Here is a 60,948-nt window from a genome sequence, read left to right as displayed (position 1 = left end):
CAATGTCTGACAAAGCTAGCTGCTCTGGAGGTGATGTGAGATCCCTACATTTGGAGGATGATACTGCCAAAATGGGGAAACATCAGCCAGATGAAGAGAAGGAAGAAGAAAAAAGAGATGAAGAGAAGGAAGAAGAAAAGGAGAAAGAAGATGAAGAAAAGCATGACGACAAGGTATGTTCACATAACTTTGCCTTTTTTATTTGTTTTTCAAAATTTCAGACGTCGATATTTTTATTTAATCCGTCGTTTGTTTAAAACTTAGACGGCGGAATTTTTTTAAGACGTAATAAAATATTTAAACGACGGTTTTTTCACCGTCGTTTAAATGGTTTCAAACGACGCTTTATTCATAAAACCGTCGTCTTTATTAAATTACCACGACAATTTTTTCACCGTCGTTTAAATACTTTTAAAACGACGTTTTATTCCTTAAACCGTCGTCTTTATTGAATTACCACGTCATTTTTTTTATTTCTTTAAACAGGTTATTGAAGTTGGTGCTTATTCAAAAATGGAGGCGCCATCTTCTTTAAAAACCCTTTGTCGTTTTGTGGAAACGACACTCCTGCCTGAGGATAAGACAGTCCAATTTACAATTGATAAGGAGGTGTTTGGTGGTGAGCGCGATACCTTCCTCCTGCCTGAAGATATTACACAATTTGCAGGCATGGAAGAAATTGGAGCTACTGTATTGGCTGTATATATGAGGTTTGTACTTCTAAAATAATAACTCGTTGGTTTATATATTGCGTCGTCTTAACTAACTAACCACGTCGTCTTAACTAACAACCGTCGTGATAAATATATTATAACGTCCTCATCTATTTCAGTACGTCGTGTGAAATATTATAATACGTCGTTTTTTTATACATAACCGTCGTGTTTTGTGTGCTGACTTGTTTATATTATTTTATTTGTTTAGGTACTTACACGATGTTTTGAAAAAAGCCAATATGTGCAGTATGGTTGGCTTTATCGACCCTGCTACAGTTAGTGCCAACTCTGGCACAATAACTGAAAGATCACGACTCGTAGCAGCTCGACTTCAGAAGACAGACGGTGAACAGATTTTCATGATGCCTTACAATCCAGGGTTAGTCTCCTTAGGATTTTGTTTTTATGATTTTCAATAAATGACAGCTTATAAACTAACCACGTCGGTGTTTTATTTTATTTAGTCGTTTGAAACTACTAACCACGTCGGTATTTATTTATCGTCGTGATAAATATATAATGTCGTCGTTAGCTACTTTACTTCGTCGTGTGAAATACTATAATACGTCGTTTTTGTAAATAACCGTCGTTTTTATATTAATTTTGTGCAGCCGTCATTGGATTTTGCTGATTGTAAGAGCAAAGAGAGAAACCGTCTATTTTCTGGATCCTCTGCCAGGAAATCGTGTGGTCGATGAAGAGGCCAAAAACATCGTGAACAGTGCTTTAAAAATATATAATACCCACATAGCCCGAGCAGGAAGTAAAAATGTAATTTGGAAAACTCTCTCAGGCACACCAAAGCAACCCAGCAATGTCGAATGCGGGTATTATGTAATGCGCTTCATGAGGGACATCATCATGGATCCTTCCTTGGGGTTTGAGAATAAGGTAAGAAGAAATTACCTTCATACATTTCACGTCGTTTTTTGTATTATCAACGACGGTCGTGTAAAATTAACGTCGTTGAATGGATATACTACGTCGGTTATGAAAAATATCGTCGTCTGTGATTGAATTTCTTTTTATTTATAAACCCTAATAGTCATTGTTTATGCAGTATGCCAAGGGAAACCAGGAAGCTTCATACCCCCAAGAAGCCATTGATGAAGTCCGGAATGAATGGGCAGAGTTTGTTTTCCAAATTATTAAACAGGGCAATTATTGAACACTTGATATTTATGTATAATGTACCAATTTTCTCTATAATATGTAATGTAAAAATTTGTTGAGGTTTTCTTAAATTAAAAAAAAAACAAACATACAAATTGCTTAACCGACGTGTAATACTTTTCCAACGACCTAATAAAGTCAATAACCGTCGTATTTTGTTGTTGCGTGTTTTAAACAAATACGACGTAAAAAAATAGTTAGACGACGTTCTTTGAACAATTGAGTCGTTAATGGTTTACAATATCTTCAATTTCTTAAGGGTTCAGGGTATAATCGACGACGTTTATGTAACGACTGCGGTTAAGTCGTAAAATATATATTTTACGTCGTATAGTTAAATAGCCGCCATGGTTTCTCATTTTAACGACGTCATTTTAACGACTTAGTAGTCTATTACAATTTACAACGTCTACAATTTATTTAACACCGACGTGGTTTGTTGTATGGTAAGAATATTTTATTATTTTTATATCAAAATATTCAAAATAAATATAAAATAAATCAGAAAATTGAAAAGTCAACTCCTATGAAGTCATTGATATATTTTCTTCCACATAAACCTTGAAAAAATTCATTTGGAATAACAAAAATTTAAAATGACCATCCAAAACAAAATTGTTTTGATGAGTCATAAAATCACTTCTAGTTTTATGGTTTAGGGTTTAGAGTCTAGGGTTTAGAGATTAGGGTTGTTATTTATTGGGGTTTATTTTTAAAGTATAATTTTTGGGTAGTCTAGGGTATATGTTAGGCTTTAAAACCATAAAACCTTTTATAAACTTAATTTTTTAAATTGTATAATTTAATTTTATGGGTTTAGGGTATTAATTTTTAACGACGGTGGTTGGGTCGTGGAATACATATTTTACGTCGTACAGTAAAACATACGACATGGTTTACGCTTTAAACGACGTCATTTTAATATGTAAGTCGGTTTATATAATTTACAACGTTTTTAATTTCATAACACCGACGTGGTTTCTCATTTTAACGACGTCATTTTAACGACTTAGTAGTCTATTACAATTTACAACGTCTACAATTTATTTAACACCGACGTGGTTTGTTGTATGGTAAGAATATTTTATTATTTTTATATCAAAATATTCAAAATAAATATAAAATAAATCAGAAAATTGAAAAGTCAACTCCTATGAAGTCATTGATATATTTTCTTCCACATAAACCTTGAAAAAATTCATTTTGAATAACAAAAATTTAAAATGACCATCCAAAACAAAATTGTTTTGATGAGTCATAAAATCACTTCTAGTTTAATGGTTTAGGGTTTAGAGTCTAGGGTTTAGAGATTAGTGTTGTTATTTATTGGGGTTTATTTTTAAAGTATAATTTTTGGGTAGTCTATGTTATATGTTAGGCTTTAAAACCATAAAACCTTTTATAAACTTAATTTTTTAAATTGTATAATTTAATTTTATGGGTTTAGTGTATTAATTTTTAACGACGGTGGTTGGGTCGTGGAATACATATTTTACGTCGTACAGTAAAACATACGACATGGTTTACGCTTTAAACGACGTTATTTTAATATGTAAGTCGGTTTATATAATTTACAACGTCTTTAATTTCTTAACACCGACGTGGTTTTTCAGTCGTCGTTATATAAAAAATTCAAAATAAATTTAAAATTAATCCGAAAAATGAACGGCCTTACGTTCTTAATCCGAAAAATGAAGTTTCCGTCGTGGAATATTAAATTTACGTCGGTACTTGTAGAACTTTCGCCTTGGTTTTTCTTTCGACGTTTTATAACGCGCGCGCTCTAAAAATTTTCGCGCGACCTAAATTTTTTTAGATTTGGCTCTTAGTCTTATACTTTGATCCCTGAAACCTAAAATTTCAGATTTCACGCGACATAACATTTTGCTCTCTCACTTCTGCTCTAATTAAAAGTTGCACTCTCCAGGCTCGTCGAATCTGTGAGCTCGTCCAACCTGTAAGTACAAACCCTATCTTCCCCTTGTAAATTCATTGAATGATATTAGGTTGTTTTGTTAAAGGGTTTTAGGTATATGCTTTGCGATCTGTTAATAATGTGCTTATAGGTATGGGTTCATGGATTTTCTGTTTAATGGGTTCATGACAAGATCAAATAAAGGTGTACTTTTGCTGGAAATCAACACAAAAAGACACATCACCAACTTCCAAAGGATTTCCAGCAAAAGGACACCTTTATTTGATCTTGTCATTTTCCGCTCTGGAGAAGGTGCAAAGTGCACCAATGCTTATAGGTATGGGTTCATGGATTTTCTGTTTAATGGGTTCATGGATTACATTATCTGTTATGTTGAATTGGGAATGGATTTAATTTTGTCGTATCTTTTAATCACCCTATGTTATGTTGAATTGGGAATGGATTTATTGTTTTCATGCTTGGTTTCATGTATATGTTGGTTTCTTGCTTGGTTTCATATATATGTTGTGTTCTTAATGGGTTTTGTGTTCTTGAAAATAAACTGAGACACGACGAATTTTAAGGCGTACGACGACGATTACACGACGGTGTTTTTAAACTACCGTCGTTGTATTACTTATACACGACGGTTTTTTCATAAACCGTCGTTTGTATTACGTATAATAGACGACGTCTGTTGAAAATCCGTCGTCTATATATGCCAAATACGTCTGTTTTTGATTAAAACCCGTCGTCTCTGTTGTTTATTACTTGCGATTAGATCATTGTATAATCTGCTATAGTGATGGTCATTGCCTGTATTTTCACTTTATTATAGATAATAGGTTATAGTGTCGGAGATGGATAAGTCATGGATGCACTCGGATAGAAGATCGAAGGCATATGAGTTTGGGGTGGAAGCATTTTTGAACTTTGCTGTAGAAAATCTTCTAACTACAACACATATCTGTTGTCCATGTGTTAAATGTGTTAATTTGAAGTTGTTTGGGGTTGGAATTATAAGGGATCACTTATACTTTAATGGAATTGACCAAAGCTATAAGAATTGGACATTTCACGGAGAACCTTGGGAAGCAACTACTAATGCTAGCAGAAATGTTGAAGAAGATGATGGCCATAGTAGGTACAGTTTTGTGTCTGAAGAAATTGATATGGATGATAATGATTTTGGTGATTTTGGTTCGGATCCGTATGAGTTTGCCAATGTGATTGGGGATGGAGATCAACCAGTGTACCCTGGTTGTAGAAAGTACACGAAGTTATCGGCATTAGTGAAGTTGTATAATTTGAAGGCAAAACATGGGATGAGTGATGTCTGTTTTACAGAATTATTGATACTTCAAGGCGATTTGCTTCCAGAAGGAAATACAATACCAACCTCCATGTATGAGGCTAAAAAGACTTTGTGTGCATTGGGGCTGAGTTATGAGAAAATGCACGCATGCCCCAATGATTGCATCTTGTATAGGAAGGAGTATGAGGATTCAACTAATTGTCCTACTTGTGGTATCTCAAGGTGGAAGGAAGGCAAAGATGCAATCTTGAAAGAGGGTGTGCCAGCGAAGGTGGTGTGGTATTTTCCCCCAATTCCAAGGTTTAAAAGGATGTTTCAATCACATGAGACAGCTAAGAGTTTGACTTGGTGGCATGTTGCTAGAAAATCAATTGACGGTCAGATGTCTCATCCGGCGGATTCCCCGTCTTGGAAACTTCTTGATGATAAATGGCCTGAGTTTGGTAATGAGCCGAGAAACTTGAGATTGGCTCTTTCATCTGATGGATTCAATCCCCACAGTTCTCTAAGTAGCAGATATAGTTGTTGGCCGGTTATCTTAGTTACATATAATCTCCCTCCATGGCTGTGCATGAAACGAAAGTTCATGATGTTAACCTTATTGATTTCCGGTCCTAAACAACCCGGAAATGATATAGACGTCTACTTGGAGCCTTTGATTGATGATTTAAAATCCTTGTGGGTTGGGATTAGAGGAGTGTATGATGCACATAATGGAGAATACTTTACACTCAGAGCTGCATTAATGTGGACAATTAATGATTTTCCCGCCTATGGAAACTTATCTGGTTGTGTTGTTAAAGGATATAAAGCTTGTCCAATATGCGGCGATGATACACCTAGTCACAGGTTGAAAAATGGCCACAAAATTTGTTACATTGGGCATAGAAAATGGTTACCAATCAATCATCCATATAGGAGGCAACGTGCAGCTTTTAATGGGAAACCTGAATATGGCATACCTCCAGAGCCATTAACCGGAGAAGAAGTGCTGCATATGGTTGAAAATGGTGACAGAGTTTGTTGGAAGAAGAAATCAATATTCTTTGATCTCGAGTATTGGAAATACCTTCCTGTGAGGCATGCCCTAGATGTTATGCACATTGAGAAGAATGTTTGCGATAGTATCATTGGTACATTGCTGGAGATCCCTGGAAAAAATAAAGATGGGATTGCTGCTCGATTAGATTTATTGAACATGGGGGTCAAAACTGATTTGCAACCCGAGTATGGAGAAAGACGTACTCGTTTGCCTCCTGGGCCTTGGAATTTGTCAAGAGCAGAGAAGAGAGAGGTTTGCAATTCTTTCTATGGTATGAAGGTCCCTGAAGGTTATTCTTCAAATATTAAAAATCTTGTATCTGTACAAGATTCAAGACTTCTTGGCCTTAAATCACATGATTGTCATACCTTAATGCAACAATTGCTCCCTGTGGCAATTCGTTCTGTTTTGGAGAAGCCTGCAAGGTATGCAATAACTCGTTTGTGCTTCTTCTTCAATGCTATATGTGCAAAGACTGTTGATGTTTCCAAGCTAGATAAGTTGGAAGAAGATGTAGTAGTTACTCTGTGTTTGCTTGAGAAGTACTTTCCCCCTTCATTCTTTGATATCATGGTTCATCTAGTAGTACATCTTGTCAGAGAAGTTCGTCTATGTGGGCCAGTATATTTTAGGTGGATGTATCCGTTTGAAAGATATATGAAAGTGCTGAAGGGGTATGTTCAGAATCGTACTCGTCCCGAAGGTTGCATTGCTGAGCGGTATATAGCTGAAGAAGCGGTAGAGTTTTGTACTCAGCATTTATCTGATGTTAGTACAGTTGGAGTGCCTTCAAGCCAAAAGATGGGAGTTTCAAAGCCATTATCAGGTTGCACAGTGAGCGTAGTTGATCAGGACCTGTTGAATCAAGCACATCTATATGTCTTGGAGAATACGGAGGAAGTCCTACCTTATATCGAGTACGTATGAGTTTTATTCTTTAAGTTTCCATTTAAAATTATTTCTTATGTTTATCTTATATATTTGGGACCGTAATGCTTGAATTTTTCGTGTCATGTAGGCAACATATGATCCACATCAAGACTGCTTATCCAAAATTTAGAAAGAGAACAAAGTGGCTGCAGGATAAGCACAATAGCACTTTCATTCAATGGCTACGCTTCAAGGTATATGTTGTTGAATAACGTATTTCTCTTTTAATTTTCTTCTTATTTATATGTTAGGATGAATTAAGATATGATTAATTTGCAGGTTCAAAGTGAACTTGAGGAAGACAATCATGGCGTATCAGAAAATTTAAGGTGGCTAGCAGCTGGTCCAAACATGTCAGTGCCATTATATAGGAGCTATCTTATTAAAGGTATTAAATTCAATATCAAGGCACAAGATGATGTGCGGACAACTCAAAATAGTGGAGTTTATTTACTTGCACATACCATGCAAGTTGCTAGTGCCAAGGATAAAAACCCAATTCTCTCAAATATGGGTTTCTATGGTGTCATTCAAGAAATTTGGGACCTTGACTACCAAAAGTTTACAATCCCAGTCTTTAGGTGTGATTGGATAGATAGTTCTGGTCTTGTAGTCGACGAACTTGGATTTACCCTTGTAGATTTGAGTAAAATTGGACATAGGAATGACCAATTTGTTTTGGCTTGTCAAGTCAAACAAATATTTTTTGTTGACGACCCGATGCATCGTGGTTGGTCGGTAGTGTTATCAATGCCTAGTAGAGAATATAATGATGTTATTGGTGATGAAGTATTAGGTGATGTGATAATTGAGTGTGAGCCATTTACTAGAGGGATGCCAAATGTTGACACATTTGATGAACTGGTAGGTGAGTTAGGCGGTCAAAATATTCGAGATGGGTGTGAAGATATATGGATTGAATGATGCTTATGTAATTGGCAGTGTATGACATTAATTTTGTAATATATTGTAATGTGATTTCTTCACTTTCTACGTTCAAATAAAACACGACGTTATTGTGAATCAGTTATTCAGCATATTTACCGACGTCTTAAAGCAACGTAACAATGAAGAACCACGACGCTATTGTGAAGCAATTATTCAGGATATCACGTCGGTGAAGGATAAAGAACCGCCATGTAATTCAAAATAACACGACTCCAATCCCATAATACCGACGTCTAAAAAACGAGATATATAATCTGAACGTTAAAAAATACGACGTCATCATACATTTTCCACGTCGCAAGTTCTTTTATAAACGAAGAGGAACGAAATTAATTCCGACGGAAATTCATTATAACCGCCGTCTAATAACAATTAAACGACGTTATTTGTAATACGGCTCCCATCATAATCTACGCCGTCTATATGTTCTGTAATACGGCTCTCATTTATTTGGAACCGACGTTGTTTAGACGTTCAACATCGTCTATATTATTAAGTGCGTCGTGAGTAATGAATACATATAAATACAACGTCGACTATATAAATGTATACGTCGTAAATAATGACACTGACAACTATTTCCACGTCATCTTTTTTAGAAAAATCGAAGTGGAAAATTTATTTCACGACGGTTTTTTGTAAATAAGAGACGTTGTAGAACTTTAGCAGACTAAACACGTCTGTTTTTATTGTTTTCCGACGTTGTTGTATTTAACAACGTCTAATATTTATGGTCGTTGTTTGTTTCTGAAAATAGGACGTATAAATTTTTTAATACGACTCTCATATATTTGTAACTGACGTTGTTTAGTTTTTCACGTCTACTATAGAAACACATACGTCGTAAATAATGACACTGACACTGACAACTATTTCCACGTCATCTTTTTATTGTTTTCCGACGTTGTTGTATTTAACAACGTCTAATATTTATGGTCGTTGTTTGTTTCTGAAATAGGACGTATAAATTTTTTAATACGACTCTCATATATTTGTAACTGACGTTGTTTAGTTTTTCAACGTCTACTATAGAAACACATACGTCGTAAATAATGACACTGACAACTATTTCCACGTCATCTTTTATCGAAAAATCGAAGTGGAAAATTAATTGTACGACGGTTGTGTTTATATGTGCGACGTAGTAGGTATCAATAACGTCGTCTTCTAATGTATTTAAAGACGTCATATTTTTTATTGTCGTGAAAATTATATTTAACGTCGGCGTATTTTTATTGTCGTCGTTGTATGTCTATCTTGCGGCCTTGTTCTCTTAATATGTGTCATATTTTCCCTTTTTAACGACGGTCTTTTTAGAGAATTGGTCGTCTATTATCATCCTCGATTGCTTTTTTTAGATCTTTTTGCAGTACAAAAACGTCGTTTTGTATTTTTTGATGACGTTGTATTGTTTAACAACGACGGTTATTTAGCGTCGTGGTTTATGAGGGAAAAGATGACGGTGGATTCCACGACCATTGAAAAACCAAATACACGACGGTGATTTACCGTCGTCTTTTTGCTTTTTTGTAGTAGTGGTTATACCTCTACCTCTTGGACACTCTGACCAATTATCTCCCTCTCTATTTGAGAAAGTTGTATCCATTTCTTTTTCTATCTGAGTACACTGCACCAAAAGAAAAAGAAGAAAGAAGTTAGCTGCCTTCCAAGAAAACAATCAAACAAACAAAGAGGTGGGGGGAAGGCCGTATGGCTTTAGGAGAAACTCAATTTGGGTTGTACAGAAACAAGAAGAGTTGGCAACAAGGTTTTGAATTTGTGTTGCTGTGTTAGAACAAAAAAAAGAATGGAGTTGTGGGGGCCATGTCGCATGGTCTATTTTTTAAATCCTTCACTTTTCTCTGAAGACAAGAAAAGGGGAAGTACAAAAAAAAAAAGAAAAAAAAAAAGAGCGAACCTATCTGTTGGTTTCTCTCGCGGCCTGCTGTGCATCAATTGTTTGTTTGTTTTTTTTAAAGCTTTTATTTGGTCTTTTAAAAGGTCGAAGATTTTGGTGAGATATTTGAGTTAATCTCAAGTACTCCAGATGAATATAGGAGTGTCACAACTTGGATTGATCTCAACTACTCCGAGTAGATATGGGAGTTACAAGCCTGGTTGCAAGCAAACTCTTAGCTATCGGTTTGGCTCAATTGATAGCTGCCAGCTACAGTCCTTATGATTTGGATTCCTTGTTCATGGGCTAATCGATTTCAAATGTCAAAGGCCCGAAATAGATTAATGGGTTGTCAAAAATATTTGCCCATTAATTCTCAAAAGCCCAAAATAGTTAATGGGTTACTCAAATAATTACCCACTAAATTTACAGAGGCCCAAAGTGACTATATGGTTAATGGATCAATTTTAAAAGTCCTTATAGCCTTATTTGGGTCCAAATGCAAATGTCAATTTTAGAAAATTAGTGGGTTAATCAAAATTGGTCATTATTTTTCTTCGACATTGACAATAAGGAAAATGGTACAAAGCCATCCAATTTTTCCGTGGGTCATCTACCCATGCAAATTTCCATGAGATTAAATTCAAATATCTCAAACACAAATTCCCAATTAGTGGGCCACACTTACCCATTAATTTCCAAATTTTCCAATAGGTCATCTACCTATGAAAATCTCCAAATTGTCTTAAAGACACAAATTCTAAATTATTGGGCCACACTTACCCATTAATTTCCAAAATTCTGAACTAAGTTGGTTTGATCCCATCAAGAGTACGTAGTCTAGCATCCTAATACATACAACCGCAACCAAATTTGAATCTCTGGTTACATTAACCAAATTCTCCAAATCTCAAATCCAAACAGAATCTCTGGTTTATTCTTAACCAAATTCACCCCAAACACACATCAAAATCAAATCCCTAGTTTATTCAGCTAAATTCACTCAAACACTTTTTCAATCAAATTCATTCAAATTCTCCTTTTTGCAATGAGTCATTTATTCATTGCAAATCTTTGAACTACAAGTGGCTTGATTCTCCCAAGAGATATGTAAGCACCTTGAGATTGGACTTGGGAGTAGCCGCAAAACCAAACGTTTTGTTTCTTTATGATGGAATCAAAGGGTGTTTCCTTGAAGCAAGAGATTGTAATTAAGAGACACTACGTCTCGAATGGGTCGAACCTAAAATAATAAAACCTCATTATTTAATTAGTGGTGGTGAAATTATATTGGGAGGTTCACATTTTTCTTCAACATGATACATGCAAATGAACATAACCATTACGTGTGTTTTTATTTTTGTTCGGATTAGCTGTATCGAACTAATTGTGAGTAATCAAACAGAATGTAATACTTCATTATTCAAAATTTCTGAAATTCAAAGCTTGAGCTTCTTCCCCATTCTCCCTAATCACCATAGTTATGACAAGGTGAGGAAAGAAACCATAAAACACCACTAAACACTGATGGCCAATAATAACAATTGTCCATCTTTAATTGACAAAGTAATGAAAATACATTGGGAGGACATCAAAGCTCTCATCCTCTTTATTAGTGCAATTAAGTGTTTCCTCAATTGACCATGATCAATATCTGTTGCACCTTGCATGCAGCTCAGGCACTCCCTGCAGTACAAAGCCATTGACCCACAAAGAAGTTGTCGCAGTTGATATTAGGGTTGATAGAAAGGAAGAAATCCAAACTCAAATTGAACATCTCGCTAACAGAAGTACACGTATCACCCTCCTCTGCACCATAAACTGCAGCGCAAACTGCGGCAGGTTTTTTCCCTCCAAATCCAACTGCAAACATGAATGCATGTATTAGATATGAAAAACTAATTTTTTTTTTTCTTCATATATATATTTATGTGAAACTAAAAAGAAATCATTTCAAGGGAAATAATAATTCTTACTGCCAACTTGTCTACTCTCAGCTATGGAAATCATCAGAACAAGAGAGAGCACTAGAATCAAGTTAAGAATTAGTGCCATTTTGCTGCCAGCCTTGGCCATTTTTTTTCACCTTCTTCCTCTGAGTATGAAGTATAAACTGTGTGTTTCTTGGGTTGTGCTGTAAAAGAGTTGCTAGGAGTCTGTATATATAGAGAGCCCCAGCTTGGAACATTGTTTACTATGATTCCTTTGATTCAAGAGGGCCGGCTTCTCCATTTGCTTCTCCGTCTTACTCTACTGTCTACCACCGCTGTATTAACAATGACACTAGAGAATAATTTAAAATGGAAAGTGAAACCGAAAGCAGGTGCTTATTCATCTGCTTCTCACGTTCCGTGAATAGCCGGGACATTGAGGAATATTCAAAAAGACATTTAAGAAATCGGTCAATAACTTGGGATATTATGTAATTTGTTGATATTCAAAATATACAATTCAAGTAGGCAAGTCGAAAAAAAAAAAAAGACGGTTGAATCAAAATAATTCCTTTCAACAAACTTTGGCTAATTATGATTTTTTTTTTTTTTTTGAATTTATTGATGGTTGCGGCATGTCATTTCTCTTTTTAAAAAAAAAAACATTTCAATGGCAAATACATTCCAAACGTGGCCAGCATTTCCCACTCTTATGTCAGGCCATGTGCCTTGCTGATTTAGCCCTCAATCCTGATGAAACAAAGCTGTGTAAGTTCTTGAACTGAGGGCTAAGAATGGTAAGGTTGATGGCGGTGGTGGCTGGCCTTCGACAACCACACAAGGGGGTCCATCCATGATACTACTATTCTGGGATTGTCATGGCAGGGGCGTTTTCATGAGCCCCTCTACACTATGTCTCTGTCTTCTCAACGGTGGTGTCGGCAGTTTTGTTTTTGTGCTGGTTTCTTTACTTTTTCTTAATATGCCGTTCCTGTATCTATTCCTTGCGGCTTTGTTTCGGCGTCTGCGACAGAGTCAAAAACTTCGTACATAAGGGGCATCTTAAATATTGAAATATATTTCTTTACGATGGTGACATTTGAATTAATTTTTTGCTTGATATAAAATCTCTAAATTTAATTACTATACTCTATTATTTTATATATCACATTACTTATCTATTGATCATTAATACGAGCAAAAAATATTGATTCAAATTAAATGTATTTTGTTAAATATACGTACTAAGAAAATTTGAATTGTAGTTTATTATTATAAAATTTAGAGCCAAAAAAAGATAATAAAAGATATTTAGAAGGGGTAGTAATAGTGTGAAAAAGAGAGAGAAGAAAAACATAAAAAGAAAAAGGGAACTTTGAAATTTGGATAAGAGATATATAATTAGGCTAAGAAAAGTGAGAGGGGGAGTGAGAGAGAGGGCATAGGACACCTCCTTAGCTCCCTCCGCTCATGGCATCTGATCTTCTCCACCATGTTATGTTCATCGACTCTTTTAGTGTCTTTCCTCAGTGATACTAATGCAGTCGAGGATGTTTTTAAAGTGCATATGGCACCTACCTCTTGGATTATGGTTATGTGTTCAAAGAGTTTCTTAATCTAAAACAAATGATTACTCCAACAAAGAATTGAACTTATTAATCTTATGGTCACATTTCAAGTGAAGAAAAAAAACAGTTGAAATAGAAGAGAAATAAAATTGCTTGCTTGTGGTTACAATTTCAAGTGGAGAAACAAATAGAGATACAAGTAGTTTACCTAAGAATTCTCAATTGGTGCTCAAGGGGACAAAAATGGAGACAAATAAAGTCAAGATGATTACCCACTAAAACATGGAGAGAAAATCTATCAAGTTTTTTGTTTCCTGTTTTATCATGTTTCTTCATCTTTATATATAGAATTTTTGAAAGTTCTTATTTACACAAAATTATTCCATCCCCCCAGTGAAGTAGCTTCTTACTTAGCAAGAATTTTATATATGTCTCACCTAAGCGCTGTATATAAGTCAATTCTATATTTGTCTCACTTAAGGGCCATATTCATTATAGCCGGATTTCAACTTATGCCCGGCCACGTTATTCGGCTGGTCATGGCCCAATGTGCCTAGCCAATGTTAAGGTTTTTTAATCTAAAGCCCATAGTATAATTTGATGGCAGGTATACGACTATTATTTTACAATATAATAAATGGAAAACTCTGGTTAATCAACAACATTTATACATGTTGTGAAAACTTTTACCACCTAATTGCACAACTAAATTAAACACCAATTAATATTAGTCAATTCATTTTATTCAGTTATGTAAATTTTAATTTGTAACATGAACTTGGGTTTTGTAAATTTTTTTTGTTGATCAATTGAAAGTTCCTTTCATGAAATTTAAATATAAAAATAAAAAGAAAGAGATGAAAATAAAAGGTCCCATCTATTATTCATGGTTTTCCTCTAAATCTCCACAATTCAAGATTTTCTGTACAATTTACAAAGAAAGATTCCATCCGCGTCAACTCAATCGTGGAGTTACCCGTTTCAATTTAACCCAACCACACCTCTCCGAGAGTAAACGGCAACTCCCGAGTTAAAAACTCCAATCATTCTGCGCCGGAAAATTCCAATCGCCGCCGACCTCAGCCCTGACCCCAGCAGTTCAAGTACATGACTTTTTGGATAGACTCGTCGGCCTGGTTCCGTCTCTCCTCACAAACTTGGGAGAAACCCGACCCGACTGCGCCGGACAATGGGCGGAGATCCGAAGCGTCCCCGGCACCACCCAAGCATCTCCTCCTGCTTAGCTGGAAGGATTTAAGACCGGATGTCCACTTAGGCCCCTGGTCGGCAGGGCCCTGCACCACGACCACGCTCGCCGCCATCCAAACTCTGTTCAAATGGTTCATCTTCGATTGCTAGACTCTGAAACTCTGGAACTGAAATTGAAATTAAGGGTTGTAATTGCTTTTGCTGTTGTTTTTGGTGTTTGTGAAGTCCGTAAGAGTGAGTTAAGGGGACAATGGCGTTAATTTATAGGGAAAGATGGAAGGAAATGAATCCGGGTTTGCTGAAAAACCACTGGTTTTTCAGAGAGCGGAAATGGTTTTGATAGATAAGTGGTGACTGGCTGGGCGTGGAGGCCCAGCTTCTTTTGGCGTTTTCTCAATTCTTTGGATTGGAGGTATCGATAATTTTGATGTTTTATTGTGTCCAAACTCCGCAATTTGATTTTCTCCTCAATTTCTCGAGAATTTGATTGTGTAAGTAGATAATGTGTTTTTTCTTTTATAAGATAATGAATTTACTCAAAATTGAATTACGTCAGTGAATTTGTCTCTTTTCACTTTTTCAACATTTTCTTTAAGTTTGATTTGACTCCATTTCTAATTGATAAAATAGAAAATAAGTGAATGATTGAATCATTAAATCAAGATAAATAAATTTGATCTTAACCTTTAGTTTTAAAATGTGATGACTCAATTATATATCAACTTTTTCCCACACGTTTCCTCGTTTATGAGAGGTTCTTTTTTTAAAAAAATCAAATTTATTTTAGAATTAAAAAAAAATAGGTAATTGTGTTCCATAAAAAAAGGATCAATTATTTGATTTTTTTTAATTTTAATTTTTTAGTATAAAAAAGTGTGAATTTACCATATTATTCTAATTTAATTAATAATTTTAATTATTAATGTTTGCATTAATCAAAAGTATTTTTTGGTATTTTGAATGTTTTATCATTATCTGTTTTTTACTTTATATATAAATAAAACTAATAATTAATTATTGATCTAATAGTATTTCCCATTCTAACAAAACCACATCTTTTAACTCTAAAATTCTACTTTCTATTGACCAAAAAATTGATACAAATTATTTAATTTTCTAGTTGTTATATTTCCCTTTCTTTGATGTTGACGAGATATTACAAATCTGTTATTTCCAACTTCAATTAGACTAAAGTAGCTCAAAACAAAGACTAGGAGAAAAGTAGTAATGAGATATGTTTAATTATAGGAGACTGACAAAGAAAGTTTGCTTACAATAATTCTGCAAATTATAGATAAAACGGGGCTAGAGTTATCGCGAGAAACAACGATATAAAAGAGAGACGAAGAGAAGGAGAGCCAATGAGCAAGAACAGGTGTCGAGCTTATCCGAATTCTCAGAGGACATCAGAATCAGATGACTCAGCATCATGGATCCAATTCCTCTCTCTCTCTCTCTCTCTCTCTGTCTCTCGGAATAGTACGCATATGTCCTCTTCAGCATGGGGCCGGCCTGCCCACACGTCGTCGTCTACCACGACTTATCGTCGTATAATAGTAAGTTGTCGCCTCAGGGGCAATTTTGTCTTTTCGATAGTGATGGGAAAATGATTTGATATGGAGGAGGGAGAGGGACACGTGAGCGGGTTGGGCCTCTTTTATGCGTTTTGGCGCCATCGGGTGGGGCAGGCATGGGCATCACGTGCTGCTGTGGGGTCCCCTGCAGCGGGCTCTGGACTCTTCTTCTATTTATCCTTCGTCTTCGGCGTTACAAATTAAAATGAATAATAAACTAATTATGTTTTGTTTCTAGCTAGTATTTAGCTTTATACCATTTTCGACGGATGAGATTGGATGCAATTACGGAATCGAACGGCTACCCTTTTTATTCTTTTGATTGAAACTAGGCCGACAACATTTCCATAATTCATATTTCTTCATATGAATCCAAGACGGTTTTTGTTGTACCTTGTACGGTGTACATCACGCTGATGTAGCATACCAATTCAGTTTTGTACGGCATCGTCATCTCAAGTTTCAAAATATAGGGTATCATATCATCCTCCAAGCTTGTCAATAACAAAATATATAAAATTTTCATCTTTTTAAAACCTTGATGTTAGATTACGGTTTTAATTTAGGCCTATTATTCACGTTGATATGCTATTTTAAGGGTATTCGTAAATACATTATACGTGAATGATATACGAAATCGAAAGATTAAAATCAAAATCTAATCTAACATACGAGCTTAATAATAATATAAGAACATATATTAGGATGAAGAGAACATAACCCTTGTGATCCATTGAAAAAACTCTTCCAGAATGTAAGTTGTTGCTGGATATAGGGTTTTTGCAAGGATTGTATAAACCAGGATGATTTCATACAATGATTGGGGATCAAAATGTAAACTTGCCTCATATCCATAGGCCAATGGATATTTGTTTATTCTTATCACTATAGCAAATGGGTCGCCTTCACAGGGAGAGGTCCACCCACCTATCAGCTTTCATGAACATAATAATTGTAGTTGCAATAATAGTATGCCCGGGTCATTATCAGAGAGAGAGAGAGTGGGGGTAAGAGCTGGAACGGAACATATAGAAATAGTGCTTTTATAATAATCGCTTTCAGACTTCAGCCAAAAAAATGAGAATCTAAAAACAAAAATTAAAAAACCATATGGTATCGTATGTTTGAACTTCCGTGATAGATTTTATTTTACACTGAGAATCTGAGATGGCGATGTGCAGCATACCAAAACAGTAAGGCTCGAATCCACTAATGCTGATTATGGATTTTTAATTCTCTGTGGGTTTCATAATTTACGCTTTAGCAAGAATTAATAAACAAATTTCAGTAGGATCGGAACTTAAAGATCTTCCAAAAAAGGGTTAAAGAGCGTAGATAGTGTTACTTTTTTAATTTGAAATTACAGACAGGCAGGTATTTATCCAATTCTTTTATTAATTATATTATAAAAGTGGGATTACGACTTGGTTGGAGATTTTTTTTTAAATACAAGTTACAGTCTAAATTACAGGAAATAAAGGTTTCTTATACATACAATTAAAACGTTACGAGAATTCGAACATAAGACTTATAAGATGCAAATTAAAGTTATTTTTCTATTGTACTAGACCTAGTTGGAAATTAATTTATAATTACAGGCAGCTGTATCCATCCAGTGTCATTGGCTTGTATTCCAATGCATTGACAAAGTAGTTGATAAGATCTTCTCTTTATTCTCCACAACATCATATAATATTTTTTTATTAGAGTAACTGCACACATATTCTTTATGCCTGAAATATAAATCTCTTTCTTTGTTTATATCTCAAAGATCATAGACGTGCAGACAAAAAGCTAAGCAAATATACTGCTACCAAGAAATGGTGTTTCCATTGGATGTCACAGTATAAAAAGCCCTGGCCAAGGTTCCCCAATATTTATCTTCATATAATTTGATGGATAAGTTTTGGTTAACATGTTAATTTATTGTTAGTGGACCATAAAATAAGTATTATACTCAGATCTCAATCCAGTTTCCATTATTCTACATAATTAAGAAATGGAGCAAGATTCTTGACATCTCAACTCAGTTTGAAGCTGTCAACTCTGAATAATACCAAATAATAGTTGTAGTAATCTGATTCAGGATCCTTTCAGACAAAACACACACAGAGATCATGCTCCGTAAAGTGTAAGCCAGCATGGCAGCAGAGTTGTTATGTACCTGCCTACTTACCCATAATCCATATAATCACTTCCATGGAGCAAATAATTGTAATACTCACCAAAGAAAAGGGGGATATATATATATATAGAGCTTCCGTTGAGGGATTTTTCAAATAAGCTTATGTGAGAAATACCCTTGTAGGACCCACTCTGCATAGTATTTCACTAATCCAAACCGTCTATTTTGTAGATATTCATTCAAAGATCATTTCTACAAAAAATCACTTCAATCCGATATTATTTGACCATTCAATTAAATTATTGAAATTTAAGTACTATCACCGTGTTCCTTTGACAACTTGCCACTTCTTCAGAGTTCTCATTATTGGAGTTGCAAATGTTAAAAAAACCTGATTACTGCATGCCTGATGAAATTTGATAAGCGATCGAACTTCTCAAAACTTTGAATAACCCCATTCCATTCTATGTGAGAAAACAACCCAAACTGCATCAAACATTTCTACAAGAACACAAAATTCATGAAGAAAACTTATGGTAAGTAAATTAGCCGTATGGAGAGGTGTTTGTGTTGGATATCTCAAGAGAGAAGTGAGCCAAAACAGCCAGCTAGAACAGAGATTATAAGTTCTGTAAAAAATCACTATTGTCATTTATGCTATCTACAAGTACATTAGGAGACCTGAAGCAGAACTTCAGACTAATTTTTCTCATAAAAAGGACAAAGCAAAAATTAAACAAAACAAGAAACAAAAATGTAACATCTATCCACAACGAAACATGCTTCCATTCCATTTACCTTTAAGATTGCTCAACGGTCTTCCACACATGAATAGGCGACAATTCAATCATATATAGAAACTTCCACACTAGAGAAAGAAATGATCTAAACAAAAAGGAACATAACTCTACACCGAATCAACACCTTCAACCTGCTGCTGGGCTAGGTACCTTTCCCTGCGCTCTTTCTACAAAGGAAACCATACATACCACAAGTAAGAATGTTTACAGTAAGAAATGTATAAAGCTCAATATCATCATTCTATCAAAAGAAACAAAAACATGTCAAACACCTCACCCATTCATCTATGACAAGTCCTTCCCCTACAATTCGGGGCCCTGTTTCTTCTGGAGGCTTCTTTCGTGCTTCGAGGGCAGCCTCAGCCTCAGCCAATTGCCGCTTAAGTTTTTCCATCGCCTTTACAAAAATCAAATTGAAAGTGAAAATGCTGCGGCCAAATTAAGACAATAAAAAAAAGTATGCAGAGGGCAGGAAAATGACAGGTTAGAGATGTATCCACCATCTACTTACAAGGGTAGGGCGTTCAGGATCCAGGAAAACAACACGCAAAACCTGCTCAACCACAACTTGGTCCTTCTGCTCATCAAACTGCATAAATGCATGTAACAGTTAATGTTTAATATCTAGGAATTATGATGCATACTGGTTTCTATTTGTGATAGAAACAAAAATATACATAACTTTTCAAGAATCAATGAGATTTATAGTAAGATCAACCTGATTCAGAGTAGAAGATATATGTTCTAATTATAGGAAAGTTCCAATTAGAATTTCTGCAAACATTTGCTATGAAGTACATGACATCTGAACGTTCACTTACTAATTATATTGGCACAGCAGGCTACAGATAACAGAGAAAATGACCTCAGTTCTGCTATCTCAATTCTACTTACAATATCTCTGCTTATTTTGAGGGAATGTAAAAGTCCAGTAGTTATTGGTTCCATTTACATAGAAAAATAAAAAAAAACTATTATCGTGGAAAAGCAATGTATTAAGATACGGTAGAAGTTATACAAAATATCTGCAATTATACCAGTTCTGGTACGTAGTCCATATCTCCTTTCACTTTCAAGCTCATGATCTTGAACTTAACCCTGCTCTTCTGGTCTACTAGTTTTTCATTGGTCTCCGGAGGTTCCACAAACTTGAAGACTGTCAATCAAGTTACAATTTTCAGACGATAACTCACTAAAATCTAAATAGCTAGCATGTTATTTATTGCAAATGGAAATGAAAAATAACCCAAAAATGACTATAAGAGTGCGTGAGGGAAGACCATGAAGAATGAATTACCAGTTGCAATAAGACTTTCACCCGGAGAAAGTATTCCCCCTGGAGGACGCATGTAACAACTCTTTGGTGCAGTTGTTTGGAACTAAACAAAAAAAAAACAACCAACATGTAAGCAGTTAGATGGTTCTGTTGGGAAATAAGCGTAACAGATCAAATTGACACCAGAAAACTCCTAATGCTGTCATCCCCAATTTTCAATTCAAATGTTGTCCCAATTTGATCACAATACTGGTTTATGACTAGTTTCTGATATGTAAAAGAAGTAAAATACTTAATAAGGGGGAAAACAAAAAAGGGGACTCGAGGAGTCAATCGATACCTTGAAAGCTACATGAGACTTGCTTGTGTTTTTAATTCCAATGGCACTCTTCACCTGCTTACCAGGTTCATCTTCAGAGAAAACAGTCAGAGAGTGAGGAAAAACATAACTAGCTTGAATCATCAATCGGCAAAGGAATTGAGCAAGCATTACACTTTTCTAATGATTAGCAAATATTATCTGAGTGAACATCTTATAAGAAATCCAGGGTGATGCTAACAATGTAAGAACAACCCATATTAGGATCAATCAAACCACTCCACACTGGACAAATGGATGCATCATGCAACAGAAACAAACTAAAGAAAGAGAATATCAGAAATAGAGACACCAATAAGAACCGACCAGATCAGCATAACAATTGGAACAACTGTAAGTCTTTAACTCATGAAATCAAAAGATCATGCAACTTAAGCAAATCAAAGAACAAAGAATGCAGCTCTATGTACTAAATGTCGAAGACCCAGATAACCATTTGGCAAATGAAACCAGTGTAAGCTCAAAAACAGACATCATGCAACTAATTACTCACCCCAAAAGAAACAAAAGTTCCACTCTTTACCTTCAAAATTCTCAGAAAATGAAATAGATGACCAAAATCAAAACCATTATACAAACAACAAAGATGATTAAAGCAGACAAGGTAAGGGGCGTACATGGAAAAAAGAGCTTATTAGCAGGATCAAGACGGAGCCTCCTCCTAGCAGGAAGCAAAGACTTGGTCACATACGACACCGTACTGGCAGAATGAAGAGCCGCACGCTCCACAGACTCATGAGTCTGACCCAGCTGATGAACATTGTGCATAGAAGACAAGGTCGAAGACGACGAAGAAGAAGAAGAGGAAGAGGCATTTCTCGACTGCCCAAATGGATTTTTGAATAGACTCCACAGCTTCCCATCAGGCCCAGATTTCTCAGCTTCCACAGCCATTCTCGACCCACCCGCCGGAAATTCGCTTCACGGTGGCAGCCGGAAAATGGGTTTCGCCGGAGATAGTTGGAAAAAAAGTGAAAAGAGAGATTTTGTTTTGTGCGAATTGAAGGCTGAAGCTGAAAGATTGAGGCTTTGGTGCAATGCGTGTTTTAGTTGTGTCTCTGGTTGTGAAAGGTCTTTATGATAGCCAATGCCATATGCGGCTGAATGAGACCTTTCGCTCTGGACTTTTTGGATTGTCGGAATTGGCGGTGGTTACTTTTACTCATTCTCCCTGTTGATGTTGGCTGGCAGTTGGTAGGAGAGCTTCAAGTTTGAAACTTTTGGGCTAAATATTGGCACTATATCTTGACCCCCAAAAAAAAAAAAAAAACATAATACGGGATTTTAGACTAATTAACCCTTAATCTATTAATATTTTTATTCTCAACGTTAAAAGAGATCTACAAAATCGACGTGAATTAGGTTAGTCGGCCAGAATAGTGAGCTCGCCCCTTTCACCTGGATCCCTTCCTGTAGATTAGTGGTTTACAATAATTAACAGCTTGATAGTGGTTTACAACAAAAGAAAATGACAGATAGCAACAATATAGCTACCCATTGGTGGAAGAACTATTGCTTCGGATAACACTTGCACCAAATCAAAGTTCTCTTTCAAATCTTCTTATGATTCCTTTTTTCTTTCTTGTATTTTTATTCTGATAAAGGCTTAAAGAGGAGAGCATGGCATAAGGCCATCATAATTAAAATAGGCTATGATGTTTAGAGCATTAGAACATGTTCTGGTGGTGCCATGAAAGATAACGACACAGAAAACCCACCACTGATGCTCCCATGTGGCCCTCTTGTGAAAGGCATCTCATCTTTTCCAATATCCCAAATCAATGAAATCATGTTTCGTACACAATGACATATACCATTTTTCATTTGATTTGGGGGCAATAACAACAGTTGCTAACTTGCTATGGTATAATCAAACAGCTTTTGCGTAAAGTTGCTTTCTGTTCCTTGTATCTTGTTCCACAGTCTAGAATAAGTTGATGGACCCAAGAGCTTATTGCTTGGAGATTAGAGCACTACCATATGACAGTAGCTACTGAATTATATGCTCTAATTTCAGGATAGTAATTGATTGGACATAATTCAATTCGATTGTTTTTAGTCTAGGAAACATTTTACTAGATTATGAATCATATTCTGTCATATAATTCAACCCACCAAACACGGCCTAAGAGTAAAAGCATAGAGTTTTTATTTCCTCTTTTTTTAGAACAAGTTCTTACAAAGATATGATGATAATAAGATTATAGATCAGGATGTGTACATCTTGAAATACACACACAAACATACATAATGCTTAGTAATGATTTCATAAACATGGAGGGGCATGCAGCATATCTTTCCAGCTCAGTTGGGTCCCCAACAGCTCAAGTACATAATTAGTCTAAGTGGTTCTTCTGATTGCTTCAGATTCAGAGTCCCCTGCTTGCAATATTTCTTCTTTGACTCCATTGTTGAAGATGTAGATGAAGATTTTCCCACTTGTGTAGACAGTGGCACAATGTTGTTAATTAGTGCATGTTGGTAACTCTGCAGGGATCTCCATTTGCTTAGATTCTTTTCTTTCAACTCCTCCACAGCTACAACAGTGCCCAAAACAGCCCAAGCCTTGCTCTTCCACCTCATTTTTTAACTTTTGAATGATGGCCACTACCAGTAATTTAAAGAACAAAGTAGAATTTGTTACAGTAAGTTGGAGAGAGTATTGAGATAGACATATATAAGCATCGAGACTATCTAACTGAAGCCATAAATATGCAGAGAGAGAGAGAGAGCTAAGGGGGTGATGAGAGTGGAGGTGGTTTCACTGGGGTTGTGGTTTTTGGCCATACCAGCGGCTATTTTGTTCTTTTCAGCCCAGAATTTTTGGGGAAAAGTTTGTTTCAGTTTTCCTTTGGGTGAATAATTTAGTAATAAAGTTGTGTTGTTCTTATGATCGGATTAGGCCAAGGCCAAGAAGCTGTGCCAAATTAAACACTTTAGTCAAGCAAGAAGAAAAACTGAATTTGGAAAACATAAGTGCCCAATGTATTTTACCAAATTTGTAAGAGCATTTGCCTTAAAGTAATTTACAATGGCCTTAAGCTAAGCTAAGCTTAATTTGGTTGGTGTCAGTTGGGACCCCAAGAGTTAAGATACATCACTTTCCTCATAGACTCCTCTGACTGCTTTATTTTCTCTTCTCTCATGATCATGCTTGAAGCCATGGCAGAAGAAGAAGAAGACAGCTTCTTGGCCTGAGAAAAAGACCTGAGATGGTTCTTGGCTTGCTGGTGCACCAGTCTCATGGGATAGTTCCATCTGCACAACCCTTGGTCTTTCAACACTTCCACAACTCCAACTGTGGCTGCCACAACCCAAGCCCTACTTGCTGTTGCTGCACTCATCATCTTGATTTTCCTTTTTCTTGGGATGTAAGCCCCTTAATTTGTATTGAAATTATGATAAGATAGGTCTTTTGCAAGAGAACAAATTTTGAGAAAGGTTGAGTTGAAATAATTGGCATGGAGGGTCTCTTTATATAGAAAGGAAATAATAAGTGACTTGAGTTGGATACATGATTGAGAAAAAGAAAAGGCCAAAATATTGGGAAAAAACCAGAGGCTACTACGTCAGTTGCTGCTGGTTTTGAGCCAAGGAAATCCAGTGGATTTTCTGGTTTGAACTTTTCTGCTGGGGTACACAAGACATTGTGCGCACCTTGTTTCTTCAAAATAATAATGCTTTTAAGGCCACAGAATATATGCTTTTAAAGCATTTGTCATCATTCCAGTTAATTAAAAAAAAAAAAAGGTGGGGATTCATTGTTATGTCCAATATAGGAGCTCAAACTATTAAAAAAAACTACATGAAATGAATTTTAGAAACACACCGAAAACCCATTTACAATATAACAAAGAAGCTTTGAACTTACTATAAATTACAAAACTGCCTTTGTTTCTTAAAACAAACCAAATCCGAAACCTCATAAAAAAAAAACCCAAAACACTCGACAAAACATAATTGTTTAAATATTTTTTGAATTTATTTATAAAAATTAAATAGTTCAGGATTTATTTACTAACTATGTACATTATTGCATTCGCTATTTTCTCTGGCTATGGACGAAATTATTTACTAGTTGGTACTAAATAATGGTAGGATCTGCATAGAAAATTTGATTTAAACCCCTTCCCTTCCTTAACAGACCATACATGATATAGATTTTAATGGTTAGGGCTAATGATCAGATGACATATCAATTTTCATACTAATTGTATATATCATAGAGAACTCAGACATTTACAATTTACAATAATTTTGTAAACAAACAAAATTTCTTCAGGCTGCAAATCCTACACCAACCATGGTCAACTTAACCACATGTTTCCAGCTATCATCATCCCATGCCTCAAAACTTGAAAATTTGTAATCCAAGCCTGCCTTCAGTGCCAAATTGTATTGATCATGTTCTTCAGCTACAAATTATGTAGTTGCTGAAATCAATTGGGTCCCCAGCAGCTGAGGTACATGACTTTCCTGAGAGACTCTTCAGACTGCTTCACCTTCTCATCTCTAAGCTTGCTTGAAACCAGAGCAGAGGATGAGGAAGAGAGCTTGTTAGCCTGAGAAAAAGACCCAAGTTGGCTCTTTGCATGCTGCTGCATTAATCTCATAGTATAATTCCACCTGCAGATCCCTTGGTCTTTCAAGGCCTCCACAACTCCAACACTTGCTGCCACCACCCAACCTCTCCTTGCTGCTGGTGATGATGAACTGCTCATATTGATATCTTCTTCTGTAAACTTAATAAGAACACTCTTAAACTTGATGGGAAGTAAAACTGATGTTTTGATGTGTTTGAATTTTGATGAAGTAAATGGGGAGTTGGTGTTGCTTTTATATGGAGGGAGAGTGACACTAAAACTAAGCCCCATAAAATGTGGGGAAAAAAAAGCCATGGGCTAGCTCTAGCTGTAGAGGTTTTTGCTGGGGTAGCCAGTGGTTTTTCCTCAGCGGTGAGTCAAGATTGGGCTACTTGGTCACGTTCATTTTTTTTCCTGTCAACTATTTGTCACATTCATTGACGGAGACAAAATTGGGTTGGGTAGGACCACAGCACACGGTTTTCCTTCATAAAATCCATTTAAGCCTCAGGTATGGGAGGAAAGACCACTTGTTTTTGTTTGTTTTCTAGTGGAAATTATCTTCTTCTTCTTTTTTTTTTTTTTTTTTGGAGACACTCCAATTGGTTTGAGTTAAGAAATATTTAAGAAGGAGAATGCTTCTTGGAAACTACTGGTGAAAATAGTTGGGTTTGGAGATCCATTACTATATTGATATTATTATATTCTAAATTCATATTTCCAATAGGATTCTACTTGCCTCATTTGACTCATTACCTGTATCCTTACCTGTAGCTGTATCCTTACCTGTAGGAGGGAAGGGAAGTAAGTATTTTCCTTTCCAATAGAGCATGAGATGTATTGGCTGAGCCATCATGGCTAATCTTCTGTCCTAGTTTCAGATTGGGATGTTTCTAATTCCATAAAACGTTTCCTTCTTCAAATATACTGTTTTGAAATTAAACAAATTCAACTCAGACCTGTAGGGTTGATAAATCTTCTACTCATGACAAAATAAACAATGGGCAAAATATATACACAAAAAAACAGAGACCAAAATAATGATCGAGGCAGCAATTCTCAGAAACATACATGTTTTATATGGTAATTGTCTTAATATGACATAATTTACATCAATTTGCCCCAAGCAGACGTGAATTGTCTGCCATTTACAAGCACAAAACGATTGCCAATATCTAACTATGTCCTCATTTGGTGGAGCTCTTCATGGGTTGTCATCTTGTTTCATCCCTTGTTCAAGCTCAAGCTCCATTTCAGCAACCGCTTGCACAAAAATGTCATATTTTTGCTCTTGTTTTTGTGTTGATTGAATTAGTTGGGACCCCAGCAGCTCAAGTACATGACTGTCCTCAAAGACTCCTCTGATTTCTTCAGCTTTTCATCTCTGACTTTACCCAAAGCAGCTGAGGCAGAAGAAGATGAGAGCTTGTTGTTGGCATGAGAAAATGACCTGAGTTGGGTTTTGGCTTGTTGGTGCACAGATCTTAAAGCAGAGTTCCATCTGCAGATCCCTTGGTCCTTCAGTGCCTCCACAACTCCAACACTTGCTGCCACAATAGCCTTGCTTGCACTTGATGAACTCATCGTGATTATGATTTCTCTTATCTTCTCTTATCTACTAGATTTTTCTGTCTTTGATTTTTTTGAACTCTTCAGTTGGTATGTGAATGTGTAAGTGTCCGATGAAGTAGATGAGCAAAGAGTGCTTCTTTATATAGGGGATTAGAAACGGTGTGCTTTTTTGTCCGTCCCCAAAAACTAGAGGCGGTTTCCTCAGTGAAAGCAAATGGGTCTTTTTTCTTTGGGATAGAAAAGCCAATGGTTTTTGTTTCTTTTGGACCTTGTGGATGATGCACTATGAGTTCAGATATTACTCAACTGGACATCCAGATGCAGTAGAAATGATCAATTAAACATGGGTAGAAGTGGGATTTCAGAATTTGGACAAGCACAACATTTTGCTGCCACGTGGGCATATGGTTTTGCTTTGCTTTCTTTTTTTGCCCTTTTTTCTTTACATTGAGATAACTGGACTTCATTCAATAACCAACCAACATAATACAACAAAAAGAAGGAAAGGGATGTACAAGTTTGAGCCTCTGTACAAAAATATTTGGCCTAAAAAACTCCCAAAAAGGAGGAAAATTCGCCACAAGAAAAAAAGCGCCTCCCAGTTGACATTGAATACATAAATCAACAAGTTGCTTTTAAATCTGCAGCAAGTAAAGAACTCAATCAAGGAGGCTCCTCCTCAATTCATGTATAAAAACCAGTGTTCCTAATAGCATATTGGGCTAGCTCATGAGCAACTGCATTATTGTCACGTCATTGCCATTCACACGAGAAAGATCTAAACTACAACCGCATCTTTAATCTTCCACCAAGTTTCCTTCTGCTTCAAAAAACTCTTTGTCAGAATTGATTTTATCTACTGTCCCTTGCGCGTCTATTTCCAACACAATGTCTTGAAACCCAAAATTATGTGCAAACTTATATGTATTTAGGCTCGCAGTGTAGGAGTGGAACTATTTGTTTACTTGGTTTGGTGTGGACCGTGGGCAGAAAAACAAACATTATAGTTGTTATAAAGTAAGAAGTGAAGGCCACATGAATAAAGTAAGGGAGTATTAGTCAAAAGATGAAATTATGATGTTGGGATGAATGATGATGTTGAGAGAAAATGTTGAAGATGCATCCACGGGAGGCCATTCTAATTGCCTATAAATAGGCTTCCTTTTAAGTTGTAAAATACACAACCAATTAGAAGAGAAGAGAGTCAGAGTCAGAGAAGAAAAGAGAGAATGAGTTCTATCTGAGAAGAAATTCTGTCAGTGTAAACACCACAAAGAGCAAATATAATTCCACTCCCAATATACTCCCAATATTTAGTGGTACTTCTCATACTCTCTGATTATTTTAGTTGTATAACAATAGTGTCTTTCTTTCTCTCTATTTGCTTTGGCTAATTATAGGCGTGAGTCTACTATGTGTTGACATGTCATTAAAGAAATAGTGAGCATTATAATTAGGTTAATTATTGTTTAATGAGTATAATTTAATCTATATATTACATGTTTGATGAATATGATTTAATCTACATATTACATGAATTTCCTCCACGACAATAAACGTGATGGGTTTGCTCACCGTCAATTAAGAGTGGTGAACAAAAATATAAAAAGGAAGGTACCTACGGCACCTGCCACCATTTTTGAGAGCACCATCAACACTCAATTTAATATGAAATGTGTGTAGGCATAAAACCTTTTTACACTAAAAATTAATGTTTTCGTTCTGACCAAAACCACAGTAGCTTGATTAATGTTTAAGTTGCTGGTGCATAGAATAATCAATTGTATATATCATAGAGAATTCAGGGATATACAATTCACAGTCATTTTGTAAATAAACAAGGTTGAATTAATATTCAATCGGGACCCCAGCAGCTGAGCTTACTTGAAACCAAAGCAGAGATGAATGTAGGAGGAAGGAAACCCATAAAAATGTGGGAAAAACCATGGGATGTGTTGGGCTATAGCTTTTGTTGGAGAAAGAAACCATTCAAGACAATGGATTTTACCCAATTAGGGCAACTCAATTATGTTTCACTGCTAAATACTCAAATTTATAGGTAATTGTCATAACATAATTTACATAAATTTGTCCCAAGCAAGCAAGCAGACATGAATGAATTATCTGCCATTTACAACGATTGCTTGCCAGTATGTAACCCCAACAAGTTTATATATCCTGATCATTTGATATATATAAAACTCCAGGAGCCCTTTCATGGGTTGTGTCATCTTGTTTCATCCTTCTGTTCATGCCCAAGCTCCAGTTCAGCAACCGGTTGCACAAAAATCTGATATCTTTGCTCTTGTCTCTGTGCTGATTGAATTAGTTGGGACCCCAGCAACTCAAGTACATGACTGTCCTCAAAGACTCCTCTGATTTCTTCAGCTTTTCGTCTCCGGCTGTACTGAAAGCAGCTGAAGCAGAAGAAGATGAGAGCTGAGAAAATGACCTGAGTTGGGTTTTGGCTTGTTGGTGCACAGATCTTAGAGCAGAGTTCCATCTGCATATCCCTTGATCCTTCAATGCCTCCACTCCAACACTTGTACTTGACATCATGATTATGATTTCTTTTCTCCTCTCTACTATTTCTCTCTTAAATCTTTTGAACTCCTCAGCTGTGAATGTGAATGTTTTGAGTGTATTATTGATGGAGAAGATGATAATGAGTAACGTGAAATCAAAGTAGGTGATAAAGTAGCTGGAAGACATGGAAATAAGGGTATTGTTTCGAAAATTTTACTCTCTCTTTATATACGAGATTATAAAAAGAAAAAACGGTGTGCTTGTAACCAAAAAAACAGAGCTGGTTTTGTTTTCTTCTGTTTCCAGAAGTATGTCTGGATTGGGATATCACTGTTGTGTACGTGCAGATGGATTGGGATATTCAGATAAGCACAACGTTTTGCTGCCTCATGGGTCATGGTTTTGATTTGAATTATTGTATTTTAGCCTGCGGTGTGGGAGTCAAACCATTTGTTTGCCTGTTTAATTTGGAGTGTGGGCCAAACGACAGAACAGTCACATGATTGTCACAGGTAGATGCACATCGGTTGAGTATCAATTAGTAAGAAATACATCCCGGCGGTTTATTGATTTTGGAGGCTCTGTATAACGAGTGATATTGAGGCCTTTTATATACAAGTACAAAATGTTATGATATTCTCATAGAAGAAAAAATGTTAATGACAAAGTTATGAACAAAACAATATTATTTTCTCATTCATAGTGGATTTTTAAGGGAAAAATTTAAGGGTAAATCTAAAAGTCATAATTTAAAGTACAAAATTCATTCACATTAGATAAAAAATTAAAAAAAATTAGGAATTCACCTGATTTTATAAATTTCTTATAATCATGCCTTCAAATTCCAAAGCTTGCATAAAACATCCAACTTTGTTATTAAATAACTGGAATATGTGAGATAAAGTAAAGTAGATGAGACACAACATTTAACGAGGTTCGGCCTTGTCTACGTCCTCGAAGAGCAGCAGTTATAACTTTTCCACTATATCAAATAATAGGGTTACAACTTTAATATTTACAATATATGTGGCTCACTGATTTTTTTCTCTCTTGGAGAATTTCTCACTGCTCTCATTTTTCTCTCCGCTCACTCACCCTCTTTCTTTCCTTCTCTTCTTTCTCTCCGAGCTCTCTCTCTTCCTTCTCTAATTGTAGTCTCATGCAAGGGAAGGATGAAGCCCGTTTACAGGCAAAGTTGATAACTTCACATGGATATGTAATCATTCCTTCTAATATGTGGATCCAATTCTTCAACACCTTCATCATGACATGCTTCATTTTTTCTAAATATGTGGTCTCCACTAGGGGTGGGCATTTGAACCGCAAAACCGCAAAACCGAACCAAACCAATCCGGAAAAAACCGAAAAAAACCGTGTTGACCAAAAAAGTCAAAAATCGAGAAAAATCCAAACCGAACCGGTTCAGACCGGTTCCGGTTCCGGTTTTCCATCCTAAGGAACCGGTCCAATCCGAACCGGTCCAATAGAATTAATTTATATATTTTTTAAATATTATATATATTTATATTTGAAATTATATATATTTTCATACCTGTCAAATTTTGATTGGTTGTGTATGCTGCTACCATAGGTAGCGCACACACAGGATTACACCAAATTCAGATTGGGTTTTTTCATTCTTCGTTCTTTCCTCTCCTTCCCATTTAGTTTCATACTCACTCAGCCAGCCGCCAGCCAGCCACCAGCCACCGATTCCAAACCTCTCTCTCAACCAGCACGTCACAGTCACACCCCTCTCTGCCGCCGCTCTTCTCTTAGCCTCTCAGTCGTTGCATTGCAGGTCAGATTCTCTCTCTATCTCTCTCCTTTTTTTTTTCTTTCCCCAATTCAATTTTCTGACTCTCTCTGGCATGGCTGTGAAGGCCAGGTTTAGGTCTTCCAAGGGTGGTGCTGGGGTCTTGGAGCGCCCAAAGTTTGACCAATCCCAATTTGACCCTGCTACCCAGCTTGAACAAGGTACCTACTTTATCATTTATCCTTCAACTGTCTTGATTTTTCTCATCTGGGATTTTTGTTTTGTATTCAATAGTTGAGATTTGTTATGAAAAGGGGGAGAAAAACATATTAGAAAACCCAATTGCAATGTAGCATTGTACTGTACTATTCTTCTGCCTTATTTAATGTTGAAATTACAGGAGGAGATATTGGACGACTCAAGGACAAGAGAGGTATTGGGAGTAGGGATAGTTACAGAGTTTTGCTGGTTGATGATGTTCGCCACACTGAGAAATTAGGTAATTTCCTTTTCCTACATATACATGACATTGATATATACAACTCTACCAGACTTTTTTTACTGCAAGACTTAATGTACTCTTTGGTTTGGAAACAGTTTATAATTTAGTAGATTTATTTGGCAAATTTATTAATGCAATTGTTTATTTTTTACAATTGTACTAATCCAATTCAATTTGGCAAATTTTCGAAGTTGGCATTATTCTGCAGAAAATAGAAAACTCTGCAGCCTAGTCTATTTTGGATTTAGTCTTTGACTGGCTTCCTTAACTCGGAATTCGATGAACTTTTGATATGTTGAAGTTTTATATGTCTACGTGTGATCTGGAAATGTTCACACCATTTTGAATCAAAATGGATTTTTAATGATTTCCCAAAGGCAAAGTGTTCCTGCCTAAATTGTTTAACAAAACTGAAGTTTCTGTTTTTAATGGAAGTCTTTGATTTTTTTTATTAGTCCAGAGCAGAATCATGATCAGAGGCTTTCCTAAGAGATAGAATTGTCCTAAGAAATGGATATATTGGTTTAACAAACCCAACAAGTGGAAGTGGGTTGTAAATCAAAGTGTTAATGTGAGTATGTTGATCCTTTGATTTTTTTTATGTAGATATTATGAGTTCATCCACACCTAGCACCATAGCTCCAACTACTTTCCAATGTTAGGAGGAATTTAATTTGGGTTGTAATGTATATTTGGTTGAATTTGGGTTGTATTTGGCTAGTAATTTATTTTGGAACTTATTTTGTTGAAGTTTGATTTAATTTGGGTTGTAATTTATATGTTGAAGTTGGATTGAATTTGGATTGTATTTTTGTTGAAGTTGGATTCATTTTGATGATGTTGAAGTTGGATTGAATTTTTGTTGAAGTTGGATTCATTTGAATTTGGATTGTATTTTTGTTGAAGTTGGATTCATTTTGATGATGTTGAAGTTGGATTGAATTTGGATTGAATTTTTGTTTAAGTTGGATTCATTTGAATTTGGATTGTATTTTTGTTGAAGTTGGATTCATTTTGATGTGTTGAAAGCTTGATGGAACCTCAAATTTGGGGTATGTTAGTATATAAATACATTTTGGGCAGATTTGTTAAATTTTAAATTATAAAAAAATAATAAAATAAAAAAAAACCGGAACCGCAGGAACCGAACCGGAATCGGACAGGTCTGGTTTGGTTCGGATTTCTGTATGGATGTTGAGCAGAACCGGTCCAAACTGAACCGGTCTGCACTATCGGATCAGGTTCTATTTTTTCCCCGAAACCGGTCCAAACCGAACCGTGCCCAGCCCTAGTCTCCACTCTAAACTTTACAACAAACTTAAAATTGTTGGGTTAGGAAATTGAAAACAGGGGGGCCCGTTTTCTTTAGTCAAAAGGCTCCCTATTTTCCTTTCTTTGGTCTTATTGTCAAAAGGAATAAAGGGTTTATTTTAAAAAATTAAACTGTAGATAAATGAAGGGTTTTTTTGGGTTTCTTTTAGAAGTGGGCTAGAAAAAAAATTGGAGCCTCAAATATTTGGGGGCCCTGTGCCATCGTCCAGCCTGCACAAACTATGAGCCGGACTTAAACACATCATAAGGCTTGTTTTATATAAGTGATATTGCCGGAGGGAGGTGTTCTCCTACACATATTGTCAACTGTATCATAGAAGTTTGAAATTGGGACAATTAGCCTGTAAGTCAGGTCATTTTTCCATTTAACAATACTAACAAGACTCTGGTCCTTTTCCACTAAACAAGACTCAGATCCTTGTTCAGTGACCTTTTCCACTAAACAAGACTCTGGTCCTTTTCCACTGAACAAGATTATGGTTCTTTTCCACTAAACAAGACTGTGTTGACCTTGACCAAATGACAAGGCCTTTTGTTAAACGCTTCATAACCCTTTGTAAAGTAAATGAGGATTCTCTTTCTTCATTCTAAGTGAAATATCACTATATTAAGAGTTAGTTTTCACATCACTATATTAAGAGTTAGTTTTTAAAGTTTTGGTTGATCGAAATGAACCGTCTGCCTTTTTATTTTGCAAACAATGATCAATAGGATGAGATAACCTTGTGTGTTCTTGTTGCCCCTAACTAATAAATTTCAACTGGTTTGTTCTCTGTTTTTTGTTTTGTGATAATCTCATCTGGTTAGTTGATTGACTGAAAAATAGAACCAAAAGCATCTCTATTTGAAGGAGGAACCATTAATAAAACCAACATGTATTGAATTAGAATTCCAAATAAGTACCAATGATACAGTAAGCTAAGGTTAACCTGGTCGAGAATTGTCTAATTAATAGATCCAATGTTCATTGATAAAAACCAAAGAACATAAATTTTCTTGTTTTTTTGGTTGATTGGGAAAATTTACATTCAAATAATGTACACAGCTTCAATTCAGTCTCAAAAATCTTCAAATCTTGAGGGACTTCACCATGAGCTCCAATTTGTGTCAATAAAGACCCCAACAGCTCAAGTACATGACTTTTCTTAATTGATTCTTCTCTTCAGAATTCATTTTGTTCAAACCATAGCAGAAGAAGAAGAAGAAGAGAGTTCCTTGGTTTGTAAGAAAGAACTCATATTGTTCTTGGCATGCTGGTGCACAGACCTCATGGTGGTGCAACTCCATCTGCAGAAGCCTTGATCTTTCAAAGCCTCAACAGAAATGTGATCTTTTTGCGCTTGTTTCTGTGCTGATTGAATTAGTTGGGACCCCAGCAGCTCAAGTACATGACTGTCCTCAAAGACTCCTCTGATTTCTTCAGCTTCTCATCTTTGACTTTACTGAAAGCAGCTGAAGCAGAAGAAGATGAGAGCTTGTTGTTGGCCTGAGAAAATGACCTGAGTTGGGTTTTGGCTTGCTGGTGCACAGATCTTAAAGCAGAGCTCCATCTGCATATCCCTTGGTCCTTCAATGCCTCCACAACTCCAACACTTGCTGCCACAATAGCCTTGCTTGCACTTGATGAACTCATCACGATTATGATTTCTTTTCTCTTCCTTACTGATCTCTCTTTGATGCTTTGAACTTCTCAGTTGTGAATGTGAATGTTTGAGTGTACTGATGGATAAAATGATCTTGAGGTGCTCTTTTTATAGGGGATTTCTAATAAAAAAAGGTGGGCTTGTGGCGAAAAACCAGAGCTGGTTTTGTTTTTCTCCTGTTTCTTTTGGTAAGGTATGTGGATGTTTTACACTATATTTGGAGATATTACTGTTTTGTACATGCAGATGCAGGGAATATGATGTACTAGGCAGGGGTAAAAGTGGAATTTAATATTTTGGAGTTTGGATAAGCACAGAATTTTTGTTGCCTCATGGGCACATGGTTTTGATTTAAATTATTGTATTTAGGCCCGCCGTATTGGAGTGAAACCATTTGTTTGCTTGTTTGATTTGGAGAGCGGACCAAAAGACAGAAACAGAGTCTCTCGTATCGTCACTTTATTTTGGTAGCAGCTTCTGGCCAGTAGTTTACTTGTTTGTAGTAGTGAAAATGTCTCATATTGGATAGTTGATCAATTGTATGAAGTTGAACTATTTTCTCCATTACTAATTAATTTTGGAGTGAAATCGCAACTTCCTTCAATAATTACGTAAAGCTCACATGATTATATATCACATTGGATAGTTGAGAAATTGCGTGAAGTTGGACTACTTGCCCCATTACCAATTAATTTTGGAATGAAATCTCAACTTCCTCCAACAATTATGTAAAGCTCACATGTGGATGGATGGACAAGTGTCTCTAACATTTGCGCCCGCCGCCCCCCCCCCCCCCCCCCCCCCCCCCCACTCCCCCCCCAAAAAAAAGAATGCTTCCTCCAAATTTCCATCACTCTTATTGGCGAAGTGATCATGTTAGGGTTTAGGGTTCACATGTTGGTTCTTCCGAGGCATGTTGGTATCAAATAAAGATGCACGAACGACTTCCAATCAATGTTGGTTCTTTTGCTCAACCACCCCATTTTGTTGGGGAGTATATGAACACGAGCGTTGATGTATGATGCCATGATCTTGTAAAAATTTGTTGAGATTATAATTAAGAAATTTGCCGCCATCGTCAAAATGGAAAACCTGGATTTTGGCATGAAACTGAGTTGCCACTATTTTATAGAACTATTGAAATGTTAAACTGACTTCCCCTTTGGTTTTGAGAAGGAGAACCCAAGTCATTCGTGCGCAGTGATGGTGACAAACCATCAAGCTCCAACCGGAGTAGTGATTTAAGCAAGCCCTCAAACATCATAATGAATAAGGAAGAATGGAACCAAACTTTTATTTGTACTTAATGGGAAAGGAACACGATGGCTCTTAACTAATTCATACGTATCACACTGGAAGCTAGAAACATCAAAACTGAAAAATAATGATGGAAACAGCTTCTTTAGATAACCAAATGAGGCATGCCCAAGACATTTATGCCATAACCAAACTTTGTCTCTTTGCCTCTCAGAACTAGCTCCACTTGTTGTGAAAGCTTGACCAACCTTGGTCTCACTATCCGATGCCTAGTCCAAGTAGTAGAGTTTGCCCCACCTAGTATCACAACCAATCGTCTTCCTCGTGAGAATGTTCTGAAAAACACAATGATTTGTCCAAAATATTACAATACACCTCAAAGTAGTAGTAAGTTGTGCAACATACAACAAGTTATGGTCCAAGAATGGGACAATCAATACAGAATCCATATGTATGGAGTTAGAGAGAGATAGAGAGTCATCTCCAACCACATGGGAGAGGATACCATTAGCATTAGACACTACCGACTGAGTGGATGGTTTGCGACTAATAAGTTGGCCAGGATCAAATGTCATGTGATACATAGCACCCAAGTCAATAATTCATGTGGGCTTTGGAGAGGACATATGAAAAGCAGAACCTTTGGTGGTAGTGATAGAAGCACGAGCCTGGGTAGCCAGTTTAACACGATTGATCGCATGCTTCTGTGAGTTTGCAAGAAGGGAGAGAATCGTAGGGGGTCCTGGCATTGCAGCAGAAGTAACATTTGATATGAGTGTGTGTTTGTGGTTAAGGAGTTTATTTGAGAATTTGAGGATTTTGATTTGAGGAATTTGATGTATGAATTTGATTTAGGAATTTGATTTGAGAGGTATGTGTTTAAGGAGTTTGATAAGAGGATTTGATTTGGGAGGTAAGGAATTTGATTTAGGGTTTGGGTTTGAATTTGAGGGTATGATTTGAGGGCTTAGAGACAACCTAGGATAGATTGCTCTTATACCATGCTAAAATATGAATATGGTTTGAATACTTTAGGTTAATTGTATTCTTCTCCATAAGGAGGTATATATAGGACTTTACAAGGGTACTTCATAAAGAAATAGATACAGTAATTAATTAGGAGAATATCTCCTAATTATACAAGGATGTGTCAATTATATAAAACAATGAAGTAAATCACCTAATTAACTTAGGAAATAAATCTCCTTGATTTAGTAGGTTAACTCACGTTAACAGTTTGGGCCTTTGTAAAAAATCGTTGGCATAAAAAAACCCCAAAAAAGAGGAAAATCCGCCAAAGGTAAAAAAAGGCCTCCCACTTGATGTCGAATATATAAATCAACCAGTAGCTCTTAAATCTGCAGCAAGCAAAGAACTCAACCAAGGAGGCTTCTCCTCAATCCATGTTTGTGTTTCTAATAGCATATTGGGCTAGCTCAGGAGCAACTACATTACCATCCCATCACTGCTGTTCACACGAGAAAGATCTAAACCACAACCGCATCTCCTTAATATCTTCCACCAAGTTCTCTTCTGCTTCAAAACACTCTTTGTCAGAATTGATTCTATTTACTGCCTCTTGCGCATCTATTTCAAACACAATGTAGGAGTGAAACTATTTGTTTACTTGGTCTGGTGTGGACCGTGGGCGGAAAAACAAACATTATAGTGTCTTTCCTTCTCTCTATTTGCTTCGACTAATTATAGGCATGAGTCTACTATGTGTTGACATATCATTAAAGAAATAGTGAGCATTATAATTAGGTTAATTTTCATTTGATGAGTATGATTTAATCTACATATTACATGAATTTCCTCCACGACAATTACATGAATTTCTTGCACAATAATTAACGTGATGGTATTACTCATCGCTAATTAAGAGTGGTGAACAAAAATACAAAAAGAAGAGGTACCTCTCACCATTTCTGAGAGCACCAACAACACTCATTTGATATAAAATGTGTGTTAGCATAAAAACTTAAACATTAATAAGTAGCTTGATTAATGTTTAAGTTTCTGGTGCATAGAATAATCAATTGTATATATCATAGAGAATTCAGGGGATCTAACAAACAAGCTGAATTAATATTCAACCGGGACCTCAGCAGCTGAGCTTACTTGAAACGAAAGCAGAGGATGAATAGGAGGAAGGAAACCCCATAAAATGTGGGAAAAACCATGGGATGTGTTGGGCTATAGCTTTTGTTGGAGAAAGAAACCATTCAACACAATGGATTTTACCCAATTAGGGCAACTCAATTATGTTTCACTACTAAATACTCAAATTTATAGTATCATAAATCCTTCAGTTAAAACGAAGTAAATAATGGATTAATAAGAAAGGGCAAAAAGAAAAACTCGAAAAGAATGATCAAGGCATCAATTGCTCAGAAATATGTGTGCTTTTGCATTATGTGGTAATTTACATCAACTTGCCCCAAGCAAGCAAGCAGACATGAATGAACTGTCTGCCATTTACAACGATTGCCTTTGCCAGTAGTATGTAACCCAACAAGTTTACATATCCTGATCATTTGATATATATAAAACTCAAGGAGCCCTTTCATGGGTTGTGTAATCTTGTTTCATCCTTATGTTCATGCCCAAGCTTCATTTCAGCAACCTCTTGCGCAAAATTCTGATCTTTTTGCTCTCTGTCTCTGTGCTGATTGAATTAGTTGGGACCCCAGCAGCTCAAGTACATGACTGTCCTCAAAGACTCCTCTGATTTCTTCAGCTTCTCATCTCTGACTTTACTGAAAGCAGCTGAAGCAGAAGAAGATGAGAGCTTGTTGTTGGCCTGAGACAATGACCTGAGTTGGGTTTTGGCTTGCTGGTGCACAGATCTTAAAGCAGAGTTCCACCTGCATATCCCTTGGTCCTTCAATGCCTCCACAATTCCAACACTTGCTGCCACAATAGCCTTGCTTGCACTTGATGAACTCATCACGATTATGATTTCTTCTCTTCAGTAGTGAATGTGAATGTGAATGTTTGAGTGTATTGATGGAGAAGATGATCTTGAGGTGCTCCCCATATAGGGGAATTTTTTTTTTAAAAGGTGGGCTTGTGGCAAGAAACCAGAGCTGGTTTTGTTTTCTTCTGTTTCTTTTGGTAAGGTATGTGGATGTTACACTATATTTGGAGATATTACTGTTTTGTACATGCGGATGGAGGCAATATGATGTACTAGGCAGGGGTAAAAGTGGAATTTAATATTCTGGAGTTTGGATAAGCACAGAGTTTTGTTGCCTCATGGGCACATGGTTTTGATTTAAATTATTGTATTTAGGAAGTATGGGAGTGAAACCATTTGTTTGCTTGTTTGATCTGAAGTGTGGGCCAAAAGACAGAAACAGTCTCTCGTCACTTTATTTTGGACTGTGGGCTAGTAGTAGCAGTCTGGGAGTGAAACCAGTAGTTTACTTGTTTGCGTGCTAGTTGAAAATGTAACTGTGAAAATGCGAAAATGAAAATGTCTCATATTGAATGGTTGAATATTTTAGTAACAATTCATAAAAAGTTGGATTATTTTTTTCAAATTAATTTTGAGTGGAACTTCAACTTCTTTGGAGCTCATATTATTCTCACACATGGATGAACGGATGAGTGTCCCTAACATCTGCTGCCCCAAAAAAACTAGAATGTTTCCTCTAAATTTCCATCACTCTTGTTGGAGAAGTGATCATATTAGAGTTCACATGATTGTCACACATGGATGTATGTCGATTGAGTATCAATTGGTATTTGATGAAGAAGAAACATAATATACTAAATTAATGAGGATTCTCTTTCTTTTTTTTAAATGAAATATCATTAAATTAAGAGTTAGTTATTTAGTTTGTGATAAAAGCGTCATATATAGTTGATGAATTAGATGACTAATAAGATGGAATATCAACATGTCTGGTGTGTGTTCATTTTATATTTGAAAAACGTAATGCTCTAAGATTTTGATCTAAACGAACCCTTCGGATTTTTACATTACTTTTGTACTTGAATTTTGTCAACGATGATCAATAGGATGAGATTGTGTTCTTGTTGCACCTAACTGATATAAATTTCAACTAGTTGGTTCTTTGTTTTTGGCTTTGTGATAATTTCAACTGGTTAGTTGTTTGACTGAAAAACCAACGTTCATGTTCATTGGTAAACATCAAAATCTGGGATTTTCTTGTTGTTGGGTTGGGAAAATATACATTCAAATCATGTATATACAGCTTAAACTCAGTTTCAAAAATAAAATCTAAGTGGTACATCCTCAACTACCTATAATGTTGGAGGGATTTCAATAAGGACCCCAACAGCTCAAGTACATGACTTTTCTTAGAGAATCCTCAGCTTGGTTCTTCTGTTCAGAATTCATTTTGTTCAAAACCATAGCAGAAGAAGAAGAAGAGAGTTCCTTGGCTTGTAAGAATGATCTCATATTGTTCTTGGCATGCTGGATCAAAGTGTTGAGAATCAAAGATTACCCTTCAGTTTAGGGATTGTATAATAGAATAGGAATGTTATATTATTTGATTCCCGTATATATTCTTTCCTAGCTAGTTAGCTTACTTATAGGGAAAACCTACGGAATGTATTATATAAACATATATCAATGATCAATAAGATTATTCTGGTCAAATATCTTTTCATACCTATTTTACATGGTATCAGAGCAGAGGAAACTCTAGCTCTTGGCTCTAGCCGCACTTGTCAAATAGTCACCTTTCAACCTTAATTTTCATCCTCTCCTTGACGCTGCCACCATGACCAAAGACCAAGAATCCGCTGCATCGGGAAGCAAAAACGATGCTTCCGATCCCTTTTTCATTCACCATTCTGATCATCCTGGAATGGTTCTTGTTTCCAAAATCCTTAATGGAAACAATTATGCGACATGGTGCCGCTCTATGCGCATCTCCCTAAGCGCGAAGAACAAATTGGGGTTCGTGAATGGGACAATCAAAGTCCCTTCGGAGAAAACTAATCCTGAGACTTTTGAGGTTTGGCAGCGTTGCAACGACATGGTTTTATCTTGGCTGCTCAATTCGATAGAACCAGATATTGCAGAAAGCGTGTTATACTCCTCCACCGCACAAGAGATTTGGGAGGACCTTAAAGAACGTTTTTCCCAACTTAACGCTCCTCGTATTTTCGAGATACAACGCACCATAGCTTCCCTCTCACAGGAGCAGATGTCTGTTGCTGTTTATTATACCAAGATGAAGAGTCTGTGGGACGAGCTGTCTTCTTACAGCGACGTCCCAGCTTGTTCTTGCGGTGCCATGAAGAAGCATGTCGAACAGGAGGAACGAAACTCGTTGATGCAGTTCCTTATGGGGCTTAATGAGTCCTACAGCGCCATTCGAGGCCAAATACTTCTTATGCAGCCTCTCCCTAAGGTTCGCAAGGCTTATTCTTTGATCACCCAAGAAGAAAAGCAGCGTGACTTAGGTTCCAGCCAAGCAATCACCGAACCAGCAGCTATGGCAGTTCGAAACAATCAGCGTTCAAATTCTTCTGGGCGCAAACCTCTTCACTGCAGCCATTGCGATCAGGATCACCATACAGTGGACAAGTGCTACAAGCTACATGGCTATCCCCCTGGACACAGGCTTCACAAATCCGGGAAAGGTAAAGGGAAAGGTAGCAGCAGTTCCGCCAATAATGTGGCATCCAATGGTCCATCCTTGCAGGAGATTCACACAGCTATGCCATCTTTATCCGAGGATCAATGTAAGAAAATTCATGCGATGATGAGTGACAACACTAATCCATCCCACATTGCACCACAAGCCAATACCGCCTCAGCTTCTTCAGGTATTTCCGAATTGTTACCCAATTTACATTGGATAATTGATAGTGGAGCAACTCATCATATTACATCAGATTCGAAATTCCTTACCAAGAGGATGAATACTTCCTCTATGTTGCCAGTCACTATGCCTAGTGGAGAAACAGCGCCAATTGCATCTACTGGGACTCTTCCTTTGAACTCATATTTTTATTTACGAGATGTGCTATGTGTGCCTACATTTAAAGTTAATCTGATGTCCGTAAGTCGACTTACGAAAGGATTACAATGCTCAGTAATTTTCTTTCCCACTTGGTGTATTTTACAGGATTTGAAGACGAGGACGATGATTGGTTTGGGTAAGGAGCGTGATGGGCTCTACTACCTTGTGGCGTTGGCGTCTGACAGAACACCATCCACCATCCAACCTTCCTGTCACCTGGTTACAACTCCTGGAGATTTATGGCATCGCCGTTTAGGGCATATTTCATCCTCTCGTTTACAATTTTTAGCAAAACATTTGAATTGTTCATTTTCTTTCCATAATGTTTGTGATGCTTGCCATTTTTCTAAACAAACTCGCCTTCCTTTTGGCATTAGTTCAATTTCAACTTCAAAACCTTTTTCCCTTATTCATTGTGATATTTGGGGACCTCACAAAGTTCCTTCCCTTTCTGGGGGTCGTTATTTTTTAACTATAGTGGATGATTATTCTCGCTTTACCTGGGTTTTCCTTATGCATCATAAGCATGAAACACAAGGGATTCTAAAATCTTTTTTTTCCATGGTTCAGACCCAATTCACTGCTACAATCCAAGCAATTAGGGTAGATAATGGGGGTGAATTTTCTTCATTGCGAGATTTTTTTAAAGAACAAGGCATCATTTATCAACATTCTTGCATCTACACACCCCAACAAAATGGTGTTGTCGAACGTAAGCACCGTCATATTCTTGAGACCGCACGTGCTTTGCGATTTCAAGCACACTTGCCTCTCCGTTTTTGGGGGGACTGCATTCTCACTGCCGTTCATTTGATTAATCGATTTCCCACTTTAGTTCTTTCCAAACAAACCCCTTTTGAACGTTTATATCACAAAACCCCATCATATTCACATTTAAGAGTATTTGGCTGCCTTGCATATGCTACTATAGTCCACCCTACCAAAAAGTTTGATTCTCGAGCAATTAAATCCATTTTTATTGGGTACCCACTTGGTCAAAAGGCATATAAACTCTATGATTTGTCCACTCAAAAAATATTCACTAGCCGAGATGTTTTATTTAAGGAAGATGTCTTCCCTTTTTCTACTCCAACAGCTGGTCCCACCACCATCCCAAACACTAGCCTTCCTTTACCCATTTCAGCCCATGACTCATCTCCACCACAAAATTCCAATCTAGCTCCTGAACCCACGGAGCACACTTTGCCTATTAGTCCAATGAGTTCCACTCCTTTTGCGCCTCCTTCTGCAGATCTTCCTCTTCCAGCACCAGATCCTCTTGCAATCCCATCTTCTCTTCCGCCTACTGCACCACCTTCACCGGCACCACCCGTTCAACCCACTCGCCAATCTGAACGTCACAAGGTTCCGAATGTGCGCCTCCAAGACTATGTTTGCTCTCAAGTCACGCTACCCAACGATGTCCAATCGGAGTCTTCGTCTTCACATCGCACCTCAGGTACTCGTTATCCCTTGAGCAACTTTATTTCTTATCACAGATATACACCAGCACATCTTGCTTTCATTACTCACATCAGTCACAGTGTGGAGCCCCGTTCCTTCTCTGAGGCCAATTCTGATCCTAACTGGCAGCAAGCCATGCGCTCTGAACTTCAAGCTTTAGAGACCAATCATACATGGACTCTTACTCCTCTTCCTCCTGGCAAGCACCCTATTGGTTGTCGGTGGGTCTACAAGATCAAACATCATTCTGATGGATCTATTGAACGGTACAAAGCTCGGTTAGTCGCCAAGGGTTATACACAGACAGAGGGTGTTGATTTTCATGATACTTTTTCTCCTACCGCCAAGATGGTTACTGTTCGCAGCCTTCTTGCACTTGCTGCTGCTTCCTCTTGGCCCCTTCATCAATTAGATGTCCATAATGCCTTCCTTCATGGGGATCTCCATGAAGAGATTTATATGACACCACCGCCTGGTCTTCAGCGACAGGGGGAGAATCTGGTATGTCGCCTCCACAAGTCTTTATATGGCCTAAAACAAGCTTCTCGTCAGTGGTTTGCAAAATTTTCTGAAGCTATTCAAGCTGCTGGTTTTACTCAGTCCAAAGCAGACTATTCCTTATTCACGTGCAACAGAGGAAAGTCATTCATTGCTCTCTTGATTTATGTTGACGATATATTGATCACAGGAAATAACTTGGGTGCCATTAATTCTCTTAAACGTTTTCTTCATACCCGCTTCCGCATTAAGGATCTCGGTGACCTTAAATTCTTTTTGGGTATTGAAGTTTCGCGTTCAAAGAAAGGCATTAGCATCTCTCAGAGGAAATACACCATTGACATCCTTAAAGATAGTGGTTTTCTTGGGGTACGACCTGTCTTATTTCCCATGGAACAAAATTTGAAATTATCTGACACAGGTGAATTGCTTAAAGATCCAGCCAAGTACAGGAGGTTAGTGGGTCGTTTGATTTACTTGACCATCACGAGACCAGACATTACATATGCAGTGCATGTGCTCAGTAGATTTATGCATGAGCCACGTAAACCTCATATGGAGGTGGCGTTGCGCATCTTGAAGTACCTCAAAAACACTCCAGGACAAGGTTTATTTTTTCCAGCTCAAAATGACTTAAAATTGCGAGCTTATTGTGATTCTGACTGGGGAGGTTGTCCAACCACCAGAAGATCTACCACTGGATATTGTGTTTTTCTCGGAAACTCCTTGATTTCTTGGAGATCAAAGAGACAGAAAACTGTTTCACTTTCTTCAGCAGAAGCAGAATACAGAGCTATGACTGGTGCTTGTTGTGAACTGACTTGGTTGCGTAGTTTGTTACGAGATCTTCAGTTGCCACATCGGAAGGCAGCGATACTTCATTGCGACAACCAAGCTGCGTTACATATAGCAGCAAATCCTGTTTTCCATGAGCGAACACGACACATTGAAATGGATTGTCATTTTATTAGAGACAAAATCCAAGATGGTTCTGTAACGACAAAGCATGTTGCTTCTTCCCAGCAAATAGCAGACATCTTCACCAAAGCATTGGGCAAAGATGATTTCGCTCGTATGTCACGCAAGTTGGGAGTTCTTGACATCCACTCTCCAACTTGAGGGGGAGTGTTGAGAATCAAAGATTACCCTTCAGTTTAGGGATTGTATAATAGAATAGGAATGTTATATTATTTGATTCCCGTATATATTCTTTCCTAGCTAGTTAGCTTACTTATAGGGAAAACCTACGGAATGTATTATATAAACATATATCAATGATCAATAAGATTATTCTGGTCAAATATCTTTTCATACCTATTTTACACAAAGACCTCATGGTATAACTCCATCTGCAGAAGCCTTGATCTTTCAAAGCCTCAACAGCTCCAACACTAACCGCTGCGATCCAAGCTCCTCTTGTTGCACACATCTTCAGTTAATTCAGCAGAGCACTCTGCTTTTTTCTGTTTCTGGGGGATTTTTATTTTTTTGTTTTCTTGTGTATGGAGGACTATGCTTTGGACCCTAACACTAAATGTGTATATATACACATAAAGCAAAAGAAAAAGGCAAAGTGGTTTTGAGATTTGTGGAAATCCGGAAGCTGCATTTGTCCCTTGTAGATTATTATTATTATATATAAGAAAAATTCTGCAGTGGTTTTCTGTGAGAAAACCTGAGGTTTTGCATCTTGTTTTTTGATGAAGCAAGTAACGGAAGAAGGAGCTAGCACTATTGTGATCTCAGCTATTTGTCTCCTTTTGTACATGCTTTTCACCCATTCATCCCTTCTCTGCTGCTCTATGTCTTTATTAATTTGCTTCCCTTCAAAACTGAAGGATGATGAGGGTGTATTTTTGTCTCCTGATACGTACGATCCATTTCGTGCTACTAGCTACATTTGTGTCATCCTCTTACCAACTTGTTTTTGTTCTACACTTTTTTTAGTATGGATTTTTTGTGCAACTTTTGGAAGGGATATTTTGATCATTCATCTATTTCTTTTTCCAAATATTGCTCATTTTCAATTTTCAAATGACTGCTTTAGTCAGTGGCGGAGGTAGAGTTTGATGTTGGGGGGGCCACAAGCTTAAATCTATGGGATTTTTTTTTGCAATCTATGTTGTGCTCTTTATACAGTTAAAGAGGTGAGAAGATGGTAAGGAGGCCCAGGCCATCTCAGGCCTATGAATAGCTCCGCCCCTAGCTTTAGTCCTATACTAGAGGCTACTCAAGTTGCGGTGATGAATCACTCTTTTTTGCTGTTAAAATCAATCATCATCGTCCCCCTACATAATTTAGAATGAAAATGAATTAATTAGACCCTGAATTACCACTTGATGATCCCATAATTTTGACAAAACTCATCTATCTTCACTACTTTTGAAATCTAAAAGCTAGTAGCCATTACTCCAATCAAGAGACACATATTTAGCCAAAACCCCGTTTAACGTTAACCCAAAAGCCACGAAATAAGTTAACAAAAATACTCCAACGTGTGCGTATATATAATTATGCTGGAGAGGAATTGGATCATTAAGCAGTTGGCACACATGGACATGTTGGGATGCTGCAATTTGAAAGAACCCACTTAAAGACACATAGTACAATGTGCCATAAGTTTTCTGAAGATTTCTACATGCTATGTTATGCAAGATCATTTATCGGTTGAGAAATCAAACTGAAAATATAAAGATATATGAAATCGATTCTCTTATTTTAGCCCTTCAAATAAACGGATGTCATACTCAGAAAATGAAAAGTAAAATGAAAATGTTGAGGTTTCTAGATCAAAATTATAGATGTTTGAAGATCTAATTCAGTGTTACCAAAATGATTTGATGGATTTTCTAACATTAAATTGTGAACTAAACAATAATTAGTTGCCCTCTTATCACTTATTTTGTTATTACAAACGTTCTAAATCCACTTTTAATTTTGGGAAATGGAAAAGAAAGCAAGTTAAAAGAGTGTATTAATGGAAAATAGTTTTTCTTGGCCAAAATTAATAGAAAATAGTTTAATAAGATATGAATAAGGGGAAATGGACCATGATGGTGAGTTTTATTTCGGTTTTGCATGTGATGGACATGTTGGACTTGATGTTCTGGGAACCGAACTTGCTGCGATGCTAGAAGGTTTGTTAATGGCTTTGTGGAGAGGTTACCAAAATTTTCTTTTGGCTTCTGATTCTCAAGAGGCAGTGTCGCTTGTTATTGGATTTGGCGAATGTTGGAGCAATCTAGGCAATCTGGTTGAAGATGTGAGGAATTTATTGGTGCATTTACAAGTGCGTGAAGTGTTTTATCAACCTCGCAAAGGGAATGAAGCCGCACACCTTTTGGTTCACTTCGGTTTACGTGAACGGTGGCGATTGTTTTGGGTTGGTTTACGCTGGTGGCGAATAGAGAAGATGCTTAGTGTTTTTGAGGGAGGTGTGTGATACTCTTTTTCCTTGATTGAATTTTCCTCTATTGGAATTTTCAAGGCAAGGTTTTGTGAGATCCCCCTAAGTGCACCTCCTTTCTCTAGTTTTTCTTGTTTCTTGAATGTTATTTTAATTGTTTCTGAAAAAGTAATAAAGATTGTTTATTTAGGGGAAATGGTAATGCTAGTAAATAAATATTTGTATCAATTATCAGCAGGAAGTAGTTGTCAATGTAAAAATAATTTGATTTGAGGGTGGTTTTTAGTAAATAAATATTTTGTATCAATTATGTGGTGCAATGAGGAATTTTATAGATGTAGATATCAATGTTCGAAAAATCGCAAGGCAGTAGCAGGGGCCTAGCAGCTAGAAGAGTAATCTGGCTTAGGCGTTTTAAAAAAGAAATTAATTATTTTGTATTATAAATTATAATTTTATACCGAAATCATGCAAAATAAAAGGATATAGAAATTATAAAAAAAAACATAATTGATATAAAACATGGGAAAAAGTTACTACAAAGAAAAATACTTGAAATGAAACGCTAGGCCTCTAGTCTTGGAGGGATATGGAGAGGAGGAGGAATAGTTAGACTTTAAACGAGCCCTTATTTAAAGTCAGGCAAAAAAACAATAATAAAAAAATAAAAAGGACCCAACCAGCCTAGGCGGAAATTTTATTTTATTTTAAATTTATTTGTTGGACGATTTTTCGAACACAGAGATAGTAACTCGGTTCTGTTTTTATCTTATCCAACCCTTGAAAATTCACCGAACTTGCGCCGATATAGCAGATACTTGGATTTTTCTCCTTCCCGTTCCACTTAGTTGACAAACTCAAGGGGCTTCCCAGGCGAAGCAATGGCGGTGCCTCCCTTCAACCTCACCCCCAATCTTACCGACTCTGAGTCTGATTCTTTGGCCCTCCCTCTCATTCTCAAATATAAATTCATTCTTTGCAGGGACGATGACTTTCGGCGAGCAAATCACGTTTCTGGAGTCGTTTGGCCTCCTCGACCAAGCTTTCCTGTCCGGCATCAATTTCTTCGACTTTACAGAAATGTATCCAGTGGTTCAGCGAACCCAGACTCAGGTCAGGGGAGGAGCGAGGAGCGTCGTTTTGGCCACCAAGGTTGTTAAGTAGCTATGAGAGTATCAGTTCATGCTAACAATTTTGTGCCAGCTTGGTTTTCACTTCTGATGTGTGCAAATTTGTTCTGATATTACAGGTACCGTCTGTTTAGATGACTTGGATACGAGATGGTCCCAAGTGTTCGAATGCTAAGAATATTACCAAGGCCAATGTCGGCAGGTTTGCTAAAGCAAACAGTTTGTAATTTTTCTTCTGTTTAAACGCTTCGTGTTATGCTATGCTCAGTGATGATTTATGTAATGTTTAAATGCAGCTTAAGGCGATTGCAAACAGATTACATTGATCATTGGCCTGCTCGGTTTGTATGTAGATAAGTGTTTTCGGATTTTGCTTGCACATTACTCTAAATTGGCAGATTGACATGAATCTAACCCTCTGGGTGAGAAAATGATAGTCACACCTTTTCATGTTTACATCTTATTGGTATGATGCCTCAGTGGTTATTAAATTTTTTTTTTAAGGCAATATATTACTTTAGATTAAGTGTATGCATGCATGCTTGGGTGTGGGGGTATATACAAGCCTGGGCTTCTCCATCTGTGCCATAGCAGTTCATGAATTTCTGCAGCACTAGTTCCAGCATTTGGTCTCTTTACTGCATGTTGTATTTATCAAATAATCCCCGTCGCATGTTGATTTACTAATCTGCTTGTATTTCCATTCACAGGATACATTGATATTGCAGGGAAGTACTGTTCATCCAGTATCTCTTGCAATAGGTTCGACACCTCTCCCTCCAATTCTTTATAGTTTCTTTCTTCATGTTCTTGTCCACGTTAGGACTCTGGTTTGGAGACTTAATGGGGGTCCTGCAGATGCTCGGTTGAATCTTTTTAGAGGTCAATTTTCAAATTGTTCATCTCATCTTTTGATATGTAGGAACTTAGAATACTAAAATAATTTTCTAGGATTTTTAAATAATTTTAAATTCCACAAAATTAATTACTAGTTATGAAGTAGTTTCTGAAATTAATTAAAATATTTAAATACTAATTCTTCAGTAAATAAAAAATAATTAAAACATCATATATTTAAAGAGTATAGCCGCTCGGTTATACCTTTTAAATATTCGAATATATTTAACGAGTATAGCCGCGCGGCTATACCTTTTAAATATTCCAATATATTTACAGCGTATAGCGTTCAGCTGTACCTTTTAAATATTCCAATATATTTAAAGAGTATAGCCGCGCGGCTCTACTCCTTTAATATATTCGAATATTTAAAAAGTATAGCCGCCCGGCTATACTCTTTAAATATATTATCTTTTAATTACTATTTATTTAGTGAATAATTAGTATTTAAATATTTAATTTACTTCATAAATAGTAATTAAATATATTTAATTATCTTAAATAATTTTGTGAAATTTTAAAATAGTTTCAATTATTTAAAAATCCTAGAAAATTATTTTTGTATTCTAAAAATGGATTTTAGCCTCCAAACCCTAAATCCAAGTCTTGAATTGGTATTGTTACTATTGGTAAGGGCAGTGTTTTGCGAAACATTCATCACCCTGTTGCCGAAGAAGATTGGTAAAGGGAGAGGAAACAATTGATCTGCCTCTCAAGAATTTTAGAGTTGCTTGTTAAAATTTGGGGGGCAAACTGTTGTAAACACAAACTTCGAAAATTTTGGCTGAATACATAATCGTAATGATAATTTTGGTTTAGTAATTATCTTTGCAGAGTGAGATAGACTGGCGTTTTTTTGTGAGATTTGTGGCATCATTGCTATAAGAATTAGCCTTTGACTCAAATAATTTCTCTCGAAAAAAAAAAATTACAATTATGCTCTGCCTGAGGTAACTATAAATCCATATGGGCTTGGAGCCATTGTGAATTGTATATACAGTTCAATATTTCTAGCAGTGTACAATTTGGTCTGAAACTCAATAACCAAACTTCTTAAATTGACTCTCCTTCTCCATCTTTTGAAATTGATGCTTTCATTCTTTTGAGAAACTATATCTGGAAGCTTTCTTTCATGTATGTCAGAGACTCTCAATACAAATATACACGATGGAATTGTTTATCAAGCCTAAAAAAGAATCCGGTCAGGGACCTAAAATGATACAAAATTCTTCATGTTCTTCCCTTCCAACAATGACAGACACATTAATCAATGGAACCCATCACAAAGCCTTTTTGAGTCCTTAGTGATCATTAAAAGGTTCCCAACCCTCAGCAGTATGCAAAACTGAAGATTATGACCCCACTTTCAACCTAACCCTCTTCGTCACGCAAAACCAATCAAAGATCAGGAATGTATCGGCTTTCTTTGATCAAGGTTGACAGAGAATTTAAACTTGCATAAATTAATTATGTCTGATTGAAGGTGTGATGTGTCTCCGGCAACGAAACAATGGACCTGGCTTTTAACAACAATCCAACTTACTCCAGGAGGCTTTTCTAACCCTTTTCCCTGAGCCGTGTTCTTATCTGCCTGACCTCCATCCATAGACCTGCTGCAGCATATATATTAGATAGGGAGATTTACTATTATACTCAATATAGGGGCCCAAATTATAAAAATACCTCATATGAAATGGACTTTAGCAACACACCCAAAACTCATTTACAACATAACAAAGAGGCTTTGAACTTCTTATAAATTACAAAACTATCATCAATTTCTTAAAACAAGCTCAACCCCAAAATCTCATAAAAATACCCAAAACACTCAATAGGGCATCAAAGTAATTTAATCATCAATATTAAATTCAATAAGGCCAGCTGTTATTTTTTGTTTTTTTTTGGGGTTTGTTTATAGAATTTCAATGATATAGAGTTTATTTATAATATTAGTGTTAAGAATTGGTATATTACTAAATATCTCTATTAGGTATCAGAACATAATTCCCCGCATTCATCGATTCTAATTCAACAAGTTTTTCAAATATGGTTCCAGCTAACTTCGTGGCAGAATGAAGTCGACAAGCATTGAGCAAGGCTCTCCAAACTGATGCATCTGCTTCAACAGGCATTGATTCAAAGCTCGGCCTCTAAATCTAACTCTTCCTCCTCTCCATATCCCTCCAAGACTAGGTTTTATTTAAAGTCAGGAAAAAAAAGAAAAAAAGGACCCAACCCGCCTAGCCCGCCTAGGCGGATTTTTATATTTTATTTTATTATTTATTTGTTGGACGATTTTTCGAACACATAGATAGTAACTCGGTTATGTTTTTATCTTATCCAACCCCTGAAAATCCGCCAAACTTGCGCCGATATAGCATATACTTTGATTTTTCTCCTTCCCATTCCACTCACAGTTGACAAACTCAAAAAGCTTCTCAAGCGAAGCAATGGCAGTGCCTCTCTTCAACCTCGCCCCCAATCTTACCGACTCTGAGTCTGATTCTTTGGCCCTCCCTCTCATCCTCAAATAAAAATTCATTCTTCACGCAGGGACGATGACTTTCGGCAAGCAAAACACGTTTTCGGAGTCGTATGGCCTCCTCGACCAAGCTTTCCTGTCCGGCATCAATTTATTCGACTCTACAGAAATGTATCCAGTGGTTCAGCGAGCCCAGACTCAGGGTCAGGGGAGGAGCGAGGAGCGTCGTTTTGGCCACCAAGGTTGTAAAGTAGCTATGAGAGTATCAGTTCATGCTAACAATGGTGTGCCAGCTTGGTTTTCACTTCTGATGTGTGAAAATTTGTTCTGATATTACACGTACCGTCTGGGAAGATGACTTGGATACGAGATGTCCCCAAGAGTTTGAATGCTAAGAATATCACCGAGGCCATTGACGGCAGGTTTGGTAAAGCAAACAGCGCAAACAGTTTGTAATTTTGCTTCTGTTTAAACTCTTCGTGTTATGCTGTGCTGAGTGATGAGTTATGTAATGTTTAGATGCAGCTCAAGTGTTTTCGGATTGCAGACAGATTACATTGATCATTGGCCTGATCGGTTTGTATGTAGATGAGTGTTTTCGGATTTTGCTTTCACATTACTCTAAATTGGCAGATTGACATGAATCTGCCCCTCTGGGTGAGAAAATGATAGTCATACCTTTTCACTGGTTTTGTTTCAATGTCATGTTTACGTCTTATTGGTATGATGGCCAGTGGTTATTAATATATTTTTTTAAGTCAATATATTACTTTTGATTAAGTGTATGAATGCATGCTTGGGTGTGGGGGTATATACAAGCCTGGGCTTCTGCATCTGTGCCATAGCAGTTCATGAATGTCTGCAGTACTCGTTCTAAAAGGAAAATTATTTTGAAAATTATTTCTAGTTCCAGCATTTGGTCTCTTTACTGCATGTTGTATTTATCGAATAATGCCCGTCGCATGTTGATTTACTAATCTGCTTGTATTTCCATTCACAGGATACATTGATATGATATTGATGTTGATTTAATGTGTTCTTAGAGCATTCGTGTGCTTGGCATCCGGCAAATGCTCTTATGCCTGATCCCTGTGTTCAAGTTAAGTGGCTAGGTCATTTTTGTTATTGTTGCATGGTGTTTTCTTCGTTCTCCCCTTAACTGATCTTTGATTCTCCACCTGTCTCAAGGGCTATATTTTCATAAGAGGTTTCTTTACCTGGTAGTCTAATAGCTCCACCTGACTCGGTAGCCCAGTAGCTCCAACTCTTCCTGATAGCCCAATAGCTCCAGCCCGACATCAACAGGACAACAACTCATCCTACCTATGCATTCCCCGGTCGTCAATGTCATGCCTCACCACCGCAACAGAAGAGAGAGGAGCTGATCTTAGCAGTGCATTACCCGGTCCTGAATCTTATCGATGCCATGGAGCACCACCGTAACAGACAGTGCAGCTCCCGATCCTCTGGGCAAGGCGGCCCCACCAGCAGCTCATATATGTCGTGCTTGCATCTCAGTTGATGATCACGTTTATTGCAATATATTTAAACTATGTTATGTAATAATATTTCATACTCAATTAACTTCATGAATGTTGGAAATTTTATGTTTATTTAAATATTCTATTATTAAATTGAAATGGGTCCAAACGAGCTTTTTAAAGTTAACCATACAAAAAGTTCAATGGCCAGGAATTTGCTCCTAGAAGTCCATCCTTTTGAGACCATTCTATAATTTTCCCATCATACTTTGGTGCTCAATGCCCCAACAGGAACATAAAGAAATTCAAACAAATACTATATTATAATAAAGGGAATCAACAATTTGGTAACCTTTTATATCTCATCTAATCAAAGTCGTACGATACCATTACATTATAAATTAAGGGTGTTATTAAACAAACTCTGAAAATAACTGAATATACCCAAATATTTAAATTAAAATATAAAATTATCTAAGTGCTCATTTGACATTACTTATTTGTGATAATAAGTGATTTTTAAAAAAAAATTGAAAAGCCCAGCATGTTTGGTAAACTATGAGAAAATCACTTATTATTAAAAATTGCAGTGAAAGAAAGCTACAAGGAAAAACAGTTAATGAGGTGCTTTCATTTTTTGATTAGGCTGTAATCAGTTTCGAAAAAGCGTTGGTTTAAATGGGAATCAGTACCAACAACATTTTTAATAAAAAGTTTACCAAACGCCAAACTGTTTTCTCTCTCATATTTGATTTCTCTCATAGCAAATCTGATAGTTATTATTTTCACAGCACAGCAATGCCAACATGGCCCTAAGTACACCCTAGTTATGATATTCTCAGAGAAGAAAAAAATGTTAATGACAAAGTTATGAACAACACAACATTATTTTCTCATTCATGGTGAATTTTTAAGGGAAAACTTTAAGGGTAAATCTATAAATCATAATTTAAACTACAAAATTCATTCACATTAGATTTATTTATTTATTTTTTAAATAAGGAATTCACCTGATTTTATAAATTTCTTATAATCATGCCTTCAAATTCCAAAGCTTGCATAAAGATCCAACTTAAAATAAAGGGATATTTTGGGTTTCTTATAGAAGTGGGCTAGAAAAAAAATTGGAGCCTCAAATATTTGGGGGCCTATGTCATCGCCTTGCTTGCACAAGCTATGAGTCGGATTTGAACACATCATAAGGCCTTTTTTATACAAGTGATATTGCCGGAGGGAGGTGTTCTCCTACACACATTGTCAGCTGTATCAGAGAAGTTTGAAATTGGGACAATTAGTCTGTAAGTCAGGTAATTTTCCGCTTAACAAGACTCAGGTCCTTTTGTCTTTTCCACTGAACAAGACTCTGTGGACCTTGACCAAAATGACAAGGCCTTTTGTTAAACGCTTCATGACCCATTGTAAAGTTGGAGAGGATTCTCTTTCTTCACTTAGTCAAGGCCTTTTGTTAAACGCTTCATGACCCTTTGTAAAGTTAATGAGGATTCTCTTTCTTCATTCTAAGTGAGATATCACTATATTAAGAGTTAGTTTTTAAAGTTTTGGTTGATCGAAATGAACCGTCTGCCTTTTTATTTTGCCAACAATGATCAATATGATGAGATAACCTTGTGTGTTCTTGTTGCCCCTAACTGATAAATTTCAACTGGTTTGTTCTCTGTTTTTTGTTTTGTGATAACCTCATCTGGTTAGTTGATTGACTGAAAAATAGAACCAAAAGCATCTCTGTTTGAAGGAGGAACCATTAATAAAACCAACATGTATTGAATTAGAATTCCAAATAAGTACCAATGATACAGTAAGCTAAGGTTAACCTGGTCGAGAATTGTCTAATTAATAGATCCAATGTTCATTCATAAAAACCAAAGAACATAGATTTTCTTGTTTTTTTGGTTGATTGGGAAAATTTACATTCAAATAATGTATACAGCTTCAATTCAGTCTCAAAAATCTTCAAATCTTGAGGGACTTCACCATGAGCTCCAATTTGTGTCAATAAACACCCCAACAGCTCAAGTACATGACTTTTCTTAGAGAATACTCAGCTTGATTGATTCTTCTCTTCAGAATTCATTTTGTTCAACACCATAGCAGAAGAAGAAGAGAGTTCCTTGGTTTGTAAGAAAGAACTCATATTGTTCTTGGCATGCTGGTGCACAGACCTCATGGTGGTGCAACTCCATCTGCAGAAGCCTTTATCTTTCAAAGCCTCAACAGAAATGTGATCTTTTTGCGCTTGTTTCGGTGCTGATTGAATTAGTTGGGACCCCAGCAGCTCAAGTACATGACTGTCCTCAAAGACTCCTCTGATTTCTTCAGCTTCTCATCTCTGACTTTACTGAAAGCAGCTGAAGCAGAAGAAGATGAGAGCTTGTTGTTGGCCTGAGAACATGACCTGAGTTGGGTTTTGGCTTGCTGGTGCACAGATCTTAAAGCAGAGTTCCATCTGCATATCCCTTGGTCCTTCAATGCCTCCACAACTCCAACACTTGCTGCCACAATAGCCTTGCTTGCACTTGATGAACTCATCACGATTACGATTTATTTTCTCTTCCTTACTGACCTCTCTTTGATGCTTTGAACTTCTCAGTTGTGAATGTGAATGTGAATGTTTGAGTGTATTGATGGAGAAGATTATCTTGAGGTGCTCCTTATATGGGGGATTTCTTTTTTAAAAAAAGGTGGGCTTGTGGCAAAAAACCAGAGCTGGTTTTGTTTTCTTCTGTTTGTTTTGGTAAGGTATGTGGATGTTTACACTATATTTGGGGATATTACTGTTTTGTACATGCAGATGCAGGGGATATGATGTACTGGGCAGGGGTAAAAGTGGAATTTAAGATTTTGGAGTTTGGATAAGCACCGAGTTTTGTTGCCTCATGAGCACATGGTTTTGATTTAAATTATTGTATCTAGGCCCGCAGTATGGGAGTGAAACCATTTGTTTGCTTGTTTGATTTGGAGTGTGGACCAAAAGACAGAAACAGAGTCTCTTGTCACTTTATTTTGGACTGTGGGCTAGTAGTAGCAGTCTAGGAGTGAAACCGGTAGTTTACTCTCTTTTTTTGGTCAATGTTCACGTGCAACTGCAAGTGCAATTGTGAAAATGTGAAATGAAAATGTCTTACATTGGATGGATGAGAAATCTAGCAACTACTTATAAGGAGTTGGACTACTTCCTCCGAATTAAGTTTGGAGTAGAACCTCAACTTCCTTGGAGCTCACATGATTCTTACACGTGGATGGACGTATGAGTGTCCCTAACATCTGCTGCCCCCCAAAAACTAGAATGTTTCCTCTAAATTTCCATCACTCTTATTGGAGAAGTGATCATGTTAGAGTTCACATGATTGTCACACGTCGATGTATGTCGATTGAGTATCAATTGGTATTTGATGAAGAAGAAACATAACATACTAAATTAATGAGGATTCTCTTTCTTTCTTTTAAATGAAATATCACTAAATTAAGAGTTAGTTGGTTAGTTTGTGATAAAAGTGTCATATATAGTTGACGAATTAGATGACTAATAAGATGGAATATCGACGTGTCTGGTGTGTGTTCATTTTATATTTGAAAAACGTAATGCTCCAAGATTTTGATCTAAATGAACCCTTTGGATTTTTACATTACTTTTGTACTTGAATTTTGTCAACGATGATCAATAGGATGAGATTGTGTTCTTGTTGCACTTAACTGATATGAATTCCAACTAGTCGGTTCTTTGTTTTTGGCTTTGTGATAATTTCAACTGGTTAGTTGTTTGACTGAAAAATAGAACCAACGTTCATGTTCATTGATAAAAATCAAAATCTGGGATTTTCTTGTTGTTGGGTTGGGAAAATATACATTCAAATCATGTATATACAGCTTAAACTCAGTTTCAAAAATAAAATCTAAGTGGTACATCCTCAACTACCTATAATATTGGAGGGATTTCAATAAGGACCCCAACAGCTCAAGTACATGACTTTTCTTAGAGAATTCTCAGCTTGGTTCTTCTGTTCAGAATTCATTTTGTTCAAAACCATAGCAGAAGAAGAAGAAGAAGAGAGTTCCTTGGCTTGTAAGAATGATCTCATATTGTTCTTGGCATGCTGGATCAAAGACCTCATGGTGTAACTCCATCTGCAGAAGCCTTGATCTTGCAAAGCCTCAACAGCTCCAACACTAACCGCTGCGATCCAAGCTCCTCTTGTTGCACACATCTTCAGTTAAGTCAGCAGAGCACTCTGCTTTTTTCTGTTTCCGGGGTTTTTTTTTTTGGTTTCTTAGGTATGGAGGACTATGCTTTGGACCCTAACACTGAATGTATATATATACACATAAAGCAAAAGAAAAACACAAAGTGGTTTTGAGATTTGTGGAAATCCGGAAGCTGCATTTGTCCCTTGTAGATTATTAGTATTGTATGTAAGACAAATTCTGCAGTGGTTTTCTGTGAGAAAACCTAAGGTTTTGCTTCTTGTTTTTTGATGAAGCAAGTAACGGAAGAAGGAGCTAGCACTATTGTGATCTCAGCTATTTGTCTCCTTTTGTACATGCTTTTCACCCATTCATCCCCTTCAAAACTGAAGAATGATGAGGGTTTGTTTTTGTCTCCTGATACGTGCGATCCATTTCGTGCTACTAGCTACATTCGTTTCATCTTATCGAATGTGTCATGCTCGTACCAACTTGTTTTTGTTCTACACTTATTTTAATATGGATTTTTTTGTGCAACTTTTGGAAGGGATATTTTGATCATTCATCTATTTCTTTTTCCAAATATTGCTCATTTTCAAATGACTGCTTTAGTCCTATACGAGAGGCTACTCAAGTTGCAGTGATGAAATCACTCCTTTTGCTGTTAGAATCAATCGTCATCGTCCCCCTACATAATTTAGCTTGAAAATGAATTAATTAGACCCTGAATTACCACTTGATGATCCCATATTTTTGACAAAACTCATCTATCTTCACTAGTTTTGAACTCTAAAAGCTAGTAGCCTTTACTCCAATCAAGAGACACATAATTAGCCAAAACCCCATTTAACGCTAACCCAAAAGCCACGAAATAAGTTAACAAAATTTGTAAAAATCAGATGCTGTAAGTATAGACTAATTTTTTTATAAAAAAATAAAGATTTGTTTACATAAAAAGAAAAAAGTGTATATATAAATATGCAGGAGGGGAATTGGATCATTAAGCAGTCAGCAGTGCTCTAAAAACTAAAAAGGCATCACCATGATAACTACAATCATGCCTTGCCATCAAGAAAAATCCCAACCAGAATCTGATCTGCACAAGCTTTTTGAAATAAGGTTTCCTTGTACCACCTATGAGACCGTGAAGAAGAAGATTGAAGTGGAAGAGAGACAGATGTGCTTAAGGAAAGCCGAAAACGTTGAGAAAGTCATGAATCTAATTTGTTGGGGCCCTAATTAGCCATGATATCTATATACTTATGAACCTAACTACAATCATGCCGATATGATACTTATACTGTGCATGATGTGATCTCCTCCTTGTTATACTATATGCAGCTTTTCTTCCTTCAAAAGAGAGTTGTGAGTTTTGTAATGGAAAAAGCTAGCCCGCTTCTTGGGCTGTAGAGCCACACATCACTGCTTGATGATCTAATAAAATAAATACTTACTTCTGCAGTTAATTTTCTTCTTGACAGATACAAAATATTGTGCATGATTCATATGAAAAATAGTCAAGAGTTAATTTTACAGCACAGTTCTTCAAGAGTTTAAAACTAAAGATAGAAGAAATTAACAACTTAAGTCCTCTTGGAGAGAGACTAATTAATCTAGGATACTTTTATACTAGAGTGTCTGCTATGAATCATCATGTGTTAGGACCCCAGCAGCTCAAGTACATGACAGTGCGAAGCGATTCTTCTGCCTGCAGCTGTTTAAGCCTTTGATGAGTTTGATCACTAGTAGTAGTGCTGTTGTTAGCAGTAGCTTTATTGAAAAGTACTTTTGGTGTAAGACCACCATAAACTTCTGCTATAGTTGGCCTAGTAGAAGATGAGACAGAGTAGTTGCCTTTAGGAGAAGAAGCAGAAGCAGCAGCTTGGCCATTAGTTCCTTGCATCATTGTAAGTGATTTGTGATCTCTGCACTTGGAGTGTTATGCACTCAAATTAAGAATGAAATATATGGCTACAACTTGGAGGCCAGCTTCCATTTATAGACACAGAAGCAGCAGGGCAGCAACATAGCTGGAAAAGAATGATTTAGAGGTTTTGTATATAAAAAAAATGGTGAATTTCCTTTCCTGATTTGCTAAAGATCAAGTAATATCTCCTTTAGAAAAGAAAAGAAGAAGAAAAAAAAGCTTTTGTTAGGGTTTGCCACTTGGCAAAATCAATTCACTCAAAGCATTGAGATCTTGGGGTGTCCTGAGCTTTTCTTCTCATCTTCCCTGTTTTGTTTAAGAAGATAGTATCACAGTCACAGACAGAAAATTAAAAAACAATGCAGAGCACGTTGCTTCCATCGACATTGGAGGCAGAGAAGGCATATTTCCACATGAGTCGATGTTTAGCCTGTACACGTTTAACTCTACAATTGGATAAGATTGACACCTAACAATCCTTGCAACTTGCCCTTCTCCTTTTCTTCTTTCTTAAGAGTTGAATTTTGCTTTCATCTTTAGTTCCATTTTGATTTCTATTTATCAACCGAAGTAGGGATTTCGAACTGGCCAATCCATTTGAGCAGTTTTGTTCAGTTTAAATTGTTCATAATTAGTTTATTTTGATTTGATTTGGCTTACTTGAAAACCATATAAACCGAACTAAATCACCTATATTGAGCTGTTTTGTTCAGTTTAATTCAGGTTGACCTTTTTTAACCGCATAAACCGAATAAAACCACATATATTGTTTTTATGATTTTTTTAATGTGCATTTTCTTATTGGTTGTCACCATTCACTATTATGAATCTTCCAACACATTGATGTTACTCATCGATGTTGTACTCTATCTCTATCTCTAAATACATATTCAACCTTAAGAAGTTTTCTCAACTATTTTTTCAACGAATTTTTCTTTGATTTAAGTAAAAGAATATATTATTTCTTAATCATTAAGTAAGGGAAATCAAAACAAACTAAACCAAATTGATCATCAAAATGAATTGATTATACTACTAGTTCGAGAATAAATCAAACCAATACCGTACCAAATTAGGCATACTCTAAATCAAAACGACTTTCGCACATCCATAATTTTGACAATATTTATTAACGATGTTAGATATTATTTTGATTGACGTTACACTATTTCACCCCCTTCAAATTAATCTCCTCACAAACTATGATTAACATTTGAATGTCGACAACCATGGCTATAGGCGTCATCCATTAATCGAATCAAACCAAACTAGACCGCGCATACTCTAAATCAAAACGGCTATCGCTTTCCATGGCCTCTATCAAAAAAGAAAAGAAACAAAATAAACTGACTATCCAATAAAATATCAGGCGGCCCGGTCCAATTCAGTCCGACCCATCACCATGTCTCTCTTTCAGATACCGCACCACGAAACACCACTTGTCAAAAAACTACTGGATCACAACACTTGGATAAGCCTTTTCGTG

At 36.6% G+C, this 60,948-nt stretch overlaps 11 protein-coding genes across 11 annotated transcripts; 1 reads left to right on the top strand and 10 right to left on the bottom strand.

Moving 5' to 3' along the window:
• On the bottom strand, positions 11,407-12,045 carry LOC18781913 (lysM domain-containing protein ARB_03442). Its single transcript, XM_007216455.2, has 2 exons — positions 11,913-12,045; positions 11,407-11,799 (listed from the first exon to the last, which is right to left on the bottom strand). Exons 1-2 carry the CDS (start codon positions 12,010-12,012, stop codon positions 11,612-11,614), a joined length of 288 nt encoding a protein of 95 aa, XP_007216517.1. The 5' UTR covers positions 12,013-12,045; the 3' UTR covers positions 11,407-11,611.
• LOC18783405 (vesicle-associated protein 4-2) lies at positions 18,964-22,004 on the bottom strand. Its single transcript, XM_007215747.2, has 7 exons — positions 21,416-22,004; positions 20,760-20,830; positions 20,441-20,522; positions 20,181-20,299; positions 19,655-19,732; positions 19,421-19,540; positions 18,964-19,310 (listed from the first exon to the last, which is right to left on the bottom strand). The coding sequence occupies exons 1-7, from the start codon at positions 21,690-21,692 to the stop codon at positions 19,251-19,253; spliced, it is 807 nt and encodes a 268-aa protein (XP_007215809.1). The 5' UTR covers positions 21,693-22,004; the 3' UTR covers positions 18,964-19,250.
• Positions 22,929-24,267, bottom strand: LOC18781906. The gene has a single exon (XM_020558808.1). It carries the CDS (start codon positions 24,143-24,145, stop codon positions 23,867-23,869), a length of 279 nt encoding a protein of 92 aa, XP_020414397.1. The 5' UTR covers positions 24,146-24,267; the 3' UTR covers positions 22,929-23,866.
• Positions 24,966-25,709, bottom strand: LOC18784340. The gene has a single exon (XM_007215132.2). The coding sequence runs from the start codon at positions 25,694-25,696 to the stop codon at positions 25,238-25,240; it is 459 nt and encodes a 152-aa protein (XP_007215194.2). The 5' UTR covers positions 25,697-25,709; the 3' UTR covers positions 24,966-25,237.
• Positions 26,344-27,097, bottom strand: LOC18783595. Its single transcript, XM_007217647.2, has one exon. The coding sequence runs from the start codon at positions 26,963-26,965 to the stop codon at positions 26,693-26,695; it is 273 nt and encodes a 90-aa protein (XP_007217709.1). The 5' UTR covers positions 26,966-27,097; the 3' UTR covers positions 26,344-26,692.
• Positions 29,065-32,399, top strand: LOC18781912. The gene is made up of 6 exons (XM_020560089.1): positions 29,065-29,103; positions 29,283-29,357; positions 31,071-31,280; positions 31,363-31,456; positions 31,636-31,734; positions 32,344-32,399. Exons 1-6 carry the CDS (start codon positions 29,065-29,067, stop codon positions 32,397-32,399), a joined length of 573 nt encoding a protein of 190 aa, XP_020415678.1.
• On the bottom strand, positions 33,929-34,808 carry LOC18784135. The gene has a single exon (XM_007215139.2). It carries the CDS (start codon positions 34,700-34,702, stop codon positions 34,430-34,432), a length of 273 nt encoding a protein of 90 aa, XP_007215201.1. The 5' UTR covers positions 34,703-34,808; the 3' UTR covers positions 33,929-34,429.
• LOC18783977 lies at positions 38,634-39,076 on the bottom strand. The gene has a single exon (XM_007217440.2). The coding sequence runs from the start codon at positions 38,917-38,919 to the stop codon at positions 38,647-38,649; it is 273 nt and encodes a 90-aa protein (XP_007217502.1). The 5' UTR covers positions 38,920-39,076; the 3' UTR covers positions 38,634-38,646.
• On the bottom strand, positions 40,090-45,423 carry LOC18784149. The gene is made up of 2 exons (XM_020559792.1): positions 45,268-45,423; positions 40,090-40,426 (listed from the first exon to the last, which is right to left on the bottom strand). The coding sequence occupies exons 1-2, from the start codon at positions 45,366-45,368 to the stop codon at positions 40,261-40,263; spliced, it is 267 nt and encodes an 88-aa protein (XP_020415381.1). The 5' UTR covers positions 45,369-45,423; the 3' UTR covers positions 40,090-40,260.
• On the bottom strand, positions 55,098-56,000 carry LOC18781916. Its single transcript, XM_007215138.2, has one exon. It carries the CDS (start codon positions 55,880-55,882, stop codon positions 55,610-55,612), a length of 273 nt encoding a protein of 90 aa, XP_007215200.1. The 5' UTR covers positions 55,883-56,000; the 3' UTR covers positions 55,098-55,609.
• LOC109947954 lies at positions 57,151-57,634 on the bottom strand. The gene has a single exon (XM_020559791.1). The coding sequence runs from the start codon at positions 57,556-57,558 to the stop codon at positions 57,289-57,291; it is 270 nt and encodes an 89-aa protein (XP_020415380.1). The 5' UTR covers positions 57,559-57,634; the 3' UTR covers positions 57,151-57,288.

This window comes from Prunus persica, chromosome G3 (assembly GCF_000346465.2).
Source record: "Prunus persica cultivar Lovell chromosome G3, Prunus_persica_NCBIv2, whole genome shotgun sequence".
Taxonomy (NCBI): domain Eukaryota; kingdom Viridiplantae; phylum Streptophyta; class Magnoliopsida; order Rosales; family Rosaceae; genus Prunus; species Prunus persica.
Note: the sequence above shows the minus strand (reverse complement) of the source record. Positions and strands in the feature narration are given on the sequence as shown.

Excerpts from the sequence above, each read along its gene's own strand:
- LOC18781906 (XM_020558808.1), bottom strand. The coding sequence starts at position 24,145 with ATGATGAGTGCAGCAACAGCAAGTAGGGCTTGGGTTGTGGCAGCCACA.
- LOC18781912 (XM_020560089.1), top strand. The coding sequence starts at position 29,065 with ATGAATGAATTATCTGCCATTTACAACGATTGCTTGCCA. Across the intron at positions 31,457-31,635 it reads TGCTACCCAGCTTGAACAAG|GAGGAGATATTGGACGACTC; the intron begins GTACCTACTTTA and ends TTGAAATTACAG. Across the intron at positions 31,735-32,343 it reads TCGCCACACTGAGAAATTAG|ATATTATGAGTTCATCCACA; the intron begins GTAATTTCCTTT and ends TTTTTTATGTAG.
- LOC18784149 (XM_020559792.1), bottom strand. The coding sequence starts at position 45,368 with ATGTGTGCAACAAGAGGAGCTTGGATCGCAGCGGTTAGTGTTGGAGCT. Across the intron at positions 40,427-45,267 it reads TGGAGTTATACCATGAGGTC|TTTGATCCAGCATGCCAAGA; the intron begins TTTGTGTAAAAT and ends GATTCTCAACAC.
- LOC18784340 (XM_007215132.2), bottom strand. The coding sequence starts at position 25,696 with ATGGCTTTTTTTTCCCCACATTTTATGGGGCTTAGTTTTAGTGTCACT.
- LOC18783977 (XM_007217440.2), bottom strand. The coding sequence starts at position 38,919 with ATGAGTTCATCAAGTGCAAGCAAGGCTATTGTGGCAGCAAGTGTTGGA.
- LOC109947954 (XM_020559791.1), bottom strand. The coding sequence starts at position 57,558 with ATGTGTGCAACAAGAGGAGCTTGGATCGCAGCGGTTAGTGTTGGAGCT.
- LOC18781916 (XM_007215138.2), bottom strand. The coding sequence starts at position 55,882 with ATGAGTTCATCAAGTGCAAGCAAGGCTATTGTGGCAGCAAGTGTTGGA.
- LOC18784135 (XM_007215139.2), bottom strand. The coding sequence starts at position 34,702 with ATGAGTTCATCAAGTGCAAGCAAGGCTATTGTGGCAGCAAGTGTTGGA.
- LOC18781913 (XM_007216455.2), bottom strand. The coding sequence starts at position 12,012 with ATGGCCAAGGCTGGCAGCAAAATGGCACTAATTCTTAACTTGATTCTA. Across the intron at positions 11,800-11,912 it reads TGAGAGTAGACAAGTTGGCA|TTGGATTTGGAGGGAAAAAA; the intron begins GTAAGAATTATT and ends TCATGTTTGCAG.
- LOC18783405 (XM_007215747.2), bottom strand. The coding sequence starts at position 21,692 with ATGGCTGTGGAAGCTGAGAAATCTGGGCCTGATGGGAAGCTGTGGAGT. Across the intron at positions 19,733-20,180 it reads TGGACTACGTACCAGAACTG|TTTGATGAGCAGAAGGACCA; the intron begins GTATAATTGCAG and ends GCATTTATGCAG. Across the intron at positions 19,541-19,654 it reads ATCCTGAACGCCCTACCCTT|GCGATGGAAAAACTTAAGCG; the intron begins GTAAGTAGATGG and ends ATTTTTGTAAAG.
- LOC18783595 (XM_007217647.2), bottom strand. The coding sequence starts at position 26,965 with ATGAGTTCATCAAGTGCAAGCAAGGCTATTGTGGCAGCAAGTGTTGGA.